Here is a 72,089-nt window from a genome sequence, read left to right as displayed (position 1 = left end):
CCTATATTTTGTTTTTTGTTTTTTTATTCTTCAAACTTTTTTCTTCGTATTCTTCGTGTTCTTATCTTGAATCTTGATCGAAAGACTTTATTTCAAATCGCGGCAAGTTTTGATCGAGAAAAGCTTCTTTTTGTTTCATTTTTTGATCAAGATGGGTTGTAACCAAGAAATGGTTTACAATCTAAAAATTAGAGAATTTGGTGGTTCACAACAACCATGGCAAGTTGCTATTTTACCATCAGAAATCATTAACCAGCAAGAACCAGAAGATCAACCGCAACAACAACAACATCATCAACAACAACAACAACAGCAACAACGGATGATATGTTACCGACAACAAACTCCATCTTGTAGTAAAACAATCATGGAACAAATTGGATCACCAGCTTCTGCACTTTTAGCGACGGAAAGATATTTAGGGTTTTCTCAAAATGGTGTTCATAGATCTTTTAATGAAGAAACAGATGTTTCTTCTGCACCCCAGACGAAATCTAGTTATTTTATGCACCCCAATATTGAAACTAGGTACTTCAGTTCTTATGATAGATCATCATACAAGATGACGGTCGTTAATCAATCTGAAAAAGATCAGATTAGGGAGCTAAAGAGAAAATTACTTGAAGAATCTGATGTTTCTGATTGGAGACAATCACCACCCGCTATTTGTTACAATGGAAATCCGGATCCTGTTGTAAGTTTTTAACATTTTGATCTTGTATTTCAATCTACTTTATGATAAAATAGTTGTAATATTTTCTCTTTTCACACTAAAAGACGAAAAAAGCGCTCTTGATTTAATGTTTTCAAGGAGTATGATGAAAATAGAGAGAAGTACGTTTAACCAACGTCGTGATGATTGATAAAATTGATGTGTATTTTTGTGGGCAGGCACAATTAGGTCATTCTAGACCACCTTCGGCTCCACTTTCGTTTAACAATACAAATCCTGTTAGTGTTGTCCCGAGTAAAACACGAATCAGATGGACTCAAGATCTCCATGATCGGTTTGTGGAGTGTGTGAATTGCTTAGGCGGTGCTGAAAGTATGCGCTTATTGTATAATTGCCTTTTACCCTTTATGTGTATTAGAATTTTCGTTAATCTTTTGAGATTTACTAACTTTCTTACTAGAGGCGACGCCAAAGGCGATACTGAAACTGATGGACTCAGAAGGGTTAACAATTTTTCATGTGAAAAGTCATTTACAGGTACTAGTTATTATGGAGCAAATTTGCTTCTATTTAGTAAGTTTTTTTGCAGATTTTTTATTGTGACTGATTTCTATTTATATTGCAGAAATATAGAATAGCAAAATACTTACCAGAATCTGCAAAAGGTACAAAGAACTTTGTCAAATCATGGTGTTGCATTATAGTTTTTAAATCATTGTTGTTTTATATGTTTACAAAAAAATTAAAATGTATTAACACTTTATTTTTCATGATAAAATGATTCATAAGATTTTATGCACTAGAAATAAATTTTATTTTTGTTTTGATAATGTTTTTGTTGTGTAGGAAATTCTGAGAAGAGAACTAGTATCGATACCATGTCACAAATCGAAAATATAACGTAATATTCTTTTTTTTTATGTCTTAAATTTGGATTGTTTTGTTTCTTTTTAATTTCTTCACTTTAATTTGTCAAAAAGTTGACATAAATTTATTGTTTTTGATCTGAAACTGACTTGTTCATCAGAGGCATGCAATTTAAGGATGCACTACAAATGCAACTTGCTGTACAAAGGCAACTTCATGAACAATTAGAGGTAAATTCTAGTTTTATCTTAACTTTTTTATAAAAATTTGAAGAACAGACTTTGAGTTTTGATATTGAAAATCAATCTGATCTAACTTCAGATTCAAAGGAGCTTACAAATGAGAATAGAAGAACAAGCGAAGCAACTAAAGAGGTTGTTTGATCAACATCAACCACCGAAAGCTAACAAGTCATCTTCACCCAATGATTGCCATCACTCCATGAATCTCGATGATGATGAGATTTTGAATTTAGAAGATGATACTGAAAGCGCTCTTTTCCCTTCGAAAATAAGCTAGATCGATTTCCATTAAGAAAACTCTACCGTTTGATGAAATATCCATTTGTGTTCAAGAGTTATGGGAAATGCATCATTCCCATTTAGATGATCAAGAAATGGAAAGGTTGTAGATGATCAGACAAGAGCTTTTTGTGAATGGACTACTTAATCTTGAATGTAAAATGTGTGTGTTTATACTTGATGACTATATATTGTTATCTTGTGTACAAATAAGATATGACAATCAATATGTAGGAACTAGGTTCACTTTTTATAAAATGTATTACAAAATATATAATAACGAGACTCTCGTTATTTGTGAGAAATTCGACTAGTACAATATCGGTTATAAAAATTAAATAAGCGAATATAAAATACAATATAATTGTACCAATCTTGATTCAAAGCCAATGTCTTTGGAAAACTTCAACCGCATCTACGAGATCGAAACTCCGCTGCAAGACAAGCAAAATTGTTGACAGTTTTTGGTTGAGGCACGTGTTCAACACGCTTCCCTTAAAACAGATTCCGCGCCTCCTCTCAGACGGTCTGTCTCCCAGGGTACAACAACCGGAACAGTATGTGTACTGCCGGAGATGACTCTCATGCCCGAGATAGCACCGGGTATAATTTGGTGTTCACACAATTAGGAAAATATGAAGTTGAGAAAAGAATAATTTAGAGAGTGCTCCTCTCTAAATTTTCAAGGAACAAAAGACCAATTTGTTGTGTCTATTTTTCTTCTTTTTTTCCCAAATGAATAAATCATATTCATTTTATAATTAGATGCATAGACTCATTCAACCCTCTTAATGATGACATAAACAAGATCATTAATCTTGTAATTAACAAGATCATTAATCTTGTAATAAAAAGGGTTAAACTCTAACTTAATGGATATTAAGTGGTAGTAAAAAGAAACTGTCATTCAACTTATGGCACTAGTGGAAACCGTCTAACATTAACTCTCTAGTAAGTAGACTGGTTTGACCGGTCGAACGCGCATGCAGGCGCGCCTTAGTTGAGCCTGCACTACGCTTCCGCGGAGACACACCTTCTTGCGCCACGCGCTAATTGGATGCCACTATGCATACCAGGATGCCACCTGGTTATGCGCCATCCATACTCGCGTGCCACTTGCAGTCTTCGCCATAGCCAATGACGTGCGCCATGCGCCATGCCAAGGCATCCGCCTACGCCATCCAAGGGTGCGCCATAAGCGGACCCGCCATGTATCTGACCACGCGCTCATGGGCAAAAATACAAAGGCGGTGTGCGAAGTTCAAAGCGCACAGCATTGGGCTTATAGCCCACATCACGCGCGCATATGTGCAGGTGCGGTGCACCCTTTGGTCCCCACTAGTGTTTGCCTTCAAGGAGTGCTCCTCCTTATATACCACTTTAAGTTTTGTCATTCCACCTATGTGGGACAAGATGACAAATCTCAATCCATTTTTCTCATCTTTGTTTGTTCCAAACATACAACTTCAAGCTTCGATATCTCATTCATCTTAGCTCTATTTGGACATAGTTTGAACACAAACCCATAAATAATTATTTATACAACACATATATAAATATTATTGATGTCCAAAATATTTAGTGAAAAACTCATTTTCACTAAATTTCCAACAATCCCCCACATGAATGGAGATCGATGAAAACACCCAAAAAATTCCCCGATAAAACCTCGACAGTCGAGTATTGCAGGATAGGTAGGTTTTGCCTTTGAACCTTCCTTTGTGAAGCATACTTAGCCTACTAGGGTTTTGTAGACGTGATGTCCTTGAACAACCCCCCATTTGTGTAAGCGACAATATACATTCACACAATACTTTCCCTAGCCGGGCCATCCCCTCACTAGCGTGTCCTATAATGGTCATGGAGCACTTTCCTGGTTCTGCGGGAGCTCTAGGAATTATGCCCTAATTCCATTCGAAGCGACCACACTTCTCTCCAACATAGGTGATTTCCCTTTAAATCATTAAAAGCATTATGGTTTACTATGATTTACACAAATCATAAAACCACATATTATGCTTAACCTCACAACAATGTCACTGAATATTATAAGAATGGACTAGGATGTAATTAAACACCCTTTTATAGTTTACGGGGTATATGAAACATATAAACTAGCTTATATATAAACATATATATTAGCTACACCCCCATAGTGACTACCCTTCGGTTCATGATTAAGTTGGCCTATTGAACCTAGATCTTGGGATCTCCAGTCAACTAGGTTAGGTTTCCATCATGTCCCTTTTTTCTATGGCTTTAGTCCCATTCCACAACCTGATCTGTTATCAACCCACTGGTTGTTGGATCCAAAATTATTTGTTGACTTCGTTAAGTCAACAACAATAATTTTTCAGTTTAGATCAGTTGTTCTAACGTGTTCTTCACTTGCTAATCACTTTTGCCTTTTAGTCGATTCATAAGACTTATAACTCGTGATCTCAACCTGGATCCAGTTATGTACCTTGTCTTTAGAATGACATGAAACTCAATTCATGGCTAGACACGTTTTCACCATGCCTTTGGTGTGTCATGACTGACATCTTACTAGATTTTAAATCTAACCAATTGGCATTCGAGTCCAATCTACTCGATTGACTCCATATAACCATTGTGTACTCCACTTGGTCACGTGTTTGCAATATATGCAAGTCACCCCCACATTTAAGTGTAATTGGATATCATCCAAATGGGGCGATGAAAGGTTCTCCCTTTCATTTCGAGTTTGAGAAAACTTCTCCACTCCCATTTCCACATTCAAATGCAAGCCACCCCCACATTTAAGTGTAATTGGATAACATCCAAATGGGGCGATGAAAGGTTCTCCCTTTCATTTCGAGTTTGAGAAAACTTCTCAACTACCATTTCTTCATACCCTAAAGGGTTTGTTTCTTAAATGGTTCCTCCCCCCACATTGCTTGCATCTTAATTAAGTATCCTTTAGGACTAAAATGAAGTTATCTTTACAGTTTTGTTTTAGCACAAAATTCATTCTTGTGTCATCACATATTTTGAATGTTTAAAGTTAATTTAATCTCCATCGAGCATATAAATTAACAAGTATTAGTCTAGCATGCTTTAGACCACAATACTTTAGCATGTGAACAGAAGATGCATCATTCTGATTCTTCACAGCCTTAAGAGATAACGCACTATCTCTTCCAAACATTCTTTTCTTAGTTTAGACACAATAATGGAATTTTATTTCACCATTCCAAAACCATCCGTTTTATGAAGGCCTCAAAACCATAGTTAACTCCATCCATTAGGATCATAACTCGTTTGCCTTTTTATCTCCAAGGCTTCACCATTGACTTCCTAAAGACTTAAACATAAGTCTTAATACAAGTCACTTTGATGAAAAATCTTTGTATAAAATCACTTGAGTCTTGAGATATAGCCAATTAGATTGACTCTCAACAACAAAGCATTCATGTATGCCTATAGTGATATATACATTTACGTTGTTGTTTCGTTTAATACCATGTATTGGGATACTCTCCCAAACTGAGAACCAAGCCTCCACATAGTTTAAACAACATTGATGGTGGTAGAAACATCTACAAGTCCATCACTATTGTAAATTTCCATTAATAAATTTTCTAAATTTATTAAAATCATTTACAATAATAACATATATTTCTTTCATATGTTATATTCTATGAAAAACTCACATGTGCATTTCCATGTTGATGCTCTCAACATTAGATGACATATTTCGTTTTCGTGCATTTCATCTCAAACCATTCACCACGTTACTTACGACGCTGTTATGCATTTGATGTTTGATTTGTGACTTATTACATAAGTCATGATCACAACCCGCTCGTTGTGTTTGTGTAAATTACTTTTTACACTTTGTACCAAAATGTGTGTCCTTTTGACAAATTATTAGTAGTCCAAAATAAATATTTATCTTTTATTATAATTAAACCATTTGTTTATGTTAAATAAACCCAAACGATAGTCTACCATTTATAATAAATTAAAAGTGGACAAAAATAAAATGGATACACTAAAGATATCTAAACATCAAATGCCAAAGTGTTATTATCTTCAACACTTTTGACCGAAATAAACGCAATTATTTCGTTCGGTGTCATGTTTTGAGGTACTCCCTCATCTTGGAACTCTAAACTTGAATAATCACAAGTTGTCCAAAAATATAAAGTTGTTTACAATTAACTACTCGCAAGTAGTTAAGCAACTTATTATGTCTATAACAACATCGAGTTGTTTTTTCACTAAATAGTCTTTCAGAGACTATTATATGGTTCAAGACGTTATACTTCTCGTGGAAGTATATCGAATCACTTATAATTCGCAAAGACATGTTTTATTCGTTCAAAACATTTCTCGTTTTACAAGTGTTTTAAAAATAAACTATGTATTTATGTTTTGATTAAAAATCAAAACAATAAACCTTATAATAGTTTATTAAATAAAACAATTTCAAACTCGCTCGTTTGAAAAATAAAACGAATACACGTCGTTTTAATAGTTGGTTTATCATATTTAAACTATTTCTAACCGCTGTTAGATAATAACGATTACCGATCGTTAAAATGAGTGGTTTGTATGATAACCAATTCTAATGTGCTAATTAGAATTTAAATGTTTATCAAACATTCAAAATATTCAGTTTTTTTTAAAGTATACCGTTACTAACGTGCTCGTTAGAAATAAAACGAATACACTTATTCTCATAAGCCAATTTTGGTTTATTTAAATGAACGTTTTCTAACACGCTCGTTAGAAATAAACACAAACCTTTTCTAACACGCTCGTTAGAAAATATATAAACCGAATACAAATCATGTTAAATAATTTATCATGGTTAACCCGGTTCTAACCCGCTCGTTATAAATTAACGATTGCAAATCGTTAAAAGGTTTCTAACACGCTCGTTAGAATTAAACGATTACAGAATTTGTTTCGAAGTTTATAAAAATATAAACTATTTCTAATACGCTGATTAGAAATAAACAAATACGAAACCGTTTTAACATTTATGTAAAAAACCGTTTCTAACTTATTTGTTAGAAATTTAAAGGTTCATACGAAACCGTTACAAGGTTAATTATTATCCATAAATTGTTTCCAACTCACTTGTTAATAATTATTTGCAACAAAAATCTTTTCTAACACACTCGTTAGAAAATCTGATCGTCTTTTAAGTAGTTCGGTTTACAAAATCATCGTATCTAACACGCTCATTAGATATAATAGATGATATTAAACCTTATTATTCTATAAAATTCTAACACAGTTGTTAGAATTAAACGATCATTTATTGTCATAAGCCGTTTTTGGCATATATAAAATAAACGTTTTCTAACCCGTTCGTTAGAAATATTAAAAATTGCCAAAGTCGTTAAATCATTTCTAACACGCTCATTAGAAATAACTTATTACAATTTTTGTTTTGAAGTTTATAAAAAACTATTTCTAATACGCTCATTAGAAATAAAAAAATACGAAACCATTTCAAGATTTCTTATTATCCAAAATAATTGTTTCAAACACGCTCGTTTAACAATTATTTGTAATAATAATTTTTTCTAACATGCCCGTTAGAAAATCTAAACGTCTTTAAACTATTGTTTCTAACACGCTCGTTAGAACATATAGATGTTTTAAAACTTATTATTATTCAAAATAATTATTTCTAACACGCTTGTTAGAATACATAAATGTTTTAAAACTTGTAATTTTATAAAAAAAAAAAGTTACTTTCTAATACACTCATTAGAAAATATATGTGTTTCAAGACATTTAAACCAATATTAATATACCAATTAAAGTTTATAACATGTTTGTAATAAATAAATAAATTGTTACAAACATTTTTTGCATGGGGTTACAAAATATATTTTTCTAATACGCTCATTAGAAAATTTTAGTATTTCAAAACATATTGAAATACATATTATTTTGTATACGGTTCGGTTTATCTAAACACGAACAAAAACCCATGAACTGTAAAACCTGAATCAAAACAGTCGTTTTGCAACCTGGTATTCGGATTAAAGATTGTACTCCAATCATAAAATTAACCCGACTCATTGTACTAAATAAATATTTCCCAAAAAATATTTTCAAGATTTTAACAAAAATCCCATTAAATATTTTAACTTTCGTGAACCTAAATCCTCGTAGAGAAAGAATTTAAGATTGTAGCAACAATCTTCACGAAAGTCTGTTTTAAGATTGTAGGAACTAGGTTCACTTTTTATAAAATGTATTACAAAATATATAATAACGAGACTCTCGTTATTTGTGAGAAATTCGACTAGTACAATATCGGTTATAAAAATTAAATAAGCGAATATAAAATACAATATAATTGTACCAATCTTGATTCAAAGCCAATGTCTTTGGAAAACTTCAACCGCATCTACGAGATCGAAACTCCGCTGCAAGACAAGCAAAATTGTTGACAGTTTTTGGTTGAGGCACGTGTTCAACACGCTTCCCTTAAAACAGATTCCGCGCCTCCTCTCAGACGGTCTGTCTCCCAGGGTACAACAACCGGAACAGTATGTGTACTGCCGGAGATGACTCTCATGCCCGAGATAGCACCGGGTATAATTTGGTGTTCACACAATTAGGAAAATATGAAGTTGAGAAAAGAATAATTTAGAGAGTGCTCCTCTCTAAATTTTCAAGGAACAAAAGACCAATTTGTTGTGTCTATTTTTCTTCTTTTTTTCCCAAATGAATAAATCATATTCATTTTATAATTAGATGCATAGACTCATTCAACCCTCTTAATGATGACATAAACAAGATCATTAATCTTGTAATTAACAAGATCATTAATCTTGTAATAAAAAGGGTTAAACTCTAACTTAATGGATATTAAGTGGTAGTAAAAAGAAACTGTCATTCAACTTATGGCACTAGTGGAAACCGTCTAACATTAACTCTCTAGTAAGTAGACTGGTTTGACCGGTCGAACGCGCATGCAGGCGCGCCTTAGTTGAGCCTGCACTACGCTTCCGCGGAGACACACCTTCTTGCGCCACGCGCTAATTGGATGCCACTATGCATACCAGGATGCCACCTGGTTATGCGCCATCCATACTCGCGTGCCACTTGCAGTCTTCGCCATAGCCAATGACGTGCGCCATGCGCCATGCCAAGGCATCCGCCTACGCCATCCAAGGGTGCGCCATAAGCGGACCCGCCATGTATCTGACCACGCGCTCATGGGCAAAAATACAAAGGCGGTGTGCGAAGTTCAAAGCGCACAGCATTGGGCTTATAGCCCACATCACGCGCGCATATGTGCAGGTGCGGTGCACCCTTTGGTCCCCACTAGTGTTTGCCTTCAAGGAGTGCTCCTCCTTATATACCACTTTAAGTTTTGTCATTCCACCTATGTGGGACAAGATGACAAATCTCAATCCATTTTTCTCATCTTTGTTTGTTCCAAACATACAACTTCAAGCTTCGATATCTCATTCATCTTAGCTCTATTTGGACATAGTTTGAACACAAACCCATAAATAATTATTTATACAACACATATATAAATATTATTGATGTCCAAAATATTTAGTGAAAAACTCATTTTCACTAAATTTCCAACACAATAAAGAATATGCAATTCATTACAAGAAATAAAGAATACAGTCGGGGTATGTCAAGATGCACCCACCATATGGTTTATGAATTGCCTTCCAGGATCCTTATAAAATTTACTAATTCATGGCCTCCGTTACGGCTGTTCAAAAAACTTGCGGCTTGAAAAAAGCTTGCTCAAAATCAGCTCGTTTGTAAATAAGTCAAGCTCAAGCCAAGGTAGGCTCACTAACGACCCTAATTGTTATGCATTGAACTTGGCCGGATAACATATTATGTAGTTTATAAAATTTTAATTAATAACCCCAGTGGTGAACTAGTAAATTCTTTGCATTGAACTTGGATAACAGATTATATGGTTTATAAAATTTGCATTTTGTTGAATTTATTATTATTTTATAAGTGTAAGAAGATACAATATTTACAGTTTCATAAAAAAGTAAACGAGCTGACTCGAGCTTTTTACGAGCCGAACTCGAACTCAACATTTTAGTTTGTTAAAACAAAAGAAGTGAACTGAGTTAGCTCGTTCAACCAGAATTGAATTGAATGTATTACTTTTCTTTTATATTGAATTTTGCTATAGTTATTGCCATATAGTGCTAATACAACACTGAAAAAATTGTTGATTTTTTTTTTTTTTTTTTGATAAAGTTAAAAGATTTTCTACACCTTCCAGGTTGGTTGCTTTATGTTTTCTTCTATATAATAGAAAGCTTTGTTCTAAGAGTAAATTGTATAAAACGTCCTCTATGTTTTCTCAAATTTAAAGATTTCAACCTTAATGTTTAAAACTCGTTGAAAACAACCTTTACATTTATTTTTGTTGCGGGTTCAATCCTTTATCACTAACCAAGTTAATTATCTCAATTAAATTCCTTCACATGCCTAACATGTGAGGGTATATTTGTCATTTTAGTTTTACTTCTTATAAAACCTCAAAAAACCTACAGGGCCATTTTAATTCTCTTCATCACCTTCAATTAAAAACCCCGCCCCCCATTCTTCTTCATCTTTAATTGAAAACCCAGGTCTTCAAATGTCATCAAAACGATTATGACAATCGCTAGGGTTGCGATGGTTGATTCGAGCAAGCCCGTGTTAATGGCGGGAGGTTTGTTACTACTCTATTATCTAATCAAAGTTCTCGAATCCGATAACGATTTCACGAATCCGGTACTCCGCCGCCGCCGTGCTCCGGAACCTCGCCGAGTTCTCCATTGCAAAGAGAATTTAATTGAAGAACATGCTTTCGGTATTTCTACCCTAGCTCGTTCACATGTTGCATTAGCGCAGGATCATTCAATTGCTTGTTTAAGTAATTAAGTTAAAGATGATGTTGATTTGAAACTGTTGATTGCTAGAAATGGTGGATTGATTAGTTTGAAAAGTTTTTGGGACTGTTCTTCTATTAAAATTTTAAGGCAATTGAGTTTTTAAGCAATTCAGTTGAGATTTTAGGTGTTCGAACTCATGTTGAAAAGCAGTTTTCAAAATTGATACAATTCGAATACTAGAAAGGAGTTAGGCAAATTAGGGTTTATTACGGTTTTAGTTAGGATGTTGGATGGGAAATATGTTGAGGAAATTCAAGTTGCATGAAGGTGTTATTGATGATTATGTTGTATACCGAAGAGTTTATAGGAAGGAACAAAGAGGGGTAGTGAGTCTGGTTTGTCTATTAGATCCATTAATTACAGACAAGAAATGTCATGTTTCGATTCTGCTTTCGTTAACTCAGTCAAATAAATGTCGTAAATAGGTAGTGAAATCGGGTACTTTTTGCATTTGGAGAAGCTTGTGTAATGGTTTTTAATTAAAGATGAAGAAGAATGGTGGGATAGGGTTTTTAATTGAAGGTTATGAAGAGTAATTAAAATGGTAGTGTAGTTTTTTTGGAAAACTTACAAATTTTGTCCTTTATCTTAATACCACTTATCAAACGGTGTCCTTTTCGACGAATTTTGACAGGTTTTGCCCTTTACAAGGAATATTGTTGCACGTCTTGTCCTTTAGTCCTAATGCAGTTAGATTTTTTTGTTAAATCTAGTCAAACAGGGGTAGCTTAGTCTTTCTACCCTTTTATCTGTGAATCTTTTTAATAAATACTAATATCTTTATAAAATCATAAATCTCTCAAACACACACACACAGTACTTTCTCTCTCTCTCTCTCTCTCTCTCTCTATCTCTATCTTGAAGTAGTTTAGTCCACCAGCCACCATCGTCACCGGACCACCTCCACCCGCCATTACCTCCACAACCAACCCCATCGGACCACCTCCACGACCCTCTCTTCGATATTGGGTATTTTGATCATGTGTTTTTGTTAGTTGTGTTTGATTTGGTATTTTGATCTATGAATCTGTAAAGGCACATATATCTTTCGACTTTCGGGGATCTTCTGTTGTTGAAGCAAAGAAGCTTCCTTTCAGTTTCCAGAATCTATTTGATAATATGTTTTCATGTTGGTGTGATTTTAGATGTGAGAGAGCATGTTGACCATTATTTGACCGACAATGAAGACATATTCTCAAAGATGGATGGTTCAAGAATGAATGTGAAGTATCATATGGGTATAGGGCAATCGAATTCGGATGCAGAAATCGATTACAGAAGAGGGAGAAGCTTAAGAGAGAGCAGAAAATGGCCATGAAATTAGAGAGGAGTATTAAAATGTGCTATATTTATTTCCTCTAGTTATGGATGCTCATGCTTGTGCTGTCTAAGTTTCTTGTATGTATTAAAATGTGCTAAATTTCCAACAATACAATTGCACCTAAGGGTTTTCGGCGGTGACGGAGGTATGTCGATGAGGAAACACCGAGATGTGGTGGTGCTGGGTGGTCTAAGTGATAGAAAGATAACATTTTTATTTATTTAAAATGGTTGAGAATTTAAGTTATTTACATATTTAGTCCTTTCATATGAAATTACAAAAATGCCCTCATGTGCCTTGCACATGATCAGATTTAACAAAAAAATCTAATTGGGTTATGGCTAGAGGACAAGACGTGCAACAATATTCTCTATAAAGGGGAAAACCTGTCAAAATTCATGGAAAAGGACACCGCCTGATAAGTAGTATTAAGATAAAGGACAAAACTTGTAATTTTTCCGTAGTTTTTTAGGGTTTTATAAGAAATAGAATTAAAATGACAAATGTACCCTCACATATTAGGCATGTGAGGGAATTTAATTGAGATAATTAACTTGGTTAGTGGTAAAGGATTGAACCCGCCATAAAAATAAAACGTAAAGACTATTTTCAGCAAGTTTTAAACATTAAGGCTAGAACCTGCAAGTTTGAAGAAACATAAAGGACGTTTTGTGCAATTTAGTCTTTTTCTAAACTAAGACTTGTTCTCGCACTATAAAACAATGCAATTACCAACAATTATCTTAACAATAATGACACATGAGGAAGGATTCTAGATACTAGCAAACAATAATGTCGCTTTTATAACAACGCACCTAGTAATTATCATTCAACCTCTAAAAGACAAATTATGTTTCATTTGTAACAAACAATAATGTCTAATTTTCATAGGACCACTAAAATAATTAAAAAAATAACTCTAAATTAATTTTCTTTATGGCATAAATCATTAATTAGAGGATATTTATTCATGATATACAAATTCTTTTTGAAGAAACAACTTTTTATGCCCTGATACCATATAACTTTGGATACAAAGACTAAAACTCACAACACTTTTATGGGGACCAAAAAACTGTATAACTAGACTACTAGGCTATGAGTTTAGCGCATGCATGCTTAACATGACATATGTATTCACATAGTCTATGGTGTGCTCATTTATTTACAACACTAGAGACGAACAAAATACTGAAAATAGTGTCTAAAGTTGCTTAAGGAAACAATAATGCAACATAACGCTGCTAAAAAAACTTCATTTTCAGACGAAAATTTCTTATTAATAAATAGTCGGAAACTGCGACCCATTTCTGACCAAATACCAACATCATTTAAAACCCTAAAATAGCGACCGCCGACAGGGGAAATGGTCAGAAGTTTCTTTGGCATTTCTTCTGGTAACTCTTTGTTTTTTAATCATAGTCGGATGTTTCCTACTTATTTCCCACAAAAACTTTGTCTTTTAAGCTTTCAAAAAATTCGCAAGAATATGATTAGAACTTTCATACGCATTTCCACGAAAACTTTGTGTTTTAAATTTTTTAACACTTATGTGGGACAATGGTCAAAAGTTTCCTAATACACACTTAGGCGGAATTTGGTTGCAAATACGCTTGGTTGGAAATATGTTCAGAAAATGTTTCCTACAAACTTTTTCAGTTCCAGTTAACACGTTTTGGTTCAAAAAAATTGTAAACCTATACAGAACGAGAAGAGAAAAAAATCATAAGAATTTCATACTTGTAAATGTGTGTAAACCTTTTTGTCTTTGTTTAAAAGTGTATATTGAATTTGCAAAAATCAATTTCCTTACATTTCAATAATGTGTGCACAAATATTACTTTCAAGTAAATAAAGTTTATTTCTTTTCACATTTGCAAGCGTCAAAGTTCTTATGGTCTTGTATATTCCCTTGTAGTAACAAATTAACAAATTATAGGGATGAGTTAAAATGATAACCACTTTGAGTTGTTGTCACACCCTTAATTTCTACATGCAGATTATTACCGCGAGGTGTGTGACTGATCAGGATCCTAACCACTAATCATGTTGAACCATTTACGTAAGTTATAAATTTTCCCAATTAACACGATTAGTCTCTATGTTTAAATGTCCAAAACGCAATTTAAAAGCAGCGGAAATATAAAGAAAACCCATCGTAACTTAAAACCACAAGTTCTTGAATTATACGTTAACATGAAACTTACAAACCCGCACTCCAGCCGATTGCAATGTCCGTCCAAAGCTGTAACGAGCAACCTGCAAAGCATGCAGTAGGGTGTCAACATAAAGTTGGCGAGTTCACGAGTTCACGAGTTCACAGTTTTTCCAGTTTTATTTCAAAAAAAAAACATTTGTTGTTTTAATTACTCATTTATATCATGCCATGGGGAGCTACCCCATATGTAAGCTACTAAACTGCGTAATACTGGATAGTTAGCGACCTCATGTTTCGTTGTTGCTTCGTTTATCAATATCTATCATCATTGACGGTTTGCCAAGGTCTATTAGTTCACGACTGATCCTCTCCAGGCACGGTGTGAGATTGGTGAAACCTAAATAGCGCTATCAACTAATAACCCGTTCGCCAGGCCCCGACGACTAATCGGTATAGAAAGTAGGGACTTCGTGATAGAGTTTCGTTTAGTACACTTGTTGCATCTAATATAAATAGTAATTAACCGTATTCCAAACCAGGAATAGTAAGCAATCCCAAACCAGGGAAAGTGTTGTTTGTACCGTTTAGCGTATTCCAAACCAGGAATAGTAAGCAATCCTAAACCAGGGAAAGTGTTTTCCATTCCGTTTCCCAACCACCGGGAATGCATGCTATTAGTAAAAGTTGTGAACTCACCTTTGCTTTGCTCGGCAGATAAATTACTTGTGTTAGGTTGGTCAACCACACCCTATTATGGTTACCAATGTTTGTTAAGCTTGTTATGCAAGGGACATCACGTATTAATTACACGTATCTAACACATAGTGTTCAAATGGCAGTTACTGTACGTCATACTAACATGTATACATGTTCACAATTATCATCACAGTTTATCATAATTCAAATGTATTGTATATGTGTGCATTTAACCATAGTCATGGGCTTTTACTAATGTGCGGTTCACACGAAAGTGTGCGACCTACTAACAAGTATGCGATCATGTAAGACAGGGTTGTGTGATATGCAGATAAAATTACAATATATAAGTGTGTGACTGTCACGTGTGCGAGGTGAGGATATAGTGTGCGGCCCAATCATTTAATGGCCCAACAGAGAGTGTGCGGCCCACCAGCAAGTTTTGCGACCTACTTGCTGGTGTGCGGTCATGCAGTTCCTAGCTATACTACGTTCATTATCCAGTTGCACATCAGTAGTGTGCGGTCATGCTATTGTGTGGCATGCATTGTTTGGTTGCACACTATGTATGACAATTTGTACCTCACATGAGTGTATGGTGCAGAATGTGCGGTTTGCATGACTGGTGTGTACGAAGTGCATCACAGGTTGTATCTTCCCAATTGTGCGACATTCCTCGCACACACAGGTGTGCAATGTGGGGTGTGAGTTTGTACGATATGCAGGGAAGGTTGTACCCTTGGTAACGACTAAATCCAAACACCTTTCATTCAGCTTTTTCATAATCAATTCAACAAATGATTTTTCAATCAATCCAGCAACACAGATTTTTGTATTATTTCCAACAACATCTAAGCCTAACAATTTATCCCTATTAATAACTTCCTACGCCCCGTTTCATAACCTTATGAGCATGCTTTCACTAGAACTCAATCAATTGTGAAATCATATCATATCAAGGTCATCATCATGTTTAGCTAGTTCACATAACAATTTAGGTTTTTTCATACCAAGATTAAAAACCCATTTCATAACTACTTGAATAAACACTCATGTATAATATATGTTAAATACTTCATATAATCAACAATTATGCTAGATAAGAATGCTTATATTGCCATCAAAACAAATAATCTACGAGTTTCATCTACAAAATAATTATTCCATGGTACTCCTCCTAACTAGAGATCTCCACAAAAGATGAAATTTCAACATACCTTATGTTATGGGAATCTTGGATGTTCAAAATCTTCAAACATGCAAATCAAACACTTCAATTTGTTCCTTAAATTCTCATATTGTGTTCTAGGGTTTTAAAGAGGAGTTTTCTCCTCTTCCTCTCTCAATCTCGACACAATACACACATATGTGTGTGTGTGTTTTTAATTTTCTACCCTATTTATTTTTCCATTTGTTTCACTAACCCATTTTAGTCCCTATGCTTTGGTTTTATACTTAAAAGTCCCCATTTACTTCTTTTAAATAATAAAACACATAAAAGTTAACTAGGCAAATTTTTACCCTAGTTATTATGCTCAAGTTATTTACCCTCAAGGTAAATATTAAACATGAAATATTTTTTGAATGTTACACCATTCATCACAATTATTAATTAATGGTAGATATAAGGTTTTTTGGGTTTCTTTAACTCAATAGGATTTTCTACATATCCTTGCTATGTATGTATGTATGTATGTATGTATGTATGTATGTATGTATGTATGTATGTATGTATGTATGTATGTATGTATGTATGTATGTATGTATGTATGTATGTATGTATGTATGTATGTATGTATGTATGTATGTATGTATGTATGTATGTATGTATGTATGTATGTATGTATGTATGTATGTATGTATGTATGTATGTATGTATGTATGTATGTATGTATGTATGTATGTATGTATGTATGTATGTATGTATGTATGTATGTATGTATGTATGTATGTATGTATGTATGTATGTATGTATGTATGTATGTATGTATGTATGTATGTATGTATGTATGTATGTATGTATGTATGTATGTATGTATGTGTATGTATGTATGTGTGTATGTATGTGTGTATGTGTGTGTGTGTATGTGTGTATGTGTGTATGTGTGATGTATGTGTGATGTATGTGTGTATGTATGTATGTATGTAGAATTAACCAAAAGAATGGTCGTCAATGGGTCATGCGAGTTAAATGCTTTAAAAATATACAAACATAATTACCTCTAAAAACGTTTTTGAAAGATGATATGTTTGTGTGAAAAAACAAAAGTTGGGTGGACAACTTAGAAAATACAAATTTATTTTGATCAATGAAGTATTCTTTATGATTAGGATGCAAGTCGACTAAATTTTAAATGAGGAATTAATTGCTAGGAATAGTGTCCCGAAGGTGAGTTTCACGACCCTTATTTTACCGTTTTTAAACATTTTCGGGGTTGGGGGGAACATGCTTGATTGAAATTATAGTATTATTACTGTATTTTATACGTAAGTCTTCGTGGTCCCATTTTATATAAAGTTTTTATAAACATTTTTTGGGGAAGATACGTTGTTTGAAAATGGATATGTTAATTGAACAACTATATTAAAATATGTTATGTATAAGTATGGAAAGTTATCATGCCCGTCGAGGTACACTATTGCACTCTTTCCGCCACTATAATCATTACCCTTAGAGAGGGCAAACGAAGTATCGGTAGATGTATCGTGTTTGACCACCCACGTCGTAGCCCAATCGCTCTGGTTGAAACCGGAAAAATACTATCAAACTGTTAAAAGAAGCTAACCTCACGTATTGATTATGGGCTTTCATATTAATATGTGTCATATCCTTAGCTAGTTTATGAATCCAAGAGTTGTTACTTAAAAAATTACATATCTCGAGTTTTAAGGGAGTTTTGACAAGAAAAATCGCTTAAATGTTTTGAAAGGAAGTTTTGACAAGAAAACTTTCCTAGGTGCTTTTAAAAGGGAAGTTTAAGAAATGAAGTTGCCCAAGTTTTAATAAAAGTAATTTGGTTTATATTTTACTTTTATTTTTCTCTGTGAACTCACAACCAATGTGTTGACACTTGTTAGCGTGTCTTCCAGGTAAATAAATTGGCTTTGTGATTTTCACGATGCATGTTTTAGTAAACATTATTTTGGACAAGTTTTTTTTGTCCGGGACAAATGTATTAAGATCCTTTGTTGGATCATAAACAACAACTTTTATGTTTTTCTTTAAAACTTAGATGCTTGATTTCATTATCAAATAAAATGTCCAAATGTGTAATAACTTAATGTTTACTAGATTGTTATTGGTTACCAACCTCAGTCACCGCCATCCTTACCTTCTGCTACGATTTAAGAGGTGTGACAATACATGTCCAAACAAACGACTATAAAAGAAGTTAAGAATCCATATGTATGTTACTTAAATAGCAGTTACCATGTTGATTAAATTTTCCTAACATTTGATGGAACACGTCGATAAATTCATTATTTAAGGACACAAAGTATAGAGTTAGGAAAACCTATAAGGAGACATTGATTATCTCAAATTTGGTGTATGATGTCGATCTTTTCAAGAAAAAGATATCAAAACTGGACTATGTTATATTAAAACCAACACTCTAGGTGGTTAATCACAACCAATCATATGGTTGAGCATTTTGGTGCTTTAAATGGTTTGTTATTGCTTAGCTTGTGAAAGGGATATTTCTAGTAGTATTAACCTAACACGTGTAATATATATGCATTACTAAGCTAATGTTATTTTAACCGAGCTTATTTTCATTTTCAAACTGTTCTGACTATAAAAAGGTACATTGAACTAGGCCAAACTTCCATTTGGGTTTGGCATGGCTAATTTGATAAAATAGTATGACTTTGATTTGTATCCTCGAGCCAAACCTTAGCCTATACTACCATGAACACATATTACGAATTATCCTAAACGTTATGAAGTTGTTAGTCAAAACGGATTTCTCATATGTCAACTGCCACTTATAACAAAATAATATTTTAGACTAGTATGAAGTCCTCTAGTATTCTCAAACCCCTCATATTAAGTATATGTGGAGTGGAATGAATTATATACATGAACTTTTTTGCCTACGAATTTCAATCTTAATGAATAGGATAGATATCTATGGAGTTATCCGATATTTACCAAATAACTAATATAAGTTAAGGCATACTCACAATGAAATCACTTGAGAGATATTTTTGTTCCAAATTCTCATGATATTCTTCAATGTATTATCTTTTAAGCCAAGCAAGACCTATCTTTGATTCACGCCAAATTACGACAATTAACCCTAAAATGGAGATATACCCCATGAACCTAGACCTGGAAATTTAAGCCCTAACATGACATTACACAACACAAAGTTAAATGGATTTAGGTATATGGTATACGTGTTTAGGTTATATACAACCAATATCAATGACACGTTTAAGTAGCGTTCCTAAATGGGTTTAGCCCACCTAACCCATTTTAGTAATCAAATGGGTTAATCAGTCAACACGACATGTTTAAGACTTGTTTATAAAAACAATGCAATTTTATAACTCCGTAAGTAACTAAAAATATCATAAAATTCACCTCCTAACCATAAACTTATAAGAGTTAATTACACGGACACCAAAATAACACCTTTAGTTAATAACGTTTTTGAGCAACAGGTTCAAGTTTTGTGGTTGCCATTTTGTAACACCTTTGGATACCAAGGCCAACCTCTATTCATTTTTCTGTTAAGTTGGATTGAAATGAACAGAATACCCTTCTTATTAAAAGTTTAAAAATTATTAGAACAATAATATATAAACAAAGGGTCCATTCATGTCTTTAACTCTACTTATGGGTTATTTTTGTAAATTACAAAACCAATAATAAAAAACCCTTAGTACACATGGTCCCATGACAGTTTTTTTTAAAAGTGTCCAACAACTTTATTTAATTACAACAAGCATCAATAACCACATAAAGCACAAGCCAAAATTCTTCGAAGCCGAACTCATGTACCTGAAGAACACGTAAAAATCAAGTGTCAACACAAAGGAGCGTGAGTTCACATATATTTTTTGTAATGTTTTATTTGAGGAAACTTCCTTATTTGACCCTTTAATTGTCTATAAATAATTACATATTTAAAAACATTTTTCATGTGTTTAAAAAATAATACATTCATTTTGATGAAAATAATGTCGTCATAATATGATCGAAATTGGATTACATCCTATTTCATTTAAAAATGTCATGGATGGTTTCATACGAAATAGCTCCGGAAGCCTGTTTCCGATGAAAACTTATACTCATGACTTTGATTGAATAATATTAAATTTTCGTTGTGATTTCAGTTTCGTATGTTTGCAAGACATTACGATCTGTATAAAAAGATCGAGGGATTAATCCATGCTAGACTATTAATGTAATGCGAATCCGTCGCTATTTAGATCGGAGCGACCGATCACGACGGGGTAGTCAACCCGATAGATCTATCAACGATTCCACACGTATTCTTAAGAGATTAAAGCAGCTATGATGCATCTAATGCATGTCCTGAATTTCAACATTTATATATAACCTACTGAATAACAATTTAATATTGTAGGTTGTACAAGTTGACGGTTATCTCCCGGAGACTGGGTTGAACGTGTCCCAACCAAATTTAATTTACTTGACGGTCGTTATACCCCTAACGTCATCTATTTTCTCAGTTTCCTACCCGAAACCAGTGTAATACAGTATTAAACTCGTTTTTCTCGAAAACAGTTTAAGTTATACATCTTCTTGAGTTCATAACACATTATGATACTCTAAAAATTGTATTCTCAATGAAAATACATTTTATATAATTTAAAAGCACATTTTATATGAAATCATATACTTTGCTTTTGATAACATGTTTTCCTCTGAAAACAATATATAAGATGGTAAAATGACGTTTTAGTGAATTTTCACTAAAATACATTTATTTGAAATCATTTTTAAACAAAAAAACATATGTTCATTCTTATTAAAGAAGTGTTCTTTACCCCGAAAACAGTTAATAAAACACTAAAAAGTGGGGTTATGTGACACTCACCTTTGGGTGCGTTTTTATTATCGCAATCCATTGGTTTTGAATCTACATATCCTAATTTAAATAGGAATAGTTTAATAACTGATTGTTCGTTAACAATTTAGTTTCTCATATACTTTGAATCTTCCCACATCTCTTTAAACTTTCATAAAAATCTTTATTTTGATTAAGTTAGCAATATATATATATATATATATATATATAGAGAGAGAGAGAGGGGATCCTACGGAAAGTGTATTTTTCCTAGAAAGTATAGTTAGCGATTTGGGCCATCCAATGAGTGTGTTTAATGATTGAGATCATCTTGGTGGCATTTTGGTAATATGTGTTTCTTAAAAATAGGATTATTTAATTAATCAGGGGTAGATATGTCATTTAGCTTATTTTAAATAAGTAAATAATTGTCATTCCGTAACCACCCCACATCTCTTGCGATTTTTCTTCTCTCTCTCCCTTTCTCTCTCTCTCTCTCTCTTCCTTCTATCCTCCATGAAGAAACACATCAAGAAAACAAATCGTATTAATCTGCTTGCTAATCTGCTTGCTGTTAAAACACAGCATCAAGAAATCCTCCAGCATTACCAGCATGGATGGTAAAACACAGCGTATGAATCTGCTTGCTGTTAAAACACAACTGTATGAATCTGAATACTAAAACACAATTGTATGAATATGAATGCTAAAACACAACTGTATGAATCTGTTTGCTGTTAAAACACAACTGTATGAATCTGAATGCTAAAACACAACTGTATGAATCTGCTTGCTGTTAAAACACAACTGTATGAATCTGAATGCTAAACCACAACTGTATGAATCTACTTGCTGTTAAAACACAACGTCAAGAACATTCTGGTGGTTTCCAGACATAATTAAAATCGATACAGACCAGATAATAGTAAACAGAAAAAGAAGTGTATTTGCCATATCCGCAATCAAGAATTGTGTTTGAAGCCATAACTATTTCTCACGTAAAAAATGATTTACGGATAAAGTTGATTAAGATTGTGAAAGGAACGAATGAGAATTTGATTGATATTTACATCTGGTAGTAATTCGCAAATCATGGAGAATCAGTTACCATAAAATCGTGCATAGTTAGTTAATGAGATATAAATTCCAAAATTAAAATAAAATGTCAAATTACACAATTGCCCTTTTAGTTAAAATCCTTCAATGCCACATGTCACGTTCTGATTGCTTCCTCTCTCTCTCTCTCTCTCTATATATATATATATATATATATATATATATATATATATATATATATATATATATATCTGTGTGTGTGTGTGTGTGTGTGGAAGGTTCAAATGAGAAGAATGTTTTTGTAAGAAGAAAAAAGAATAAGTTTCAACCAATAAAAATGTTTCATTTTACATCATTTAATATTTGCATTTAATTTTAATATAAGGGTACATTTGTAAACTTACATAGATTATTAATTTCTAGTCTTTCTTTTTAATAGCTAACTACATTAAATATGTAACTTATTTCAAAATATATATTTTTTTCAAAAAATAAAAAAATAGTTTAGAATGTAGGATAAATTACTAGGTGTGTAGGATAACTTTTTATGTATGTAGGCAATGAAAATTAGTGTATAGAATAATAGTCTTTATGACTAATTAATTATTTAAAGATTGTAATAAATGAGATGAAAGAATAACTACTTGATATTTTACAATTGTATTCTTTGTTCTTTTTCTTCTCAATTAAATTTTCTTTTCAAATGAACCTCCCCCTATATATATATATATATATATATATATATATAAAATTAGGTTCAAGAGTGAACACTAGGGTAGCTTGCGAACTGAGTGAACTAATCCTGGCCATACACGTGTGTAGATCAATGGCCAGGATTTGATGTTGAAATACACTAGTGTATTTTACGATTTGATGATGAGATCCTGGCCATACATGTGGGTAGATCAATGGCCAGGATTTGTTCACTCAGTTCGCAAATACATTAGTGTTCACTCTAGAACCCCACCCTATATATATATATATATATATATATATATATATATATATATATATATATATATATATATATATATATATATATATATATAGGATCATGTGAGAAGCCCTTGGCTAATTGAGAAACTTGAGAAGCATTCTGGACCACACAGTTTCCCTAAATTTTTCGTAATATACACATATGTATAGTTTAAAATTGACTATATACATATGTGTATAATTCAATATACATATATGTATATAGTCAGTTTCAAACTATACATATGTGTATATCATGAGAAGCTTAGGAAAATGTGTGGTCCAGAATGCTTCTCAACTTTCTTAAATAGGGTGGACTTCTCTTAGGATCCCTGCCCTATATATATATATATATATATATATATATATATATATATATATATATATATATATATATATATATATATATATATAGGGAGCCACTAAAATAAGAACCACCCCCAGTTGTAAGAACCGCGAGAACCACTCTCAGCCAATCAGAATATGCCAACCTAAAGGGTATTTTGGTCTTTTTCATCAAATGTCATATCAACCCTCTCTCTTCATTTAATATACCTCTATACTTTTTATATACCTCTCTCCTCTCTCCTCTCTCATCTTTCATTTTCATCTTTCTTCTTCAAAAAATCTCTCTGCACATGAAGAAACCCCAATTCAGCCTCATCATGTTCCCTCCTGTTCTCCTTCATCTTCAAAAGTGTAACCTAAACCCTCTAAACTACTCTCAAATACTCACACACCTCTCATCATAGCCGACACCCCCTTGGTTTGTTTCGTCATCGGTGAGACCACCGGCGGACCCGACTCACGGTGGTGGTTGATTCCAGCAACGACGCCCTATAATCCCTCTCGAACGAACTCCGACAAGGCACCCTCCCCCTTCGCCGGCTCAGATTGCAGAGAATGATGGCTGGAGTGTGAAGATTTCACACCAGAAACAACAAGCTTCAAAAAGGTTCCAACGACGAATCCGTCGGCGGCGGCGGTGTTCTGGCCCGACGATGAAGATGGTGTCGATGGTGATGCCGGTGGTGTCGATGGTGATGCCGGTGGTACCGATGGCTCAGGTTCGGGTCACGGGTCAGCCGGTTCAGTCTCGTCTAAGTTCGATTTTACTTCAGGTCAGTTTCGATTCAGTCGTCTTTGTTTCGATTCGGCCAGATTCAGATTCAAGTATTAGTTCACCAGTGGTGGTGCTTGGTTCGGGTTCGGCTCTGCACGAGTGATGGTTTGGTTCAGGTTTGGTTCGGGTTCGGCTATGCACGAGTGGTGGTGCTTGGTGCTAATGATTTACGTTTTTTGTATTTACAGTGCCAGTGTGAATTGCCTGAATCATATGAAGCTTACCAGAAGCAACAACACAGATGGCATTCCGGGCCAATGCAATTGTTTCGTCTATGCTTGCCTGACATCATCAAATCAAAGGTCAGGCTTCATATGTCATATACATTTGCTTAGAATGTGTCTGGATACGCGTTTTAAACCGATTATTATTAATAAAATTATCGGTTTATTATTTACAGATTAGCATTTGGAAGAAAGCAAACATAATATTCCTTTTCTTCTTACTACGAAAACTCATCCTACCATTTTACTCATTTACCCTCTTCTGCATAATCCTCCCAGTGATGGCGGTTTGGTTCTAGTTTCGGTTTTCAGATTTTGGGTTTGGTTTGGTCCGCGATGACTCAATGTCAGGTTGTTCGGTTCAGTCAGGTTACTCAAGGGCTGGTGGGATTCTCGGTTTGGGCGGCGGGAATCTGTTTTGGCTCCGTTCACTCCTTTAAGTTCAAATTCAAGTTCGCGGCACGGTCGGTTCGGGTCGATTTTCATGTGCAGTTTGGTTATTTCTGGTACAGCAGACTCGGTCAACTCAGCTTCTATTCGAGTCGACTCAGCCAACACTCGGTTCAACAAGTTCGAGTTCTGGTCGACTGTGGTCAACTCCGGGTCAAAACGGAAGTCAAAGTCAGTCAACGTGATTCGACAAAACGACACGAAGATTCGGTCAAAATTGTTGAGCTTTATTTAGTTAACGCGCACCGAGCTCGAACCGATACTTTAGTGACTTGTTACGTTTGGCATTTTCATAGAAATTTTATATATTGTGTTTATATTGTTGAAAATTGTTGAGTTTTGAAAAGACAACGGGAACTTGAGTTGTCGGCTTATTCAAAAAACAGAGGAAACTCTGTCCGTTTTTCGTAAAAACGTAAAACGTAAAAACGTAAAAATTTTAACGTAAACGTAAAAGTTTTACGTAAAACGTAAAACGTTAAAAGTTTAAAAAGTTTAATGTAAAACGTAAAACATAAAAATTTTAACGTAAAATGTAAAAACGTAAAAACGAAAAACGTAAACTTTTTAATGTAAAACATAAAACGTAAATTTTTTAATATAAAACGTAAACTTTTTAACGTAAAACGTAAAGTTTTAAACGTAAAACGTAAATTTTAAAAGCAAAACGTAAACTTTTTAATGTAAAACGTAAACTTTTTAATGTAAAACGTAAAACTTTTTTTTATGTAAATTGTAAAATGTAAAAAATCGCGTAAAAAATGGCGCATAAAAAAAACGACGCGTGAAAAAGCCCGGCGTAAAAACGGCGCGTTAAAAAACGAAGCCTGAAAAAACGGTGCGTTAAAAAAACGACGCTTGAAAAAACGGCGCGTAAAAATCGTGTAAAAAACGGCGCGTTAAAAAACGTCGCGTAAAAACGTGTAAAAAACGGCGCGTTAAAAAATGTGAAAAAATCGGCGCATTAAAAAACATGTAAAAAACGGCACGTTAAAAAAACGCCGAATGAGAAAAACGGCGCCTTAAAAAAACGCCGCCTTAAAAAACCCGGTGTGCAAAAACCGGCGCGTAAAAGTTTTGTCTTATTCAAAAAATTTGAATTTAAAAATGTTTTTCATAAAAAAATTCTTTTAATAATAAAAAATAATATAATAAAACAAAAGTAATAAAAAAAATAATAAAGAAAAAAAGACAAAATAGAGTAATTTTACTATACTACCCTTTTGAATTAAAATATTAAAGACATAATAAGACAAAATCTATTTAATATTAATTTTAGTTACTTTCAATCTAATCCATCCATCTTCTTGATCTAAAGGCTAGAAAGTGGTTCTCGCGGTTCTTACAACTGGAGGTGGTTTTCATTTTAGCGGTCCCCTATATATATATATATAGGGGAAGGTTCATTTGAGAAGAAAATTTAATTGGGAAGAAAAAGAACAAAGGGTATAATTGTAAAACACTAAATAGTTTTTCACTTATCTCATTTATTGTCATATTTGACTAATTAATTAGTCATAAAAACTATCATCCTTCACACTAATGTTTTTTCTTTTTTACTACACACATCAAAAGTTACCCTACACCTTTCGAAATTTACCCTACACATGTTGAAATTTATCCTACACAATCGGTAATTTATCATATTACACATTTTAATTTATCCTACACTTTAAATTATTTTATTTTATTTTTTTGAAAAAATATATATTTTGAAGATAAGTTACAACTTTTAATGTAGTTAGCTATTAAAGAGGAATATTACTAATTAATGATCTTTGTAGGTTTACCATATTACCCTTATAGTAACATTAATACTTATATTAAATGAAATAAAATAAAGCATTTTTATTGGTTGAAATTTCTTCTTTTTTCTTCTTACATAAAGTTTCTTCTCATTTGAACTCTCCACTATATATATATTCATACACATATATATGTTAAGACTTTTGCGTTTTGAATGATTTTATAGGTGACCTTTTATTATTATGTCTACTTATTTGCAATATATCGTCGATTTGCGCTTCACAATATATGTGCATAAGTATAGACATAGTCGGTGCGTATACCTATATATATCATAATTCACGTGTCATGTTATTTCATACACACTTATTATGTTCAAACACTTAATATATATATATATATATATATATATATATATATATATATATATCAAATAGCTCATCAAGTCACTTCATACATATTTTCATACAAATCACAAATTTTAACACAAAAATGCGATTTATGATCTAATTTACCGTTTTTACTGCACAAATTACTAAACATATCATCATGATATCACTTGGTAAATTACATTTACACATGTTCATATTCACATATAAATTCATAACACATAAAGTTCACTATTGAACAACCCATTTTCGCGTACATTAAAATATGTGTATTTGACCGTTTCGGTAGCGTTTTTGGGCGTCGGAAGTCACGTATGACCAACCAAACACCAAAGATACTTATTATAAGTTAAGATACTTATATTTATCATAAAAACATCAGTTTATAATCAGATTTAAAATAGTTTTGCAAAATCACTTTAAAAGCCGATTTTTACCGTTTTTAACGCATAGTACCGAACCTTATCGTAACCATCCCAAATCATCATGACTTAATATTTTGAAATAATACATGTTACCTACTGTTCATAATAAAAATTTTACTCATGTATATGCAGGTCTCATAAATAGCACAAAAATCATGCGAATATCACCTGATTTACCACTTTTCAAGCCAATAGTACAACATGCAAAGCTACTAAGTTATGACATTATTTTTGTAACTTCTAAACACATCATATAACTTTATTTTTCATGTTTAGCTACTGATTTAAATGAATCTTCATCATTCCTTAACAATTTCATTTCATGATGTTCGTTAAATCATCCAATAAATCTACGTACAAGCACTTTATGCACATTTTTCTTCACATTCAACACACAAGACTAATCATACTTAATATTTTATTTTTCTATAACATATGACATATTCATACTTTATTCAGTCATTCAATGTCACAGCCCCCGATCCCTAGTTCCCGGGAACGGGCGGCCGTGAGCCAGTTTCGGTGGTATCACGTTTATTTATCCAATTTGGCAGCGGAAATTTTCATCAGGACCGTAGTTAGGAAATATTAAATCAGAGTAAACCACCACATTTTATAATATTAAACACATGGGTAAAACCCAAGTTTTCAGTACATGTAATTTCATAGGGATATACCCTATTTTATTTAAGAAAACATCTATTTCTTTTTAGGTAACTTTATTGCCACTTTTCCAAGCCTTCAGTGCTGTCCAGCTGACTTCTATTTGGCTTTCACATTTTGTTACCTGAAACGCGTTTTAAAAACATTTTGTCAGTGGGAATACTGGTGAGTGAATCCCAGTTTAATGAAGTCTAAATAAAACCATTTTCACAGTGTACAGTATTGAGGGCGCATCCGCAATTACATTTGTTTACAGGTAATACCAATTAACATCCATGGTACTGTCATCTGACTTATGGTCATGTTACTCCTCTCCCCAGGTGGTAACAAATTTTGTGTACAAAACCCCAAATTTACCGACTGTAATTGTATTCTTATAAATACTCAATAACTGCTATTCGCATGGAAAAGTATTTAAGGTTTTGTAAAAACAGTTAACAAAAAGAGGATTACTCACATTGCTGTTTTAGGTTATCCTTTAGGGTTTCCTGGTGAATATCTATAATTTACACAAATGCACGTGTGTTAGTATAATAACCCATTTTAACATTAGTAATACCCTCCCCGAGACGGCATTCCAACGACTACGTCGGGGAGAACCACGACAGCCGTTACGGAACCCTAGATCAATCGGGCAGAGTATCTAATACGTCTCCAGGGGTTATAATACTCACATCGTAGCAGAACCTCGCTAATTAGGGGGTATAATGCCCGGGTATAATAACGCCACTACAGAATTTTAGAAAGAAAGAAAGAAAGTTGAACGAGCAAACTGAAGGCCAGTTGCCTTCTATTTATAGGGCTGCTACCGGACTTTCTCGCGGCCCGCGTTAGATATGGACAGGGCTTAAGCGGCCCGCGTGGCCTAGGGGTCTAGGCTTAGCTGATCCAGGTCATCACTAGGTTCAACACGCGTTAAGACACGTGTCATCACCGGGCTGTGCCACAACTTGGGTCACTCGCGGCCCGCATGAACTAAAGATTTCAGCGGAGTCCATTTACACCTTAATGCGGCCCGCGTTAAGTTGAGGTGAGGTCATACGCGGCCCGCCTCAACTTAAGATTTAGGGTTTTTAATTTATTATATATGTTATATTGTATTTTGGGCTCGGTTTTCACATACGGGGTATACATAAAAACATATTGAGACATTTTAAATATATTAGGGTGTCAAAATTATTATGAGGGTGTCGGTTTATATTTGGGTTGTTATATCCTCCCCACCTTGTTTTAGAGCTCGTCCTCGAGATCTACTGGAACAAGTGTGGATATTTCTTTTGCATTTCTGATTCGAGCTCCCATGTGTACTCAGGTCCTCTTTTGGAGTCCCACTTTACTTTGACCAGAACTAATCTCTTACGCTTGAGATTCTTAATTTTCCTATCTTCAATTTGTAGAGGTCTTTCTACAAACTTGAGTTGTTCATTAACCTCTATATCCTTGAGAGGTACTACGAGTGATTCGTCAGCTAGACACTTTTTGAGATTAGATACATGAAATACATCATGTATTCCTGCCATTTCCTCTGGCAGTTGTAGCTGATAGGCTACAGGTCCTATTTTTCTAATAATCTTAAAAGGTCCAATATACCTGGGACTAAGCTTTCCTCTTTTGATGAATCTTACCACTCCTTTCCAAGGAGAGACTTTTAATAATACTCTATCTCCTACTTGAAATTCCAATGGTTTACGTCTGTTGTCAGCGTAGCTCTTTTGTCGATCACGTGCTGCTTTTAGTCGTTCCTTGACTTGGATGATTTTGTCAGTTGTTTCTTGTATTATCTCGGGTCCAGATAGTTGTTTTTCCCCAATTTCTGCCCAACAGACCGGGGTTCTGCACTTTCGTCCATAAAGTGCTTCGAATGGTGCAGCGTTGATACTTGTGTGATAACTGTTATTATAAGAAAATTCTATTAAAGGTAAGTGTTCGTCCCAATTACCTCCGAAATCAATTACACAGGCTCTAAGCATGTCTTCCATCGTCTGGATTGTCCTTTCGCTTTGTCCGTCTGTTTGAGGATGATAAGCTGTGCTTAAGTTCAACTTGGTTCCCATTGCTTGTTGGAAACTTGACCAAAAATGAGAGGTAAAACGGCTATCCCTATCAGAAACAATTGATAAAGGAATGCCATGTAAAGAAACGATTTCATTTACATACAATTTGGCTAATTGTTCCATACTAAAGGTTTCCTTCATTGGTAAGAAATGAGCTGATTTGGTTAGCCTATCTACAATCACCCAGATTGTATCATTACCTTTTCTTGTTTTGGGTAATTTGGTAACAAAATCCATTGTTATCAATTCCCATTTCCAGACTGGCATTTCTAATTGCTGTAATAAACCTGAGGGTTTCTGATGTTCAGCTTTAACTTGTGAGTAAGTTAAACATTTAGAAACATAAGCTGCTATATCCTTTTTCATTTCTATCCACCAGAAATTTTTCCTTAAATCTTGGTACATTTTATCACTTCCTGGATGCATCGTATATTTAGACTTATGAGCTTCTTCTAATATATGGTGACGTAAATTTCCTAATTTAGGTATCCACATTCTCTTTTTATGGAACCTCCAAATTCCATCTGTTCCTTGTTCTAGTTCCTTAATCATTCCTTTTAATTTTTCAGTATCCTCCTTGATTACTGATTCTTGTGCTTTTCTAATCTGATCGTTTAAATCTACTTGGAGATTTAATTTAAGAGAACGTACCCTTTTTGGCTTTTCGTGATACTTTCGACTTAAAGCATCAGCCACCACATTGGCTTTTCCTGCATGATACTGGATATCACAATCATAATCACTAAGTAACTCCATCCAGCGTCTTTGTCTCATATTCAACTCTTTTTGCCCGAAGACATACCTTAAACTCTTATGATCTGTAAAAACGGTAAACTTACTACCATAAAGATAATGTCTCCAAATCTTAAGGGCAAAAATTATAGCTCCTAATTCCAAATCATGGGTTAAATAATTTTCTTCATGACTCTTAAGTTGTCTAGAGGCATAAGCTATAACCTTTTGACGTTGCATTAACACACATCCATATCCTAACTTAGAAGCGTCACAATAGACTACAAAGTCTTCAGTTCCTTCTGGTAACGCTAGTATGGGTGTATGGGTTAATCTTTGCTTAAGGATTCTAAAAGCTTCTTCTTGTTTTGGTCCCCATTCAAACTTAACAGATTTACAGGTTAACTTAGTTAACGGAATGGCTATTCTTGAAAAATCTCGAATAAATCTTCTATAATAACCGGCCAATCCTAAGAAACTTCTAACCTCGGTTGGAGACTCAGGGGTTTTCCATTTGGTAATTGCCTCGACCTTTGTTGGATCTACATGAATTCCTTCATGGTTAACTAGATGTCCGAGAAATTGTAACTGTTCTAACCAAAACTCACATTTTGAAAACTTAGCATAAAGCTTTTCCTTTCTCAATAAACTTAAAAGTAAGTGCAAGTGCTTTGCATGCTCTTCTTAACTTTTAGAGTAAATTAGAATATCATCTATGAAGACAATTATGAATTTATCCAAATATGGTTTACATATTCGGTTCATCATGTCCATAAATGCAGCTGGGGCATTGGTTAAACCAAATGGCATGACAGTAAATTCATAATGACCATACCTTGTTCTGAATGCGGTTTTAGGAATATCCTCTTCCTGTACCTTTAATTGATGATATCCTGATCTTAAATCGATTTTAGAGAAAAATTGTGCTCCTTGAAGTTGATCAAACAGATCATCGATCCTCGGTAATGGATACCGATTCTTAATCGTGACTTTGTTCAATTCACGGTAGTCAATGCACATACGCATTGATCCGTCCTTCTTTTTAACAAATAAAATCGGCGCTCCCCATGGCGATGAGCTCGGCTGTATGAATCCTTTTTCCAATAATTCGTCTAGTTGTTTCTTCAGTTCTTGCATTTCAGCGGGTGTCAAACGGTAAGGTGCTTTGGCAATCGGTGCTGTCCCTGGTAACAGGTGAATTCTGAATTCAACTTCCCTGTCTGGCGGTAGTCCTGGCAATTCTTCTGGAAAAACATCTGAAAACTGAGACACTACCGGAATGTCTTTTAATTCTTTTCCTTTAGTGTTAGTGATTATAGAAATCAAATACACTATATATCCTTTCCTTATATAACTCGTAGTTTTCATCACAGAGATGAATTTAGTGGATCTAGATGGTTTATGTCCTTTAATTGTGATATTTTCACCTCTTGGTGATTTTACTTGAATTGACTTTTGATCACATAAGATATTGGCTTTATTGGCTATTAACCAATCCATTCCTAACACGACATCAAATCCTATTAGATTCATTGGGTAAATGTTTGCAATAAACTTTTGATTAAAAATTTCTATTCTTGCTTCTTGCAAGAATTCAGAAATCTTAATGGTTTCTCCATTTGCTGTCTCTACTAGACATTCTTGTGGTAGTTTAGTTAATGATTGATTTAGGAGTTTGCAAAATGAAGTATTAATAAAACTTTGGTTTGCACCAGAGTCAAATAATACTTTAGCAAAAATATCATTAACTAAAAACGTACCAGCAATGACGTCTGGAATCATCCTAGCTTCGTCTGCAGTTAGAACGAATGCCCTAGCATTTTTAGTATTCTTGTTATTGGCAGCTGGAGCCAGTTTTGGACAGTTTGTCTTAATATGACCTTTTTCTCCACAGTTGTAGCAGAATCCATTACTGGATTTCTTCTTGCAATTCTCTTCCTTGTGTCCTGGGGCCTTGCAGAAATTACAATAAATAGAGCATCTTCCAGAATGTTTCCTTCTGCAGGCTTTGCAGTATGGTGCCGAGGTAGAACCTACGTTCCTACGGTTGAAATTCCCCGAACGGAATTCTTGAGTAAGCTTTTGGGATAGGTTTCTTCTCTGGTCTTCTTCTCTAGTTCGCACTAGTTCATCAGTCAAGGTATTGGCTAGTTCTACAGCTTCCTCTATGGTTTGGGGTCTAGCTGCCTTGACTACATGTCTAATCTCTCCAATTAATCCCCAGATGTAACGGGAGATTAATACCGGTTCAGGTGATGCAAGGGTTGGTACTATCCTAGCATATTCAAAGAATGTGGTAGTGTAACCCTTACTGTCTACCCCGACCATTCTAAGATTCAGAAACTTATTTGCTATCTGTTCCTTTTCATTGGGAGGGCAGAATTTCCTTTCTACCATATTTTTGAACTCCTCCCATTCCATTCTATAAATCCTATCACTTCCTCTTGATTGGAGGATAGTGTTCCACCATTCTAAGGCTGCGTTTTTAAACAGATTTGAAGCAAACATTATCTTATCTTCTTCAGCACACTTGCTTATTTTCAGAACAGCCTCAGTTTTCTCTATCCAGCGTAGGGCTGCAATGGGTCCTTCATTGCCCGAGAATTCTATTGGTTTACAGGACCAGAATTCTTTGTAAGAACAACCATATGGCATGGTTCTTCTTTTTTTGGGAATGGGCTCTTGAAGTATGAGTCCATTGTTAACGATGTGTTCCGGTTCACTTGGTCGTTTACTGCTATGCTTTTATTATTTGCTTCTTGAACCGTTTGAATAATAAATGGCATCGCATCTATAATTCCTTGTGCCACTATGTGTTGAACGGCACTATTATCCATTTGGTTTCCATTGTTATTGTTGTCCAGATTCTCATTAACCACGTTATTGTTACTCTGATTATCGTTATTCAGATTATCTTGATTTTCCTCGTCGGCCATCTGAATTTTAAACATTTACCAAATATTAATATTACAAATAATATTTGAATATAGCCAATCACATGACACGCACTTTTAGCCAAAAGCGTCGAGCATTGCGACTTTTACTCTATTTATATAATATGCATCATTACACACCAGTACTGAAATTTAAATTACAATACCGACTGAAATGTAAAGCTATAATGCTAATAGTAGGCATCCGTAGTGTTTTTTTTTTCTAACACATACACACGTATATTATTTTATTATTATTATTATTATTATTATTATTATTATTATTATTATTACTACTGTTCCTGCCATCACATTTACTGATATGGATTCATCCAAAAATCCATATTACGCTCATCGTATTTCCATACGAGGCGTTCTCCCACCTGTCGCATTCTCTCACTGCTTTCTAAAATTTCCTCACCGAAAGTCCTAAGTTCTTGAACATTTTCTGCACTCATTGGGGGTGCAGGTTCTAGGACTGGGTTTGGAATCTGAGGTACGGGTTCCTGCTATGGAGGCATAGGGGCCTGGTACGGGTATGGATTCTCTAAAATTTCCCTAACATATGCATCACTAATATTGTAGGGATCTTGAGGATCTAACCCTGGATAGGCTCCTAAGTTGGGTATTGGCACATTTTCCTATATTGGGTTTTGTTGCACGTAATCCCTAACATCGTCCCACCAGGGGTCGTAGTTGTTTGGGTCTAGAGGATTTGGTGCAGGTACCCTAGGTATCTCCTCCGGGTTGTAATCAGGCATTTCTATTTGATTTTCTACTTCCATGGGTTGATCAGGATTTTGTGGTTGTGGTTGGGGTGTTAGCATTTGTTCCAGGTTTGGGTCAGCAGTAGTGGTTGCTAAAATATGGATATTAGCTATACCCCTATTGAGCATATCCTGATTATAAGCATCAGTCTCTCTTTTTGCTGCGGCTAACACTCGCTGTTCCTGCAACTTTTTCATTCGTTTCCTACGCTCGTGCGCTTCCCTACTGAACCGTCCCCTCTTTTTCTGAGGAAATGGCTCTTCAGATTGAGCCTTAAACACAAAGATTCCTTCTTCCGTATCAGCAGAATACCCTGAGAGGGCAGGCTGAGAAGAGGAGGTGCCTTCGCTCCTAGGCGAACCAGACAATTGACGATACGCGTCAGAGGGTCCTTGGTCGCTCATACTGTAAACTAACAGATAGTCAGATAACACATAACAAGAAAATACAATTATGCACGTAATCCCGTAATTTATTTCCTAACACTTTGAATTTTGAGGTCAGCAGAACACTTCTGTGGCTGAATCAGTGGCATAGCTCTGATACCACCTTCTGTCACAGCCCCCGATCCCTAGTTCCCGGGAACGGGCGGCCGTGAGCCAGTTTCGGTGGTATCACGTTTATTTATCCAATTTGGCAGCGGAAATTTTCATCAGGACCGTAGTTAGGAAATATTAAATCAGAGTAAACCACCACATTTTATAATATTAAACACATGGGTAAAACCCAAGTTTTCAGTACATGTAATTTCATAGGGATATACCCTATTTTATTTAAGAAAACATCTATTTCTTTTTAGGTAACTTTATTGCCACTTTTCCAAGCCTTCAGTGCTGTCCAGCTGGCTTCTATTTGGCTTTCACATTTTGTTACCTGAAACGCGTTTTAAAAACATTTTGTCAGTGGGAATACTGGTGAGTGAATCCCAGTTTAATGAAGTCTAAATAAAACCATTTTCACAGTGTACAGTATTGAGGGCGCATCCGCAATTACATTTGTTTACAGGTAATACCAATTAACATCCATGGTACTGTCATCTGACTTATGGTCATGTTACTCCTCTCCCCAGGTGGTAACAAATTTTGTGTGCAAAACCCCAAATTTACCGACTGTAATTGTATTCTTACAAATACTCAATAACTGCTATTCGCATGGAAAAGTATTTAAGGTTTTGTAAAAACAGTTAACAAAAAGAGGATTACTCACATTGCTGTTTTAGGTTATCCTTTAGGGTTTCCTGGTGAATATCTATAATTTACACAAATGCACGTGTGTTAGTATAATAACCCATTTTAACATTAGTAATACCCTCCCCGAGACGGCATTCCAACGACTACGTCGGGCAGAACCACGACAGCCGTTACGGAACCCTAGATCTATCGGGCAGAGTATCTAATACGTCTCCAGGGGTTATAATACTCACATCGTAGCAGAACCTCGCTAATTAGGGGGTATAATGCCCGGGTATAATAACGCCACTACAGAATTTTAGAAAGAAAGAAAGAAAGAAAGTTGAACGAGCAGACTGAAGGCCCGTTGCCTTCTATTTATAGGGCTGCTACCGGACTTTCTCGCGGCCCACGTTAGATATGGGCAGGGCTTACGTGGCCCGCGTGGCCTAGGGTTCTAGGCTTAGCTGATCCGGGTCATCACTAGGTTCAACACGCGTTAAGACACGTGTCATCACCGGGCTGTGCCACAACTTGGGTCACTCGCGGCCCGCATTAACTTAGACGAACTCATACGCGGCCCGCATGAACTAAAGATTTCAGCGGAGTCCATTTACACCTTAATGCGGCCCGCGTTAAGTTGAGGTGAGGTCATACGCGGCCCGCCTCAACTTAAGATTTAGGGTTTTTAATTTATTTATATGTTATATTGTATTTTGGGCTCGGTTTTCACATACGGGGTATACATAAAAACATATTGAGATATTTTTAATATATTAGGGTGTCAAAATTATTATGAGAGTGTCGGTTTATATTTGGGTTGTTATATTCAATCATTTCAAATTTCACATGCATGATATTCAAATCATCGTAGAAATCAATCTATGTGAACATTTTTAATCAAAAATCAAAACATACATTCTAACACAAACATACATGCACGTGACTACACATACATACATATGTTCATCTCATTTTTAACTTTGTGAAAATCAATTGTTGCTTTGTTTTATAAGAGTTGTGAGAATTTCCAAGTATCCGAGAACCATGCTAATCACCATCATCATCATCAAGAACAAGACTTTAAAATATTGAAATTTTTATACCTTTCAAGTATGAAAATGGAATGATGATGAGGTTTTTGATGATTATGAGCTTGTTCCTCTTTGAATGTGCCTTGGAATCACCTTTTGATCTTCAAACCCGATCAAGACTAGCTTGAAATGATTATGATCTTCATGAAAATCAGTTGAAAATTGGAAAATGGATGTATGATGGATGGTTTCGGCCGAGATCAAGAGGAAAGGAAGTTTGGAAATGAGTTTGATGGTTTTGAGAAGATCTTGGGTGATTTAGTAAAGATTTGATATTAGTTTGTATGCATGGGTGACACTTGTCCAAACACACAATTCAAGAGAGAGGTGGGCTTCCTCATGGCCGCCACCTTTCCTCTCTCTCACATACACACATATACATATATTATATACACATAACACGGGTAAAAAGCAGGTATTTTATTGACTACCGGGTATTTTATCTGATGTTTCGTCGCGTTTTAATGCTTTTTAAAATTTATTCTATTATTTTCTAAAAGTAATCCTACTAAAATATTACTGAATAATATTTCGTCATTCTGGATTGACTGTGTTATTCGTGTTTCGCAGTACATACGCGGTATCGCGCGGTATGTGCTTAAATTCGCAAAATAAGAATTTTAAGCGCTTTAATTAATTTTTCTTCGCAATTATGATTAGAAATAGGATTTTAATCATAACAGAATATTTTTAGGATTTTAATATCATCCAGTCAGTCACCGGCGTTCGTTTCGCATTTGTTCGTTACGCGATAAGCGTAATGGTTTCTCCATTTGCTGTCTCTACTAGACATTCTTGTGGTAGTTTAGTTAATGATTGATTTAGGAGTTTGCAAAATGAAGTATTAATAAAACTTTGGTTTGCACCAGAGTCAAATAATACTTTAGCAAAAATATCATTAACTAAAAACGTACCAGCAATGACGTCTGGAATCATCCTAGCTTCGTCTGCAGTTAGAACGAATGCCCTAGCATTTTTAGTATTCTTGTTATTGGCAGCTGGAGCCAGTTTTGGACAGTTTGTCTTAATATGACCTTTTTCTCCACAGTTGTAGCAGAATCCATTACTGGATTTCTTCTTGCAATTCTCTTCCTTGTGTCCTGGGGCCTTGCAGAAATTACAATAAATAGAGCATCTTCCAGAATGTTTCCTTCTGCAGGCTTTGCAGTATGGTGCCGAGGTAGAACCTACGTTCCTACGGTTGAAATTCCCCGAACGGAATTCTTGAGTAAGCTTTTGGGATAGGTTTCTTCTCTGGTCTTCTTCTCTAGTTCGCACTAGTTCATCAGTCAAGGTATTGGCTAGTTCTACAGCTTCCTCTATGGTTTGGGGTCTAGCTGCCTTGACTACATGTCTAATCTCTCCAATTAATCCCCAGATGTAACGGGAGATTAATACCGGTTCAGGTGATGCAAGGGTTGGTACTATCCTAGCATATTCAAAGAATGTGGTAGTGTAACCCTTACTGTCTACCCCGACCATTCTAAGATTCAGAAACTTATTTGCTATCTGTTCCTTTTCATTGGGAGGGCAGAATTTCCTTTCTACCATATTTTTGAACTCCTCCCATTCCATTCTATAAATCCTATCACTTCCTCTTGATTGGAGGATAGTGTTCCACCATTCTAAGGCTGCGTTTTTAAACAGATTTGAAGCAAACATTATCTTATCTTCTTCAGCACACTTGCTTATTTTCAGAACAGCCTCAGTTTTCTCTATCCAGCGTAGGGCTGCAATGGGTCCTTCATTGCCCGAGAATTCTATTGGTTTACAGGACCAGAATTCTTTGTAAGAACAACCATATGGCATGGTTCTTCTTTTTTTGGGAATGGGCTCTTGAAGTATGAGTCCATTGTTAACGATGTGTTCCGGTTCACTTGGTCGTTTACTGCTATGCTTTTATTATTTGCTTCTTGAACCGTTTGAATAATAAATGGCATCGCATCTATAATTCCTTGTGCCACTATGTGTTGAACGGCACTATTATCCATTTGGTTTCCATTGTTATTGTTGTCCAGATTCTCATTAACCACGTTATTGTTACTCTGATTATCGTTATTCAGATTATCTTGATTTTCCTCGTCGGCCATCTGAATTTTAAACATTTACCAAATATTAATATTACAAATAATATTTGAATATAGCCAATCACATGACACGCACTTTTAGCCAAAAGCGTCGAGCATTGCGACTTTTACTCTATTTATATAATATGCATCATTACACACCAGTACTGAAATTTAAATTACAATACCGACTGAAATGTAAAGCTATAATGCTAATAGTAGGCATCCGTAGTGTTTTTTTTTTCTAACACATACACACGTATATTATTTTATTATTATTATTATTATTATTATTATTATTATTATTATTATTACTACTGTTCCTGCCATCACATTTACTGATATGGATTCATCCAAAAATCCATATTACGCTCATCGTATTTCCATACGAGGCGTTCTCCCACCTGTCGCATTCTCTCACTGCTTTCTAAAATTTCCTCACCGAAAGTCCTAAGTTCTTGAACATTTTCTGCACTCATTGGGGGTGCAGGTTCTAGGACTGGGTTTGGAATCTGAGGTACGGGTTCCTGCTATGGAGGCATAGGGGCCTGGTACGGGTATGGATTCTCTAAAATTTCCCTAACATATGCATCACTAATATTGTAGGGATCTTGAGGATCTAACCCTGGATAGGCTCCTAAGTTGGGTATTGGCACATTTTCCTATATTGGGTTTTGTTGCACGTAATCCCTAACATCGTCCCACCAGGGGTCGTAGTTGTTTGGGTCTAGAGGATTTGGTGCAGGTACCCTAGGTATCTCCTCCGGGTTGTAATCAGGCATTTCTATTTGATTTTCTACTTCCATGGGTTGATCAGGATTTTGTGGTTGTGGTTGGGGTGTTAGCATTTGTTCCAGGTTTGGGTCAGCAGTAGTGGTTGCTAAAATATGGATATTAGCTATACCCCTATTGAGCATATCCTGATTATAAGCATCAGTCTCTCTTTTTGCTGCGGCTAACACTCGCTGTTCCTGCAACTTTTTCATTCGTTTCCTACGCTCGTGCGCTTCCCTACTGAACCGTCCCCTCTTTTTCTGAGGAAATGGCTCTTCAGATTGAGCCTTAAACACAAAGATTCCTTCTTCCGTATCAGCAGAATACCCTGAGAGGGCAGGCTGAGAAGAGGAGGTGCCTTCGCTCCTAGGCGAACCAGACAATTGACGATACGCGTCAGAGGGTCCTTGGTCGCTCATACTGTAAACTAACAGATAGTCAGATAACACATAACAAGAAAATACAATTATGCACGTAATCCCGTAATTTATTTCCTAACACTTTGAATTTTGAGGTCAGCAGAACACTTCTGTGGCTGAATCAGTGGCATAGCTCTGATACCACCTTCTGTCACAGCCCCCGATCCCTAGTTCCCGGGAACGGGCGGCCGTGAGCCAGTTTCGGTGGTATCACGTTTATTTATCCAATTTGGCAGCGGAAATTTTCATCAGGACCGTAGTTAGGAAATATTAAATCAGAGTAAACCACCACATTTTATAATATTAAACACATGGGTAAAACCCAAGTTTTCAGTACATGTAATTTCATAGGGATATACCCTATTTTATTTAAGAAAACATCTATTTCTTTTTAGGTAACTTTATTGCCACTTTTCCAAGCCTTCAGTGCTGTCCAGCTGGCTTCTATTTGGCTTTCACATTTTGTTACCTGAAACGCGTTTTAAAAACATTTTGTCAGTGGGAATACTGGTGAGTGAATCCCAGTTTAATGAAGTCTAAATAAAACCATTTTCACAGTGTACAGTATTGAGGGCGCATCCGCAATTACATTTGTTTACAGGTAATACCAATTAACATCCATGGTACTGTCATCTGACTTATGGTCATGTTACTCCTCTCCCCAGGTGGTAACAAATTTTGTGTGCAAAACCCCAAATTTACCGACTGTAATTGTATTCTTACAAATACTCAATAACTGCTATTCGCATGGAAAAGTATTTAAGGTTTTGTAAAAACAGTTAACAAAAAGAGGATTACTCACATTGCTGTTTTAGGTTATCCTTTAGGGTTTCCTGGTGAATATCTATAATTTACACAAATGCACGTGTGTTAGTATAATAACCCATTTTAACATTAGTAATACCCTCCCCGAGACGGCATTCCAACGACTACGTCGGGCAGAACCACGACAGCCGTTACGGAACCCTAGATCTATCGGGCAGAGTATCTAATACGTCTCCAGGGGTTATAATACTCACATCGTAGCAGAACCTCGCTAATTAGGGGGTATAATGCCCGGGTATAATAACGCCACTACAGAATTTTAGAAAGAAAGAAAGAAAGAAAGTTGAACGAGCAGACTGAAGGCCCGTTGCCTTCTATTTATAGGGCTGCTACCGGACTTTCTCGCGGCCCACGTTAGATATGGGCAGGGCTTACGTGGCCCGCGTGGCCTAGGGTTCTAGGCTTAGCTGATCCGGGTCATCACTAGGTTCAACACGCGTTAAGACACGTGTCATCACCGGGCTGTGCCACAACTTGGGTCACTCGCGGCCCGCATTAACTTAGACGAACTCATACGCGGCCCGCATGAACTAAAGATTTCAGCGGAGTCCATTTACACCTTAATGCGGCCCGCGTTAAGTTGAGGTGAGGTCATACGCGGCCCGCCTCAACTTAAGATTTAGGGTTTTTAATTTATTTTATATGTTATATTGTATTTTGGGCTCGGTTTTCACATACGGGGTATACATAAAAACATATTGAGATATTTTTAATATATTAGGGTGTCAAAATTATTATGAGAGTGTCGGTTTATATTTGGGTTGTTATATTCAATCATTTCAAATTTCACATGCATGATATTCAAATCATCGTAGAAATCAATCTATGTGAACATTTTTAATCAAAAATCAAAACATACATTCTAACACAAACATACATGCACGTGACTACACATACATACATATGTTCATCTCATTTTTAACTTTGTGAAAATCAATTGTTGCTTTGTTTTATAAGAGTTGTGAGAATTTCCAAGTATCCGAGAACCATGCTAATCACCATCATCATCATCAAGAACAAGACTTTAAAATATTGAAATTTTTATACCTTTCAAGTATGAAAATGGAATGATGATGAGGTTTTTGATGATTATGAGCTTGTTCCTCTTTGAATGTGCCTTGGAATCACCTTTTGATCTTCAAACCCGATCAAGACTAGCTTGAAATGATTATGATCTTCATGAAAATCAGTTGAAAATTGGAAAATGGATGTATGATGGATGGTTTCGGCCGAGATCAAGAGGAAAGGAAGTTTGGAAATGAGTTTGATGGTTTTGAGAAGATCTTGGGTGATTTAGTAAAGATTTGATATTAGTTTGTATGCATGGGTGACACTTGTCCAAACACACAATTCAAGAGAGAGGTGGGCTTCCTCATGGCCGCCACCTTTCCTCTCTCTCACATACACACATATACATATATTATATACACATAACACGGGTAAAAAGCAGGTATTTTATTGACTACCGGGTATTTTATCTGATGTTTCGTCGCGTTTTAATGCTTTTTAAAATTTATTCTATTATTTTCTAAAAGTAATCCTACTAAAATATTACTGAATAATATTTCGTCATTCTGGATTGACTGTGTTATTCGTGTTTCGCAGTACATACGCGGTATCGCGCGGTATGTGCTTAAATTCGCAAAATAAGAATTTTAAGCGCTTTAATTAATTTTTCTTCGCAATTATGATTAGAAATAGGATTTTAATCATAACAGAATATTTTTAGGATTTTAATATCATCCAGTCAGTCACCGGCGTTCGTTTCGCATTTTGTTCGTTACGCGATAAGCGTTTATCTTTTCATTGCCAACTGACTTTCTAATTTAGTTTGGATTTCCCAAAATTTTTTTATTATTAAATAACATTATATTAAATACAATCTTATCGTTATTCAGTCACTGCACGTGTCATAACAGTACGGTACTGGCCTAAGTTGTCGGGTGTCACACCCTCCCTCATCGGCAATTAGCCATATTAACACTGACTTAGGCTTAAAGATTTTCAAATGTGATTCTGACAGAAGAACACCAGGATTTGCAATTTTGTGTTGGGCCTCAGGAACTAAATCGATTTACAAAGAGAAGAAGAACAAATGTGAGAGAGAGTGTCCAGTGGTACGATTAAGTAAAGACGAGTAGTGATGTTCAAATCGAATAACCACCCTTATGATGGTCGCATGCATTCTAGTGAACAAGTGCATCCACCTCTACTAAGTATTTTACTGTAAATTTTAACCTTGAAAATCAAGACATTTCAATTTTGGATGTTTTCACGCCCCGATTTTCGGTGGGCCCGGTACTTGGGGTATATGCGTGACCATTGATATCAGTTATCGCATTGCACAGCGGAAGATGGAAATAAAGTAAACTAAATAAAATAAAAGCTTGAAATTAATAATTAAATTACACAAGTTGTTCGTACAAAAATATCCCAGGTAGATTGGATATATAAAAGTCACTTTAGACTAATAACGGTCTTTTATTGTGGAGTTGCAAGTTCCAACTTCTAAGACCAAGCCGCTCCAGCCTATTCCATACTTGCTAATAACCCGCGCTTAGTCTTTTGAATATACGTCAGCTATCGCTGGTAAATACAATTAACCGACTCTTTTGAAAATCTTTTCAAAAGTTGTTTGATACCATTTGGTATATCATTTGTAAATAACTTGGGACAAACTATATCTCTTGTTACCAGTTTTACATGCTTGTCAATACAGTTGGGGACCGGAACTAAACGTCGATACATGTTTAATTAACACCCCACATTTTCAATATCATATGAATAAAGTATTAGCGACTGTCAGGTGTATGCCTACACCCCGCGCATAGGTTGTGGCCATTTGCAATTAAATGAGTCAGGATATCCAGGACGCAGTCGTATTAACCCCCAATGTTTAAGTTATCAGTCAAAATGGATTAAAACAATTTATTTGAATTCTGGACATCATTCATTATTGATACAATACCTGACCAAGCGGCTAGTGTCGTATCCCAAACCCTTATAAAGGAAATAGGTTAAAAGTATTTACCTTTGCTAGTCTTTACAAACCAAAGGTGTTTAGCACAGCCATGATTCAAAATAACTTAAACTTAGGCGCAATATACCAGAGGCCTCTAGTCTGGAATAAATGGAAATATTTTCCTATAGAATGTTTAAGGGTCATTATATATCCTTTGGACTTTGACCGGCTACTTAGAATTACAGCTGGTTTCGCTAGATTAAGCGTTGACCAAATAGAATGTGGTTTATACCCGTATGAGTGCATGGCGTCGTTGGATACGGGTTTAATAACCAAACATTCTGATTAGAACTAAATTTGAAAGGTTTTGACCCGATTTGGCTAGTTTCAAACTCAGTGGTATCGGGTGGCCGAACAGGTTCATGACAAGTTCATTATGCCAACATATATTTCATTATGTTATAACTTCTGTTTCAAACTCATATTATAAGTCTATTTGGTTTCATAACCATTTATATGCCATAAAGGTATTTTTGGCAACTTAGGCATATCATTATGGACTTTATCAAATAACCTACTAAATGATATGATCAGAAGGTATAACCACAGATGGCTATTCCTTACAATAATATGATCATATAAGAACCCTTAATCATGCTCTAAACTTGACCAAACGGGTCAGAATCGAAAGTCAAATCAGAAGTCAAATTGTTTGATTTTCGATTACGAAACGAGCTCTAAACAGGAAATGATGAGACAGACATGATTAAACACGTCCTAATATGTTATATAAACTATTATGATGGCAAGAATTAAGGTTTTGATACTTAGAAACTCATTTAGCGTAATTTGCAAAATTTACGTTTTTGACTTTTATTTTATATAAATTTGACTCGTCATTTCGCCTACTTAACGTGATCTTCAGAGGATGCAATCACAAGGGATTAACACCTTTATTATTACGATCACGTTGCAAAGTTCATTTCGAACTTTGACTTGATCAAAATGGTCAGAACCGAAAGTCAATTTGCTTGACTTTCGGCTAATAACTAGCTGAAATGGAAAAAGACTGAGGAAGAACACTTACAAGTATTTAAGGGAAGTTTATCACTTCAGGGAGGAGGCCTCTATGAAGAGAAGCAACTTTAAAGTAATGTAAAGAATGGCAAAAGAATGGTGTGAAGAATTTGTGAGCTTAAGGTATTTATACTAATCAAAATGTTATGTGAGGATGACAAGTGTCTTTTGAAGTGTTAGATGAGTGATTAGTGTCCAACATGTGTCATAACAAGAATGAATAGTGGCGAGGAAGGATCAAGGTAGCATATGATGCAGCAAGGCTGCTGCCAGCGATTACTCTACTGTCAGTGCACCCCTAACGAACCGTAAGGGGTGCCATACGTTCCACAAGGGACCTGGCACGCAAAACGTTTTTAATACCCCTTGTGGACTGCAAGGGGTTATGGTTACGGTCCGTAAGGACCTTCAAAAACCCAAAATTTTGGTTTTTGATAGATTTAGCCCCTTAACTTCGAATCTATATCATTTTCATGATTTATAACCCTTTTTATCATTATAATTTCTCTCCTTTACATATCTGAATTATACGGAGAGATATTAGACACGTGTCATGCTAGGATTTGATCTAAAAATATCGGGGTGTAGCAGATGTGTCGATGGTCATAATCAAATTTTATCTTTTTAAAGGTACGGTTCTTGGGTTTCTTGATCCTGGAGTGGCAGTAGTCATAATGGGGAAGTCTGAAGTTATGTGAGCAGTGATAGTGGTGGTGGTGGTCACCGGGGGGTTAATTGTTGTTATATTATTAACTTTTATTTTAGTAAGAGTAAAGTGTAATTTGTGTCCCTGTTGTTTGGTGGCTTGGTCACTTTTCAACCCTCATTCTTAATTTTCACCATCTGAGTCCTTGTAGTTTACAAAAAAAATCTTTGCATCCCTCCCATTAACAAACGTAAGACTTCATTTTAAATGTTGGTGAAAGATGAAACGGCCCTTAGATTATTGCATATACGTCCATGTGCTTATTGTTCCAAATGTTTAGCTTTACAAATTCCCCTCTGTAATCATGCATGAATTAGCCTTGCACCCTTGCATGAATCCATGGCTTGATTACCCAACATAGAATCAGCCATGAATTCAACCCATACCCAACCAACATAGAATTAACCACGAAACCAACATAGGACCAACCATATTGTAAAACTAACCATACATACACCATACATACACCGACATAGAATCGGCCATGAAACGAACATAGGACCCGACATTAAAAAGCAACCATTTGACCTGACATTAGACCCATATGTAACCAAATACCCTAACCAACATAGAATCGACCATGAAACCAACAAACTACCCGACATTAGAACAAAACGATTTGACCTGACCAACCAAACCATATGACCATATACACAAGGGCAGAGCTTTTAAGGGGCAAGGGGGTGCACCCACTGCCGCTAATGTTTCGGTTAGTAGTGTAATTTTTCCGATTTTTCGTCCGAAATTTTTAAAATTATATAGGTCTGCCCCCACCAGTTATTTTGTCTAAAAATTCCCTGCCCATACCAAGTTTATTGTCCAGAAAATTTATACATATTTTCATATTGAGTTAAAAAAATGAAGAATGTGGCTATTAGTAAATTTTTATAAATGTTTTTAAACTTGAAATGAGTTTGAATAAAGTCGGAAACTAGATTCTATATAAATGAAACTTGAGGGTTCAAATTTAGTTTTTTTATGTGCAAGAACAAGTCCTTTGAATGAAAAAGATTATTTAGTTTTTGGAGTTATTATTGTTTGACCTGAACCGAACCGAATCGAATAGCCGACCCGAACATATAACTCGAAACATAGCGATAGGAAAAAAAAGTTTGGGTGACTTTCCGCCCCGCGGAACTTTTGATCAAACTCCTCCACTGCATATACACCAAACCATCCAAACCATTTGACCCAACATTATAACCTTATACAATCAAACTTATCATGATAATCCAAGCCATTTACAAGTTAACCTAGATCATTAGCATAACTAGGCATAAAAAATTGTGAGTTTTAATATAATTAGGCATCAAATCATACAAAAACATCTACCCTTAGTCGATCTTATCTTCCATTCCTCATTCAAAGCGGAATTCGAAGTTCATGCTGTTTAAGAACTTCATAACCACCTTCAAGTGCGATACGAGGTGGGTTAGGGTATCGTTGGCCCTAATGGCGCCTACAAATGTTCAAAATCATCTTGTATCATGTTTAATTTCAAGTAAACTGCCCTAATCATTAATCAAGATCAAGTAAAATCGAATTTACATGTGACCGCTTGTGTATCCACCCCCCTTAAACATAAAAAACCATGATTGGGTCGGTGGGTGATGACGGGAGAAGGGTGGGCGTCAGGTTGGGTAATAGTTGATCGGAGGCATCTGCGAGTCTGAGGATGTTGGGTTGGAGTACATGTAAATATGGGTTGTAGTTCAGCTGAAGTAGGTGGTTAGCGGCGTGGGGTGGTTGTTGGAAGAGGGTGCCATGTGTGGTGGCCGATCCAAGAGGGGAGGGAGAAGGAGAGGGTAGGTGAGGAAATGTGAGAGACTCAAATTGTTGAACAATTGATATATGAAAGGGTTAGGGTTTTTGAGCGTTGAAAAAACCAAAATGTCCCTATGTCGTTAAATCTAACGAAATATGTGGACGGAGTTAGATGGAGGGGATCGTAGTATAACATTTGTAAACCACAAGGACTCAGATGGCGAAAATTAAAAATAAGGGTTGAACGGTGATCCCATCATCAAACCACAGGGACGCAAATTGCGTTTTACTCTTTTAGTAATTTGCACAAATAGTTCAAGCATTTCAATAGAAGAAATTACAAAAATAGTCCATTTGGTTGTTAAAAGGTATTCTGGTCATTTTATGTAAACACAAAAACCATATTATCTAAAGGTGTTATTTTGAGTAAAACACAAAAACTATTTGTGTATTAACTCATTGTGTAAGTATAAATATAAATAGATTAACAATTTGAAAAAAGAAAAAAAAATTTTTTTTGCCTTATTTGATATTTGACCCGTTTCCTGATGTACCCGCCCACGGCCCACATTCTCACGGTTCCAACCCGAAAACACACCTGTTTTGAAATAGGTTATCTTCGGTCACAAAATCCACAAACAAATACTCGATTTCAAACAAAACCCTTCATCTTGATAAAGAAAAAGATGGAGGATTTAAAGAAAAGAAAGCTTGAAGAGACCAACAATGGCGAAATTACCGTTAACACATCAGAAGAACAGTTGCGTTCACTATTGGATCCACTTGCCAAAACCCAGCTTGTCGATCTCTTATCAAAGTTGTACGTTCCTTATTCCAATTGGGTTTTCTTCAATTTGTTCTGAATTTGATGTTTGATTAAAGACAGGATTTTTAGGGTTTGTTTGTTATTTGAAATACATGGAAGAAACACCCAAAAGAACTGTATATATGCTGTGTATTTGTATCTGATTTATGTATATATTGTTTGAAGCAAAAGGGGTTTGTGGGTTATAAGTGTTGTGTGAATGATGATTGAGATGTGTGCTTGTTTGCATGTTTGAAAATGAAGCGGATGCCAATACCCTTCAATTGCTGAAGAAATTAAGAGTGTTGCGAGTGCTGATCCCGCCAACCGAAAGCTTTTTGTTCGCGGCTTAGCCTGGAATACCACCACTGAAACCTTGTGTGCTGTGAGTGCATTGTTGATGCTTGTTGTTAGAGGTGGCAAATTGGTCGGGTTCGGGTCATGGGTGTCAAGAATGTAATATCTTTGTGTTTGTCAAAAGGGTCGGGCCGGGTTAGGTAGGGTTGTTCAAAGATATGTCGGATATGATTATAGACATTATACTCTTTTGGTGGTAATCTAGACTTTAAATAAAATGATTTAGGCAGTTTTAAACTATTTTGACCCGTTAAGAAATAAAACATGACCCCGATCGACCCGTTAATATGTAAACGGTTTGGTATTGCCACCTCTGCTTGTGATGCTTGTGTTGTATGTGTATGGGCCCACACGAGACTAGTATATGTGCATTAAATGGGTTTTTAGTATCTTGAAGATTGTCAGTTTGTGTCGTTTCAAGATCTAGCATATACAATTTCTTGAAATACCGTTGAAGATTGTTGATAACGGTTATGATTGCATATTAAATCTAGGCGTTTCTTGAGCATGGTGAAATTGAGGAGGGTGCTGTTATAACTGACAAAGCAAGTGGAAAATCACGCGGGTATGGTTTTGTCACATATAAGGATGTTGATTCGACCCGGAAGGCTCTAGAAGCACCAAGTAAATTGATTGATGTGAGTATTCATCGTTCTTTTCTGTGAAGCAGCAAAATAAGCCGGTTGGGTAACATGTCAAACAGATACACCTATTAGTGGGTTGACCGCATTTAAAATCACAATTTTTTTATTTGACTTTGTTGCCCTTTATGGTTCTCTTTTATTTACTGAAATATTTCCTTTTATATTGTAGGGCCGAATGGCGGTTTGCACCCTAGCTTGTGAAGGTGTAAGTACCCCAAGTAGTAGTGATCAAGCACAAAGAAAGCTTTATATTGGCGGGTTGTCCCCTGAAACAACAAGTGAAATGCTGCTGCTTTTTTTCAAAAAACATGGTGATATAGAAGAAGGTTCAGTTGCATACGACAAAGAAACAAATAAATCACGGTAAATACCTTAAATGTTTTTTTTCATCAAATCTGCCGAATGTGTATGCATATAATAGAGGCAATGATATGAGCGGGTCGGTAACAAGTCAAATAAGTTTAGCTTGAAATGGGCCATCTTTTAGTATGGGTTGGATTGACCCACAACCACTTTTCTGTAACTTCTCAAATTTTTTTATGCTTTGTTAGTGGCTTCGGCTTTGTTACTTACAAGACTGTAGAGGCTGCAAAAAAGGCTATTGACGATCCACAAAAGATATTGGGGGTAAGTGTTTGTTTATATAGTTCTTGGCATTCCAATATTAACGTCTTATGTCAAAATTTCGCATTAAGAAAATTACATACCCGCAAATGGATTTTTTAATTCTTATAGTGGGTGTTTGGATGTGCGTTTTGAAATTGATAATGTAATATTGAGTATTACAATCTAGATAATTAGTTGGAATAATCAGTACGTTTTGTAAAAACGCACCATGCTAAATATCACGCGTATGTGTGCTTACATTCTTTGGAGTTGTAATAACCGGATAATCTATCGTTTGAGTGTTTTACATATAATAAATATTATTAAAGAATAAGTTGGGTTACTGTGTAGCGTCCGTCACATCGGAGCTACAATAACTTTTTTTTCTTTCTTTTTTGTTGTTGATTTTTGTCTGTTTTTACACTTGCACCACTTAACATTCTAAAAACTTTATGAAATGTCATTTTGACCCCTTCGAGGTTTAAGTGCTTATTTGTATATATGTACATGTCGGTATAAATTCAAGTTGGTTTACATTTCGACGTAAATTTTGTTGGGTCAAATATAACACGTTTTCGCGCATATTTTTATGTACGTTTTCAGTTGGTCTACGTTTTGATGTCGAAGTTGGTTGGAAACGAGTCGGATCGAATATAATACGCTTTCCCTAGACGGTATAAATTTGAGTTACTTTACGTTTCGACGCCAACGCAACTCGGTACCATCCCACCATTTTCTTACGTTTCAACCTAATTTTTTTAGGAAAAAAGTCGGGTCAAATATAAAATGTTTTCGTGCTTATTTTTATGTACGTTTTAACATAAATTTTGTTTGGAAACATACCGGTCAAATATTATACATTTTCATTAGACAGTATAAATTCGCCTTACTTTACGTTTCGACGCCGCCGCAACACGCGGGAGAAATTTACTGGTTATGATCATTTAGCAGATAATCAACTTGATAACACGCATCCAAACACCCCTGTTAAAAATCACGTTGTAGTAGTAATACGAATTTCAATTTCATGAAATGCAGGGTAGGAGTATTACAGTAAAACTTGCGGACAACCCAAAGAACAAACCCGTGCAAGCACAAGTCGGAATGGTTCCCGTACACATGGCTGGTTATGGAGACTCGGCAAAGCCACATCCACACCTGCACCCAAACCCTAATGTCGCCTACACGTACCCTGGTGTCATTCCTTACCCCCACCAACCACCACCACCACCTGCCCCCGCTCCGCTGCCATACCCAATCCAACCCCACATGTCATACACGCAGTACACGCCACGCAAAGAATCTATGGGACCGTCGGCTGCACCACCTATGGGTTTAGCCAATTATCATCAGTATAGGCTTTGAGTAAAACTGATGTTTGTAGTAGATCATGCATCGATGAAAACTTATGACTTGTTTGTGTAATATGTGTTGTTTTTTGACACTTTCATTCATAATACCACCATCCAATGAACTAGACTCCACTTGACATCTACATATACCAGGATCAAATATATTGAGTTAATAACTAAATCCAGAAACATTCTTAGGGACATGATGAAAGGCAGAAACATTCTCAGGAATAGGCATAAAAGCAAGAGCATTCTTAGGTTTTGAAAAGGGGATATTGGATTTAAATAACCCGAAGTTTCACCATTTGGCCCATAACCCAGTTAGTTTTTTGCTGATGTGGCATCTGACGTGACATTTTTGTTGTCGTGGCAATATTTGCTGACATGGCACGTTTTGCTCATGTGGCATATGATGTGGTTTTTTTGTTGGCGTGGCCCTTGTTTAGTGACGTGGCATCTGACGTGAGCTGACTGGGTTAGGGTTGAGTTAGTTTGGAAGTGCCAGATGAAAATAAGTTGAAACTTGGGAGTGATGTGGTACAATTTATAAATTTGGAGTGTTATCGGCTAAATGGTGAAAATTAAGGTTATTTAAATCCAATATCCTAAAAAACATGTACATTCTTAGAAAGTGACAAAAAGTCATGAGCATTCACACAAGATTATAATGGTTAATACCATGGATGATTGATTATACAGCTTGTTGGATATTGGTTCTTGGTTGTGATAACCGTGTTGATACATACATGAATCCGGCAAAATGTAATAAAACTAGATGGTTTGATTGCTTTTGTTACCGAAACAACCAACACTAAGATCATGGCCAATATGGTTGACACCTCTTTGTTGAAGTGCAATTAAATTCATCATTTTTTTTTTCTAATTATTAAGGACAACCTTTGTGAACACAGACACTTTAATGTTGCGTATTTCTGTACATATTTAGAAAGTTGTATTCGCATTTTTATTATTAGAAACTTGTAATCATGTCGTATTCGTGGTTCGTTTCCAATCTTATACATATACGTGTTACCTTTCATATTTGTGTTATATACGCAATCAATCTTTAAATACATGTTTATACGCAAAACCGGTACTTAAAATACACTTTGGATATCTAAAAACAAGTTAAAATAAAAGAAAACGACATAAAATAACCTAGTAACAAAGTGCAGGGACTAAAAGTAAGCAAAACCAAAAAGTCTTCCACCTCATTTCTCCTCCAATCACCTTCCACTCTTTGTTTTAAGCCAATCATATTTCACTATTCTCCACTTGTGTTTTGGTGAATCATACAATGAGGTTAATCCTGCCTCCATGCTTGACTTACATAACAATACATGATGATACATGACGGACTATGCTATATAATATATAATATATATTTAACCGATTTTTTGATACTAACCGGATTATGGTTAGATGTAATGAACAAAGGTTATATTACCTTCGTTTTAGAATCCTCGTTTGTGCTTCTAATGGCAAATTAGGACCCATGAAAACACATACAAACTTAGTGTCCAAACGAGTATTTGACAAGATATATTTTCGTGTACATATACTTTTTATGCTTAATTCTGAATCCAAACTCTCCACAAACTCCGAATACTCATACACCTTCGTTTCCCCAATGTAGGGTAACTTCGGAGCTCCATTTTCATCAACTAGTCAACTCACGTTTAATCAAAAAGCTTAGCAAAACCGTGAGTGTACGTGACCTTTTTTCCTTTCAACACTTTTGGGTGCAATACTTATTCGTTATTAAAACGTACACATACACATACAAACATGCTTACAAACAAACAATCCAATATACATGCTTGATACGTAATACTAGAACTCATACATGCTAGAAACTTACCTGTTTTATACTTGTCATTAACTTCGTACAAACCTCCCTTAACATATATAACGCTATAAGATTAACGCACCGCCCGTATTCTTGAGGTCATGTTAAGTTAAACAAAATGGTCTTGTCGTTGCTACGTCTAGATTACGCTAACGGGAAACTTTGGGTTGACAATTATAAGTTGCATGCTAGTATTGTTATGTTAAGTCTTAGATTACGATTATGCCATGTGGATTTGTTCAAAACGTTATACTTATGATAATACACAAAATTGTATGCTCGCCAATACTTTATGTGTTGACATGTACTTTAATACGTATTGCAGGAAATTGACGATGATGATGATGATAATTAACGGAATCTAGTAGGATGACTAGAAACCCACTTTAATTTAGTACTTGTTGATGTATTTTGTTTCCTTGTTCAAGTTGTTGTATTTGTTTCCAAACATTGTATTTTTGCCTTATTAATGAAATATCGTTTATTAAATATTTGTCGCAAATAGTCGGTATGAAGTCTCTTGCAATCCGTTTTCATCTCATTTTGATGTTTATGTCATCGATTGGGGTGTGATAGACACATCATCCTCATCATATTCATATACATGCACTAGAGAATTTTTGAAATAACATAATCTCCAAACTCGCATCCATGCAACACCTTTCTATGAAAAAATCTAACCTAAAATAGTTTATATTCAAACGCAAATATGTCGATAAGACCATGTGTAGTGGAAGAGCATGTAAAATGCTCTTTTTCGCCACGTGTCCATGTTATCTTAGCTATTTTACATGGTAAAATAGTGTAGTGGTGAGGCATGTGAATTAGTGGGTTATATATAGAGTTTGGAATTGAGGAAAAAATTGACTAATCATATTTTAGAAATTGTCAAGTTTATCGCGTGTTCTAAACCACGAGATCCAGCCAAAAATGCCATTTAACGTGAGGTGAGGGTGGTGTTTCCCTCGTGGTGGTGCGTGGTTTGGCCAACCACATGACCACTACGTTTGCTCTAAGATGCCAAATATTAATCAATCATTTATGTAACTGTCACGACTATAGTTAACGAGGACTATTTTCACATATTTACACTTAAATTCCATTTCCATATGACAATAATAAACAAAACATGAACTTTTGATATTGTAACAACCCTAAAAAAATCAAATTGCTTCAATTTAAATGTTTAATTAACACAAATGATTTTAAGTTGCAAGAACACTAAATATAATTCATAATTATCAAACCAAGTGTGACAGGTTAGCGTCCAATGCCACATCATCTTGACGGAAGCTAAACACCATTACGGGTCGTTAAACAAGGGCCCCAAAGGGTAACTCCGCCAAGCCATTTTATCTAACTTTTAGTAAAACCACTACACACTTGTAAACGAGTGTTTTAGTTAAAACCTTTGTGTCTACGGGACACCAAAATAAAAATAATAATAATAATAATAATAATAATAATAATAATAATAATAATAAACTATTGTTGAGAGCTTGAACAAGTGAACATGAACTACCCTCTAAACCCTCTTTCACGGCCAAAAACCCTAAAACCTTTGTTCCTGGCCGATACCAAACCCTAGCCCAACTTGCTGAAATAATAATCAAATTTGTAGCTTTGAACCCTTCCCATCTACGATTCAGGTAAGAAATCATCTCTAAACTCATTACCCACAATTATTTCTACCAAAGTTTGTATCTTTATAGATCTTTACAACTCAATTATCACCAAAATTGCTAATTTGTCGTCACTTTCATCATGAACAATCTATTAAAGCGTCAAACTTGCTCTGTTCTCAAATGGGCTTTTGCTAATTTGGCTCAAAACAATCTTACCCCTTCAAAAACCACCATTAAAGGTACTGGTTTTAGCTACATTACTCAAAACCCTAGGTTCTATGGTAGAAAAGCACATATTCAATCACATGATTTGATTAAAGATAATAGTGTTATTGAAGCACAAGATGCTTTGATTGAATACCTTCACTCCACAAGAAATTTGCAGTATGTGGATGCCGAAAATATCAGTCGAAACTCGCCTAATTTTCTTGAAAAGTTGCTGAAAAGTGTGGAAAATGAGAAGGATGCTAAACAGTCATTAAGAAGATTGTTTTGTTACCATCCGATTAACGAATTCGAGCCGTTTTTCGAGAGTATGGGGATGAAGCCTTGTGAGTATTCTTCTCTTTTGCCGCGTGATATGATGTATTTAGCGGATGATCAAAGGTTGTTAGCGAATTATCACGTGTTATGTGAGTATGGTGTGTCTCCGAATAAAATAGGAAAGATTTATATCGAAGCTCATGAAGTTTTTGGATATGATCATGGGATTTTGCTATCGAAACTTAACTCACTTCAAGCAAAGGGTTTCACTCAATCTGGTGTTGCCAAACTTGTGAGTTCGTGTCCGAATGTTTTAGTAAACGATGATTTCTTGAAGGTTCTAGAAGCTTTAACGGATGTTGGGATTGCGCATAGTTGGTTTGAGGAGAATATTTTGGAGGAAAATTCTTACAATTGGAGCAAGATTCTCGAACATTTGTGTTTGATTAAGGGGTTATGTTGTAGCAATGAGGATTTAAAAGAGTTGTTATATAACAATTCTACGATTCTTTTGGAAGACTCGGGGGATACAGCTATTTCATTGATCGTGTTCTTGATTAAGTTTGGAGCTTCCATTGATGACGTTTTAACGGTTTTTAAGCAACTCCCACAAATCAAGATTCGAGTATTTCAGTCGAATTTAAAGAATTGCCATCAATTTCTTCTTGATATTGAGATGGATGATGATGATATTGCGAATATTATTCGTACCCACTCACATGTTCTCGGATCTTGTAGGCTAAAATCCGTTAAAACCCTATTTAACGGATTAAATTCCGGGAAAAAACGTCTTTGTGACATCATAAAAGAAAACCCATTGGAACTAAAAAAATGGGTTATTGGGAAAAAATTGAAGGCGTTACCGAAACCGAAAAACAATTTTTCCGAGGAAAAGATTCGGTTCTTATCGAATTTGGGATTCGTTGAAAACTCGGATGAAATGAATAAAGCTTTGAAGCTATTTAGAGGCAACGGAGGGGAGCTTCAAGAGAGGTTTGACTGTTTGGTCAACGCTGGTTTGACCCGCGATGATGTTGCAGAAATGGTTAAACTCGCACCTCAAGTTATCAACCAGACTAAAGAGGTAATTGAAATGAAGATTAGTTTTCTTGTAAATGATTTAGGTTATAATGTGTCGTCGTTAGTTAAGTATCCTGCTTTTTTATCATATTCGATACAGAAAATCAAACATAGATTTGCGATGTATAAATGGTTAACGGATCGCGGGAAAGTGAATGGTAATTTAGCGTTAAGTACGGTTCTTGCTACCTCTGATAAGAAATTTGTAAGAGTTTATGTAGATCGCGATCCCGAAGGGTTGATTGTTTGGGATAAATATAAGAAACAGTTTTTCTCTGATGAAAAAGTTGTTTAGATTACAGAGAACTTTAATATACAGAGAAATTTGCATTATTTGGTTTGAAATAATATGGTTGCAGTTGAAGCAACCAATGAGTTTTTGTATACTGAGATTGTTTTCTTGTTTTAAATTTTTAATTTGAATTTGCTTTTGGATTTGATGATTGTAGAGATGTAGATGAACCGGAAAATGTGTACTTTTGACTTCTGAAAGTCAAATTGACTTCTTGCTAAAGATCAAATTTTTTTTGGTCGGTTATAAGTTTCCTTACATTACCTATATATTAAAAATTACATATTACCTATTACCTATTACCTATATATTAAAAACTCAACTGAATGAATAGTAACATATAATTGAATTAATACTAATAAAAATATGAGTAAATTACAAGTTTTGTCCTTTATGTATGTCCCAAATTACAGGCGCTGTCCTTTGTCTTTAAAATTGATGTATTTTGTCTTTAATGTTTGCAAATCTTGCACGTTATGTCCTTTAGGCCAAACCCAGTTAGATTTTTTGGTTAAAACTGATCATGTGCAAGGCACATGAGGGCATTTTAGTCTTTTTACCTCATTTATTTAATAGTATTTAAAAAATAAAACAAAATAATTAAAATTATTATTATTATTTTAACTAGAGTAAATTACAAGTTTTAACCTCCATCACCACCACCCTTCACCACCACCAGCACCCTCCACCGCCACTACCACCCTCCACCTCCACCTCATCTGCTCATTGCTACTTGCATCAAAACCCCCCAAAAATCAAAAACCTAAATACCAAATCAAAAACCTCCAAAAATCCCCAAAACCAAAAATATCCAAAACCCCCCGACAACAATTGATATTCAAGAGAAAAAAATCCATAGCAGAGGTCATCATCCAGAATCATCTGGTCATCATCCAGGCTAAGAACGACCACCTCTGTTCATCTACAACGTTTTCTTGGATAAAAATGGCTAAATTTTTGATATGTTGTGCGAAAATGTGTTTTGAATAACCCTACAAAGTTTCATAACAAAATTCAACCTAACTCTTGTTCAAATTCGTGAAAAACCTGTCGAAAGTAACTGGTTGCGCGCTGATGCGTTTCATACGGATCTGGATCTGCTGTTCTTGATTCGTACGAATCAAGGGTATTTGGTATAGGTTCGTACAGATCTAGATACTGGTTTATACAAATCAACAACAGTTTCTACGAATCTGAAAGTATTCTTGGAATTTTCATACGAATCAAGATCTGAAAGGTTTTGTACAAGGATCATAATCACGAATCAGCATAATACATTACACACGGACCAAGATCAGGCATGTTTTAGTCTTGTTGTCTTTCGAAAAAACTGGAGGGGGTGAAGTTTGGTTGGTTTTGCAGGAGGTGATGGTGGTGGTGGTTGTGGTTGTGGTGGCTGGGAACGATGAGAGAGATCAGAAGAGAGAAAGTTAGAGAGAGAGAGAGAGAGAGAGAGAGTAGAAGGTAACCGGTAATTATCTTTATTTATTTTTATAAATAGTCCCTATCTATATATATTATTTACATAATAACCCCTGAAATGGTGAAAAAGACTCAAATGCCCTCATGTGCCTTGCACATGATCAGTTTTAATCAAAAAATCTAACTGGGTTTGGTCTAAAGGATATAACGTGCAAGATTTGCAAACATTAAGGACAAAACACATCAATTTTAAAGACAAAGGACAGCGCCTGCAATTTGGGACATACATAAAGGACAAAACTTGTAATTTACTCTAAAAATATAATTGGATTAATACTAATAAAAAATATATTACCTATATATTAAAAACTCAACTGAATGAACAGTAACATATAATTGAATTAATACTAATAAAAATATAATTGAATTAATATTAATACTAATAAAAATATATTACCTATATATTAAAAACTCAACTGAATGAACAGTAACATATAATTGAATTAATACTAATAAAAATATAATTGAATTAATACTAATAAAAATATATTACCTATATATTAAAAACTCAACTGAATGAACAGTAACATATAATTGAATTAATACTAATAAAAAATAAAATTGAATTAATACTAATAAAAATATATTACCTATATGTTAAAAACTCAACTGAATGAACAGTAACATATAATTGAATTAATACTAATAAAAATATAATTGAATTAATACTAATAAAAATATATTACCTATATATTAAAAACTCAACTGAATGAACAGTAACATATAATTGAATTAATACTAATAAAAATATAATAAAAATATAATTGAATTAAAAACTCATTACATATATACTAATAAAAATATAATTGAATTAATACAACATCAACTAACGAATGAGTAAATGGTATTGGGTATCAGTACCGGTAATTAATACTAATAAAAATATATTACCTATATATTAAAAACTCAACTGAATGAACAGTAACATATAATTGAATTAATACTAATAAAAATATAATTGAATTAAAAACTCATTACATATGTACTAATAAAAATATAATTGAATTAATACAACATCAACTAACGAATGAGTAAATGGTATTGGGTATCAGTACCGGTATCAAATTTACCAAACCGGGTGTATTTTTGGTGCCGGTTCGGCACCGGTATTCATCGGTTTTTACCCTCAGATACCGGTGCCGTACCAAGACCGACTGGTACCGAGCCGTACCGTACCAGGTATATTCCATATCGGTACCCACTTTTGGGGATTTCGGTAACGGTATTTTCGGTACCGATTGGTACTGAGCTCATCAAATCCTGTAGTAACGTAGCAATGCAAGTAATTGCACTGTTTAAATTACTTTTTATACACATAGTAAGTAAAGTATATTTCGTTTGAATGAGGTTTTATATACACAGCAACTATTTTGCTTTATTTTTTTGTCTTTTTCTGTAATGAATAAATTGTAGCATGTAAATTAACTTAGATATTTAGATAATTGATGAGCAAATCGTATCAAATCATGTAATCAAACCGGTATGGTTAATCATGTAAATTAACCATACCTGTATTTATTGATTTTTACCTTCAAGTACCATACTGTATCGTACAGAGCATTTTCGGTGCCGGTACCTAATTTCGATGATTTTCCGGATCGGTACTTTCGGTGCCGTTACCGGTACCGAGCTCATCCATATTTTAACGTGTTAGCACCATAATAATTGAACTGAAAACAACCGAATTTCTAACGTGTAGGACATGTGGGTCCTATTACTATATATTATGTTATTTAAAATCACTTTTTTAGGACAGAGTGACTATTCTTTTCACGACATTTTATTTATGTTTTGATATTCGGTATCTGCTTGCCGTTACTGACACACGTTTTACAGTCATTGGGGCCTCGCCGTAACGCGCGAATGGAAAACAACTAGTTTTAATTAATAAAATATTTTAGGGAAAATTACTTTTTGAGTCCCTGTGTTTTAAGGGTTTTAACCACTTGAATCTAAAATCAAAATGTTTAACGCCTACAACCACTTTTCTTAACCATTTGAGTCCAAATTTCTAACACTGTTACTCTGTTAGAATTATTATGTTAACTTTTGTTAAATGACCAAATTACTCTTATACTTAAAAAAACCAATTTATTATTATTAAAACTAATATCCACATACACATATCTCTCTGCATCTCTACAGATTCTACATACTCTCTCTTTCTCTACCAAATATCTTTCTCTCTCTTACTTATCTTTTTCTCTCTTGCTTATCTTTCTCTTTCAACAAAACTAGGGGTGAGCAAATTAACCACCATAACCGATGACCGAACCACTAATAACCGATAACCAATATAACCAATGGTTATGGTTTTGAAACTCTGTATAACCGCTCAATCGGTTATGGTTATGATTATGAAGCTTTGGTTAACCGATATAACCGAAACCGAACCGAACTTGTGATGTTAACTTTATATAATGGATTTGTGTGTTACAAAACCATATAGAGGGTTTTTTACTAAGATAAAAGTATGTTAGTAACAAAATGATCTTGATGTAGATGACATTTATCTTGATAAAGAACTAAGGTGTTATGGCCATAATTGTTTTTGTTTGAGAATTACTTTATTAAAAAGAACCCAAATTGGTAGTTTGACCAAAAAAATTAGTCTTCGTTATCTTATAAAATAGGCTCAAGCTAAGTTCAAATCGTGTACAACCCTATTTATTTCAAACCTTGCTTGGTTACTTAACCGAAATTAACCAAAACCGATCCATAACCGACTTCATAACCGATTAACCGTAACCGAAGTTTGGTTATGGTTATGGTTACCAAAACTCCATAACCGAACTAGCGGTTATGGTTATGGTTAATGGTAAAAACCGAACCAAACCAACCCATGCACACCCCTAAACAAAACCACCACCACCACAACATCACCACACCACAACCGTCACCATCACCACCGCACCACCTCCACCACCGCACAACCACCTCCACCAACATCGCAGCACCACCACCACCGCAGCACCTCCACTATCGTCAGATCTGATGGTTTATATGGTTCATGGATAGTGTTAATATCAAAGCTATTTGTCAGATCTGAGTTTAGATGGCTAAGAACTGTTGTGTTGTTTCGTTTAGAGAGAGAAAGTTTAAGGGTTGGCGGTGGTGAGACGGTGGTGGAGGGATCTCGGCAGCGGGGGTGAGACGGTGGTGGTGAGTGTTCAGAGGTGGCGGTAGTGGGATGGTGATGGCAGTAGGGCGACACTAATGGTGGAAGGATCTTGGCAGTGGGGGTGAGACGATGGTGGTAGGTGTTCGGAGGTGGAGGTAGTGGGATGGTGGTTTCAATGGGGCGACACTGGTGGTGGAGGGTTTCTAGATCCAGACCGTGATTTTGCTGGGGATGATGGTGGGGCAGTGATGGAGATGGTGGCGGAGCGGTGGTGTTTATAAAGAGAGAAGAGTGTGTAAAGATGAGAGAGAAAGTGTGTGTAGGTGTGTGTGTGTGTTTTATTATATATATGTAATTTATATATATATATATATATTATTTATTAAAAGTTTATGCATTAAAGACTCGTTCCTTGTACTCATGTGCATATAAAACTTGTACTTTGTGTGTAAATGACCAAATTACCCCCACAGTTAACAGACTTGGTGGATGGTGTTAGAAATTTGGACTCAAATGGTTAAGAAAAGTGGTTGTAGGGACTCAGGACATTAAATATTTTGATTTTTGACTCAAGTGGTTAAAACCCCTAAAATACAGGGACTCAAAAAGTAATTTTCCCAATATTTTGGATTTTGTTAGATAGCTCGAGCTCGGCTTGTAACAAATATTTCAAACTTGAGCTCAACTCGTTTGTTATCTATTACTAATTGGTATCTATGATCCGTGCTTTGTAGCGAGACCGTTAAACCAAACAAAAAGTAAACGTAAAAATGATGAATCGCGCACGCATGTTATAGCGTGTTAACTCGCAAAAGTTAGACTGAAAAGCTAAAACATAGAAAAGAATAATTAAGTCGGCTTAGGGCCCGCGACTTTCGAGGGGGCCGTTAAACCGTAAAAATAGACGCAAAAACGTTGAACCGCACGCGCGCGTTGCAGCGTGTTAACTCGTAAAATCTAGAACGAATCGTAAAACGACAAATTTGTAAAAGATGTAAGTACATGAGACCAAAGTTGAAAGTGGAAAAGTATTGGGGTTAAAAAAAGAAAATGTTTTTGACAAATATGGCAAAATATGAAAACTATTGGGGTTATGTAAAAGATGAAAACTATTGGGTTAAAAGTCTAAAAGTAAAAGGTTTAAAAAGAAAAGAGAAAGGAAGAGTGTTTTGTGAGGGAAAAAAATTTATAAATTAATATAGGGTAAAATAAATATTTTATTTATAAATATATTTACTTATCTTTATATACACACACCCATCGACACATATATTATATCTATATTTAGAGGGTGTTTGGGATTGCTTATTTAACTTCCAAAGTGTTTTTTTTTTTATTAAAAATGCAACTTTTTCAAATGGAGTTTTTAAAAAGTGTTTAAATTAGATTTTGTGATGTGAAGTAAGATGACTAAAAATGATAAACAATAACATTTTATCTTTCCTCTACTCACAACCACTTTTTATGATATGCAAAACACACTCATATAACGTTGCAGAATGAGATCCGAATACTCAAATTTTATGTTCAAAAAGCTAGAAGTTATTTAAAAAAACCAAGTTTTTGTAGCTTTTGGAAAACAAATTTTACTCCTTTTAAAAAAGGATAAATAAAAATAACTTTTATCAAAGTCAAACACTTTTTAACTTATTAGCTTCTTGAAAAGACCAATAAGTCAATAAGTCATTTTCAAACTCAATCTCAAACACAACTTTAGCGTAATATATATTATTCAAATATTTTTCAATGTAATTATATAAATCATAATATTTGTTTATGAGCTCTAATCTAGACTGGAGCTATTAAAGCTCAGGTCAATTAAAATTTTTAACGAATTAATTACTTATTTACACGCCTAAGTTTGTGTTTTAAAGCCCATGATTTAGTGATCTATTCTAGCATATGATATTTGTCACTCATAAAAATTGTGTCTTTAAATTCTTGCAATAACAATGTAACACCCCGTGTTTTCCCTAAGGTCAAAGTCAAAGTCAAGAGTTGACTGTTATTGGAATTAAAGATCAATAAAGATTAATTTCATTTTAGTTTCATTTTGATTTTCATATTATTTGGAGTAAGTGTTGTATAATCAGACTAATCGGCCGATAATCGAACTGTGAATCAACGACCGACTGTGAATGATAGGAAGTAACAATGCAATAAAGCTAATCAATCAATAATCAAGCTAATCAAATCAATCATCGAACTCAAGTGTAGGGATTTTAGTACTTTTTATACGTGTGTGTGTGCCTTATGTGTTACTTGTGCATGTTTACTTTTATGTTAAAGTGTGTGGTGAATCCATCAAATCAATCAAGACTCAAAGGTAAATCAAACTCAATGAAAATCGAACCCGAAATGGTTGTAGGGATGCTCGTATGTTAGATATAGTAGTTGAGACTAAAAGTAATTTGATTAGGAATTCTATCATTCTCAAATCATCGTTCATCGAACTCGAAATACCAAAACTCGTCGCGAAACACTCAAAACCGGGCAAGCCGATCGAACAGGGCAACCTGATCGAACAGGCTAGCCGATCGAACAGGCTGTTCGATCGGACAGCCGCTCGATCAGGGATGCTGTTTGATCAGCTGACCCTTTCCTCTTTTGGAAGCCTATAAATAGGGCTGTCCTTGTCAAGCTTTCCACTTTTGGAAAAGCTCTGACCGACCAGCCTCTTCTTCTCACTAAATCTCAGATTTCTCTCAAACCGGTAAGTATTTCGCTCTAATCCTTGTACGTTTTTGTTCATTAATCGATTCTACATCTTTCTATCTTTCAAAACTTGGATTTCATCCATGAAATCACCAAGATCTAGGTGTTCTTGGGTGATGTCATCATGTGTTCTTCAAGAACACTAAGTTTTGACATCATTCCACCATGAATAGCTTAGATCTAACCGATTTCCACATAAATAACCTAAAATCTACCAAAGATCTTAACATTTCACGGTGGAAAAGGATTGGAAGATGGGTTTTCATCTATCTTTCAACTCTTTTACACTCAAAAAAAAAAAAGAAGTGAAAACGAGACTTGAACCGATTTACAAATCAATCTAAACAAACACATGGTTCAAGATTCGGGTTCTACCGAGAGATATACCGATTTCGGGTTAAACGTTAAACTTAGGTTCCAAACCGTCTCTGACCGAGTTTGGGTGATTCCTGCTCGAGTCAGTAGACTAAGTAGGGACTTCAGCTTTGTGGTTCAACTCGTAGTCAAAATATCTCTAAAACATCAACAACTAACGGGAATAACCAAGTGTTAAGTGAAAGGTTAACCAAATCGAGAAGCTGGCCGAACGGCTAGGCTGTTCGATCGAACAGCCCAACCGAACGACTACGCCAGCCGATCGGCTAGGCTAACCGATCGACTAGCACTTAGACCCACCAACTCACAAAGTGTAGTATTGACGAGGTACTGTTCGATCGACTACGCCACTCGATTGGACATTACTGCTCGAATCATGAGATACTATACTTCAAAACACTTAGACTTTTCGAAACATTGGAATGTCACCCGATCGAGCATGCCAACCGATCGAGTGACATATTTGAAAACAATGAAGTGCTAGCCGATCGGTTGGGCTAACCGATCGAACAGCCCGTTCGATCGGCCAACTTGAAAGGTAGTACAAACCATCATACACAAACACATCCTTCACATCAAAGGAAGAAACAATCCACTTGAAGGAACCAGCCGATCGAGCCAGCCGGCCGATCGAATGGATGTTCGAACGGACTTTCAAACCAATCGAACAGCCCACCCGATCGAACTGCTGTCCGATCGAATGGCCTACTCGATCCAAGTACATTGTTTACTCTTTCCGCGTTACTCATCGTTGTGTTATCAAACTATTCAGGCTAACCTATTCTCAGTGCTCCTTTCAATCCATAACCAACCACTGTGAGTATACTCGATCCCTTTTTGCTTTCAGCACTTTTGGGTGTTACATACGTAATCTATCAAATTCACAAACAACACAAACTATTTGAACGCTAACCTACTTGCATGTATTACTTGTCTAAACGATTGCTGTTTATTATGTTTACACGTGGAGTGCTATCTACCTGCTTTAGCAACGTAGTACTATAGTTTGGACTCAGCACCCGTTCACACGGGGGTTGCTAAGGACAATTACTTGCATGGATTACAGTGGTAATCCTGTATTGCGAACTGTCTCGGACAGTCAACTCGAAGTCGTTGGTATCGATGGTCCCTTGTTGATAATTTACATGCATCGTTTGCCCTTGTGTACGTGCTTGGTTATGCGTAAACTTTCCGAACCTTATATGCTATATCAAACTTGTGTACTCACCTTTACATTATATGTATTGACTTTTATTTTAACGTATGTGGCAGGTGTTTAAGCTACTAGCGTGCTAGGGAAGCGAGGCAATAATAAGCATCTAGGAGCCTGTGACCTTAGGACAGTGTCCACATACCTGCTCCAGGGTCATAATTATCTGTAGATCTTGTACTGGCACCTGTAGTCAGTAAGATCTACAGTTAGCCGTCTAGAAGTCTTAAGACAATATTTAAATTCGGTCTGTAATAATTAAGAATCTGAGTTGTCGGAACAGTTCCCATATTGTTTAGTTGATTTCTATGATAACTTGTTATTATTTGGGACACGGTATGGGACGTGTTATATAACTGAATTGTATGATAGTTGTTGTGGAAACTTCTGAACAATCTGTTTCGCTCAGTGCCGCGCCCCGATGATTCCGCCATCGGTTGGGGTGTGACAAACAAGATTAAGAGGGTGTTTGGAATTACGTTTTGAAGTGATTATTTGATTATTGCGTTTAAAAAAAAATAAATAATCTAAAAAAGTGTTTGGATGAAAAAGTGATTATCTACCTCCAAAACGCAATTTTGGAGAAGTATGTACCTACATGCTTTTTCAAAACGCAGTTTTAAAAACGCATAATCTATTTTGAAAACACAACACCAAACACCCCCTAAGTAGTATTTAAATGTAAAAAATCGGTATTTTCTCTATTAGGGTGAAAAGAGTGGTTACCTATTTGGAATAGGTAAACTACTCATTCACCAAATCAGACAGTGCCACGTCAATTTGCCTAATTTGTTTACCTAATGCTCAAAAATGTTGACGGTAGTTTACGTAATGGTGTTTAGGTAAACTATTTAAGAAAAATGGAAAAACGTGTGATTGGTTGAGAAGACATGGACTCCACCAGACCACCACACACCCATCTCTCTCTTCCCTTCCCTCCCTCTTCTCGACTCGGTGAACCTTCACCGATTTTGGCCACCAATTCGGTAACATTTGATAGGTAAACTTATTGGCGGTGGATGGAGGTCGGTATCGAGTGGGTTTACCGCCCCCACTCCGCTCACCCTTAATAATTTACAAGTAACACGTGCTTATAAATTGTGCTTTGGAGCGCCTCCACTTAATTTTGAAAAGTCCAAGGGTGTATCTTGTATAGCCACGTAAATTCAAGGGGCGCCGGTGTTATTTCCCCTAAAAACAAACAACGAATATGTCTTCAGATCACAGCTAGACACCATTAACCTGTGGGCTCAAATGAACGAAAAGACAAAAATACCCTTTGACACATTCAAGTATGTTAGAAAGTAAAGGGTAGTTTGGGGAATCCCCGACAGGTGGGAAATAGGGGGCTTTTTGAATTTGAACCGGCTGGTCCACTAACACGTTATCATGCACTGCAACAAAACCGTGTCCCATAAAACCTTTTTTAATCTTCATCCTACTCATATCACATGTTTCTACATTTGTATTAATTTTTTTTAATTGAGTTTGATGAAAAGGGTTCGAAATGTACACTCCCTCACCACCACCGCCAGTATCACTATTGTCGTCGCCATCACCCACATCATTGGCACTGCTGCTATAACCAGGGGCGGACCTATGGTATAACTGTAAGGTCAACTGTCCTATACATTAAAATTATGATCATCCCGTAAACTTTGGTTAAGGCCCCTAATCGCTCTCATGAAAATATCTTATGTTTGTTACTGAACATCACCACCCCAATCACCGCCTACTATCGTTGTCACTACTACTAATGTCACTATCACAACCAACCACCACGATTTTTTATTTACTTTAATAAATCTAGAGAAACATAGTTATTTTGTTAATCAAATGCATTAAAATGATCACTTCTTTTGAGAAGTTGCAAATTATTCGACAATTTTAATTCAAAATACATTTAGTGAAAATTCATATTATTTTGAATGTAAAATGCCAAAATGGTCCTCGAGTTTAAGTTATTTTTGTCACTTCAGTCTAAAAGTGAAACTTGTCGTATCTGAGTCTTTAAGTTTTCATTTTTGTTGTCAGTTCCATCTAAGTAGCAAACTCACTTAAAATATATTGTTAACTCGTATAGACGATTTTGGTAATTCTCAAATCTTACAGACAATTTTGGCACTTTTCCATTTATTCTTTTGTTTTTTTAATTTTATAAATTTTATTTTTGTCATTAAATAAAAAAATAGTTATAAATAATATTATATATATATACACACACACAGAGAGAGAAAGTGTATTGTACAATCTGGGTTAATGTACGCTGCGTACGCTGTTGAAATATAACATGCGTGATTAGGGTTTTTACCCCGTGCGTGATTTCAGATTTTGTACATGCGTGATTATGGGTTTCAACATGTGTGATTATGGTTTTCAACATGCGTGATTAGGGTTTTTGAGTTTTATAATGTGCGTAATTTCATCTTGTACACATTGTATGTTAAGGAATATTGTACGATAACCAACCTTTATATACATATACACACATTTATATATTTACACATTTTTCATTAATTTTCTTTTTTACCTTTAAATAAAAACTAATAATAAATCAATGATGTTTTGTACGAGGGGATAGACGGGTGGTATTGATGTTAGATATGACGGGTTGATGAGGGGAGATGAGGTACGAGTATCGAGACAGAGGGGCTAGTTGTGGCGGCGATAGTGGTGGTGGTGGTAGTGGTGATGGAAGTGGAGGTGGAGGTGGATAAGAGAAAGAGTGTGCATGGTGTGTGTGTATACAATGACGGGTTGATGAGGGGAGATGAGGTACGAGTATCGAGACAAAGGGGCTAGTTGTGGCGGCGATAGTGGTGGTGGTGGTAGTGGTGATGGAAGTGGAGGTGGAGGTGGATAAGAGAAAGAGTGTGCATGGTGTGTGTGTATACAATGGCGGAGCTTGAACGAAAACTCAGTGGATGAACTCTCAAAATAGAAATCAGTGGGGGTCAGACTCTTTAAAAATCCAATATTTTATACTACAAAAAACATTCAAAAATTTTCGGTAAAATTATCACCGCAAGCGAAAAATCGGTGAGGGCTGGGCAACCCTTGACCCTAGTAAAGCTTCGTCAATGTTTGTATATGTCACACCCTGGCTTTTGCGGAAGCGTGGATTAATTGGTGTGACTTCTTAATACCATAGCAACAATCATAACAATGCTATATGATAAAAACATGAGATATTCACCCATTAATAGAGGTTAGAAAAATATCATGTTATACTTGTCTTAAAACATCAATCACAAAATGAGTTACAAACCTTGACTTGATTTAACGAGTTCATAAAAACTTAGCAAAAGACTTTAAATAATACTAGGTTTAGAGATATGTAACCCGTCCAGGAAGAGGTTACACCTTCTAAACCCTGGGTGACTTCTTTATTCAAACGCAGCTTGAAAATACGTGCATACCGTGCCAGATCCGTTAGTTTCCTGAAATACATGTAGTTTGAAAAGTCAACATAAAGTTGAGCGAGTTCATGTGTAAGTGAGTTTGGATAAACCCTTGTAAAAATGTCCGTATATATGAAAATCCCTGGTATGTAGCAAATAAGGAAAAAGAGATCACCATTGGGTTGCAAAGCCAATGATATGTGTTAAGTGCAGTAGGAAGACTCAAACCTAGCAGATTTTTGCGTCGGGTACAAAGTCACCACCTGGTTCATTCGGCGGACTCAGGGGTTGGGCTCGCTACACCCAGATAGATCTACCGCTAATGACCCTCGGTCCTACAATGAGGATTAATGGCCTCCAGTTCCCGCCTACCCACTCACATGATCTAAGTAGTAACCCTCCTTACGCTAACCATACCATGTAAAAAGTATTCGTAATCATAGTAACATGTATTTCACCCCCGAAGTATAAAAACTGAAAACAGTTAAGAGAAAAGGGGGACATGAACTCACAGTATTGCGTCTTCGTACTCGTAACCCAAATCTCCACGGCAATCACGACTACCTACAATGGTCTATTGTCTATTAGACGAACGGGTAGTGCCTTATCTTAGTATTTGTGTTTTTGAGTTACGATTCTGGTATTATTCCAAGTTATAATAATTGTATTTAGTTCTGGAATAATAGTTAGACAACTATTTTAGAGTTATACTTCTCAAGTATCGTATATGCGTATTTCCTTCCCAAGGATGGGGGTATTTATACATGTGCGTTCTTATAATTCCAAAAATATATTATTAAGTCTCACTTAAATAAATATATTTTAATTCGTTTACCTAGAATGTTCCATCTCCAAAATATACATATTTTTCCCAAAAATATTATATTTTACTTCATACAATTCCCAAAATATATATATTTTTCCCAAAATATTATATTTTATTCCATACAATTTTCAAAATACATATATTTTTCCCAAAAATATTATATTTTATTTCACACAATTTCCCCAAAATAATACTTTGTCAAAATACACCATTAAGAGTATTTTCCGAAAACACGCGCGTTACATTTTAGAGTTCGCATTGTAAAAACAATACCGATGTAACTTAAATATTTATTGTGAAGGCGTTGGTATTATTTTGGAATCGTTACTTCTCAGTGTATTCGGGTTATATTATTTTTACTCTAAAAATAATATATATAGTTCACAGAATAATCATAAACTCACACAAGCGTTTTATTATGAAATATATATTCTCAGGGTAGGGATATGGTAAAAAGTGTCCAAAGTGTAAGAAGTGTAAGAAGTGTTTTAAACCATTGGATCTTTGATCTAATGGTTGAGATCAAAAGGGTATTAAAATGTAAATTGTGTTTTAATTAGAAGGGGCTTTTGTAAAATTGAAGGGCAATAGTGTCTTTTCCATTCTTTCAAATATGGTAACCGTTTCAAACACAACCATCAAACTCCTAAAAATCAGCGAATTATATGTAACCGCCATCAATCTCCAAAAAAAAATCAGCGAATTTCTTCATACTTTAAAACATTCCCAGATTTTTAAAACGTAATCGCAGATTCAAGTCATGGTGTTTTATCTGGAGACATTGTTGATGGCGTGGTGTTTTATCTGGAGACATTGTTCGTGGCGTAGTGTTTTATAAATACAAAACATTCCCAGATTTTAAAACACCAAGACTAGGATTCAAGTCATGGTGTTTTATCTGGAGACCTTGTTCATAGTGTGGTGTTTTAAAACATCTATGATTCAAGTCATGGTGTTTTATCATGAGACATTATTCATGGCATGGTGTTTTATCTGGAGACATTGTTCATATCGTGGTGTTTTATCTGGAGACATTGTTCATGGTGTGGTGTTTTATCTGGGGACATTATTCATGCCGTGGTGTTTTATCTGGAGACATTGTTCATGGCGTGGTGTTTTGTCTCCAGATGTTTAAAACACTATGCCATGAACAATGTCACCAGATAAAACACCACGCCATGATTCAAGTCATGGTGTTTTATCTGGAATCCCCAGCAACCTTCTATATAAAACACCATGACCAACATCATAGTCAATTTATCCAGTTGTTTTAAAACACCACGCCATGAATCTGATTATAGATCTATTTATGATAAAGTATGAAGAAATTCGTTGATTTTTTGGAGATTGATGACGGTTACCATATAATTCGCTGGTTACCATATAATTCGCTGATATTTGAATTAAATGACAAAATGTACAATTACAAAACTACCCTTTTGAATTAATTAAGAGGATGGACACTTGTCATTCCAGGAATATTTCTTACACTTCTTACAAATTAAGCACTTTGTACAGGATCCTAAACCTATATTCTCAATATATATTTAACAAGTTTCGTTTATAAAAATCCACCTCCGACACTTGGTTATTTTGTAATAAAAATCATGGCGAAATTTATTTGGAAAAACAAGTTAAAAAGGTATTTTTAACCACTTGTCATGAAAATACTCTAAGTGTTATTTTCTAGAAAAATTTCGCCAGAGTTTCCTCTGTAACTGGAGGTGGCCACGCTTACAAGCGTATCATTTTCTTTTAAAAATTCAATCAACCAATTTTCCATCATCAATATACAATATTCAAACCATCAAACTAGTCAAAAATAAGCATAAATTCCAAACACATGAACTTGTAAGTTGTGTAAAAATACGTAGTAACCTTCCAACATTTTTAGTAGATCTTTCTATCTTTAAAAATAAAATCGGTTTCTTGAAAACTTTATTTTTAAAGAACATGTAACTTTACAACTTCTTAGTCAAAAATTACGAAAATATTTCTTTGTTAAATCCTTTTGTCACACAAGTGTTTACACACTTGTTTGTTCACAAAAATGCTTTTGGTTCATGAAAGATCCGGTTTTTAAACATGATTTGCATCTTACACTTGGTTCTTCGGAAATACCACTTGTAGATCTTTAGATTTACTAGTTTAGAACTCCATTTTACAAGAAAAACTATTTTTACACAAGTTCATGTTTATGTATAGAAGGGTTCATCATCTTGCAACTTTCCTACTTAACATATTGCTAGTTCATGTTCTATGAACATGCTC

General features: G+C 35.3%; 3 protein-coding genes and 1 long non-coding RNA gene across 5 annotated transcripts in view; all 4 read left to right on the top strand.

Annotated features, from left to right (window-relative positions):
* LOC110867609 (protein PHOSPHATE STARVATION RESPONSE 1) overlaps positions 1–2,319 on the top strand; it is a 2,566-nt gene extending 247 nt beyond the window's left edge. Inside the window, exons 1-7 of the mRNA XM_022116603.2 lie at positions 1–694; positions 892–1,045; positions 1,134–1,210; positions 1,299–1,338; positions 1,520–1,574; positions 1,701–1,770; positions 1,862–2,319. The exon at positions 1–694 is cut by the window's left edge and continues 247 nt beyond it. Coding sequence (XP_021972295.1) covers positions 152–694; positions 892–1,045; positions 1,134–1,210; positions 1,299–1,338; positions 1,520–1,574; positions 1,701–1,770; positions 1,862–2,059 — 1,137 coding nt within the window. The 5' untranslated portion in view covers positions 1–151 and the 3' untranslated portion in view covers positions 2,060–2,319. The remainder of the gene's footprint in view (positions 695–891; positions 1,046–1,133; positions 1,211–1,298; positions 1,339–1,519; positions 1,575–1,700; positions 1,771–1,861) is intronic.
* Positions 2,320–24,547: 22,228 nt separating this feature from the next.
* On the top strand, positions 24,548–24,846 carry LOC118481516. Its single transcript, XR_004865730.1, has 2 exons — positions 24,548–24,657; positions 24,756–24,846. It is a non-coding gene; the product is annotated as an uncharacterized LOC118481516 (long non-coding RNA).
* Positions 24,847–48,222: 23,376 nt separating this feature from the next.
* On the top strand, positions 48,223–53,697 carry LOC110867616 (UBP1-associated protein 2C). 2 transcript variants are annotated; one of them, XM_022116618.2, is made up of 6 exons: positions 48,223–48,415; positions 48,665–48,785; positions 49,252–49,395; positions 49,571–49,764; positions 52,996–53,068; positions 53,534–53,697. In XM_022116618.2, the coding sequence occupies exons 1-6, from the start codon at positions 48,282–48,284 to the stop codon at positions 53,561–53,563; spliced, it is 696 nt and encodes a 231-aa protein (XP_021972310.1). In that variant the 5' UTR covers positions 48,223–48,281; the 3' UTR covers positions 53,564–53,697. The 2 variants fall into 2 exon arrangements, with proteins under 2 accessions (XP_021972310.1, XP_021972308.1); XM_022116616.2 differs by lacking the exons at positions 52,996–53,068; positions 53,534–53,697 and adding exons at positions 49,953–50,028; positions 51,046–51,504 and having other exon boundaries at positions 48,225–48,415.
* A 1,033-nt stretch (positions 53,698–54,730) lies between these two features.
* Positions 54,731–56,729, top strand: LOC110867624 (transcription termination factor MTEF18, mitochondrial). The gene has a single exon (XM_022116628.2). The coding sequence runs from the start codon at positions 54,973–54,975 to the stop codon at positions 56,689–56,691; it is 1,719 nt and encodes a 572-aa protein (XP_021972320.1). The 5' UTR covers positions 54,731–54,972; the 3' UTR covers positions 56,692–56,729.
* Positions 56,730–72,089: the final 15,360 nt, after the last annotated feature.

The sequence above is a fragment of the Helianthus annuus genome, chromosome 1, assembly GCF_002127325.2.
Source record: "Helianthus annuus cultivar XRQ/B chromosome 1, HanXRQr2.0-SUNRISE, whole genome shotgun sequence".
NCBI lineage: Eukaryota > Viridiplantae > Streptophyta > Magnoliopsida > Asterales > Asteraceae > Helianthus > Helianthus annuus.
Note: the sequence above shows the minus strand (reverse complement) of the source record. Positions and strands in the feature narration are given on the sequence as shown.

Bases quoted from the DNA above. Each gene is read 5' to 3' on its own strand.
- LOC110867624 (XM_022116628.2), top strand. From the start codon at position 54,973: ATGAACAATCTATTAAAGCGTCAAACTTGCTCTGTTCTCAAATGGGCT.
- LOC110867616 (XM_022116616.2), top strand. From the start codon at position 48,282: ATGGAGGATTTAAAGAAAAGAAAGCTTGAAGAGACCAACAATGGCGAA. The intron at 48,786-49,251 runs GTGAGTGCATTG...TATTAAATCTAG, and splicing joins CCACTGAAACCTTGTGTGCT to GCGTTTCTTGAGCATGGTGA. The intron at 49,765-49,952 runs GTAAATACCTTA...ATGCTTTGTTAG, and splicing joins AAAGAAACAAATAAATCACG to TGGCTTCGGCTTTGTTACTT.